Source organism: Pan troglodytes, chromosome X (genome assembly GCF_028858775.2).
Source record: "Pan troglodytes isolate AG18354 chromosome X, NHGRI_mPanTro3-v2.0_pri, whole genome shotgun sequence".
Lineage (NCBI taxonomy): Eukaryota > Metazoa > Chordata > Mammalia > Primates > Hominidae > Pan > Pan troglodytes.
The window spans coordinates 47879885-47951973 of NC_072421.2; the positions used below are offsets into that span (position 1 = coordinate 47879885).

The following is a 72089-nucleotide window of genomic DNA, read 5'->3' on the forward strand; positions in this document are numbered from 1 at the left end:
CATCCTAATATGACAGTCTCTGCCTTTTGATTGGGGAATTTAGTCCATTTATTTCGAATATAATTATTGATATGGATAGATTTACATCTGCCATTTTGAGATTTGTTTTCCTTAGCTCTCATATCTTTTTTGTTCTTTCTCTTTCTCTGTCTTTTTTTTTTTTGGTGAACTAGATATTTTATTTTTTTTATTTTTTATTTTTGAGACAGTGTCTTGCTCTGTAGCACAGGCTAGAGTGCAGTGACACTATCATGGCTTACTGCAGTCTCCAATTCCTGGGCTCAAGCGATCCTTTTGCTTCAGCCTCCTGATTAGCTGGGACCACAGGCATGTACCACCACATGTGGCTATTTAATATATAAAGACACCAAGTCTTTAACTATTAAATGCAACATGTGGACATCCTCAGAGACAGTTTCTAGTGGACTGGTATTTTTTTTCCCCTGTGTATGGACCAGAATTCTCTGTGTGTGCAGTTTGTTTGTTTTGCATGTCTCATAATTGTTAAAAAGTTGACACTGTAGATATTTTAGTAATTCTGGATTATGACCCCACCCTCCACAGTTATTATTGTTGCTGTTGTTTTTTGTTTGTTTAGGGACTCGTGGGGACTAATTCTGTAGAGTTTTTCATCCCTCAGTGTGCAGTTACTGATGTCTCTGCTTAGTTTTTTTTTTTTTTTTGAGACGGAGTTTCACTCTTGTTGCCCAGGCTGGAGTGCAGTGGTGCGATTTCAGCTCACTGCAACCTCCACCTCCCAGGTTCAAGCGATTCTCCTGCCTCAGCCTCCCAAGTAGCTAGAATTACAGGCATGCGCTACCACACCTGGCTAATTTTATATTTTTAGTACAGACGGGATTTCACCATGTTGGCCAGGCTGGTCTTGAACTCCTGACCTCAGATGATCCTCCTGCCTCAGCCTCCCAAAGTGCTGGGATTACAGGTGTGAGCCGCCACACCCTGGCTGTTTAGTTTTTAAATAATTCTTTCCGTTTTTATGCCTGGCTTCCTTGGGGTCACCTGTGGGTCTGCATTGCTTATTTTTATCCAATGATTGCTTAGAAGTTGTGATTATACACCTCAAACCAGTATGGCTTCCACTAAGGGGATAACTGTGTGAGTTTGAGTACGCATATTAAGTTCGGTCTGCTTGTAAGTCTGTGCTGGCATTCATTTCGGCTTGTATAGGGTCTCACATTCATCTAGGTACCTGATATTTTGTGGTCATGTACACAGCCTTCCACATCCTCATGCATATGCATGGACTTATCAATTCCCACTACTGCTGTCTTATTTTCCATATCCCTTTAATTTTTTGTCTGGTCTGCTGCTCACTCAAACAATGTTGCAGCCTCAGGCAGCTGTGAGGTTGGCCTTCCCCAATTACTTGCTACCAACATTGCTGTTGTTTTTGACAATACCCCTAGGCATGGAGCTTTTCTCTGGAGCTCAGAGTCAGGTCAGCTCCCTCCATTTACAGTGAGGCTTCCATTCCTCATGGCTACCATGCCCACAGAGCTGTGGATGGGAGCAGCTCCAAGTCTAAATGCCATAGACCCCACTATTCTTATCAAGGTTTGGTAGTTTTTGACCATTTAAAAAAAGCTTTTGGGGGAGGGGTTTTGATGAGCTCCTTACCCTACCATTCCAGAAGCTCCACCTCTGGACAAGTGATGGTTTTTCTTTTTTAAGAGACTGGGTCTCACTCTGTTACCCAGGCTGGAGTGCAGTGGTGTGGATCATAGCTCCCTGCAGCCTCTAGCTCCTGGGCTCAAGCAATCCTCCCACCCCAGCCTTCTGAGTAACTGGGACTATAGGCATGCACCACTACACCTGGCTAATGTAAAAAAAAATTTTTTTAGAGACAGGATCTTGCCATGTTGCCCAAGCTGGTCTTGAACTCCTGGCCTCAAGTGATCCCCCCATGTCAGCCTTGCAAAACACTGGGATTACAGGGCATGAGCCACCATGTCTGGCCTGGACAAGTGACTTTTGATAAAAGTCAAAATATTGAGAAAGGGTAGTATTTTTAAACAAATGGTGTGGAAACATTTGAATATCCATAAGCAAAAACAAAACAAAACAAAACAAAAACATAAAAGAACTTGGATCCATATTTCACACCATATAACTCAAAATACATGCTAGATCTAGATGTAAAACTTAAACCTTTAGAAGAAAACACAGGAAAAAATCATTGTAATCTTTGGTTAGGCAAGGATTTCTTAGATACAGCACTCAAAGCACAACCCAGAAATGAACAAATGGAAAGAACGGACTTCATCAAAATAAGCAGTTCTGTTCTTCAAAAGACACTCTTAAGAGAATGAAAAGACAATCCAGAGACTGGGAGAAAACCTTTGCAAGGATAATGGACTGATAGTGAAGTTACACCCAGAATATATTTTTAAAAACTATCAGTGCTCAACAATAAAAAAACCCAAATAATCCAACTGATAATGGGCAAAAGATTTAAACAGACACTTCATCAAAGATTCTCAATAAAAGATGATCAATATTATTAATCATTAGGGCAGTGTAAATTAATATCACAATATCACTTCACATGTACTAGGATAGCTATAATAAAAAAGACTAATAATAATAAGAGTTGGTAAGGATGTGGAGAAACCGGAACCCTCATACATTGATAGAATGTAAAATGGTGCAGTCATGTGAGGAACAGGCCTAGGTCTCAGGTCTCAGCCATCACTCATCTATCCTGGGGAGATACTACAATGGTTTGGAGGACAAGAAAATAAAACCAAAAACTAAAACTGACATATCACTATGTGCCCACCACTAATGGCTATAGTAAAAAAGATGGAAAATGCCAAATGTTGGCAAGTATGTGGAGCACTAGAACTCGCATACTGGGTTGGTGGGAGTGTACATTGGTACAACCACTTGAAAACTGGTTTTATAACATATAGCTGAACATATGGATACACTTAGGTACAGACCTAACAGGAATACATACATATGTTCACCAATACACAGCAACACAATTCCTAATAGCCCAAGCTGCAAACAACCCAAATGTCTACAAACAGTAGAATGGATAAATTATATTGCAGCATATTCACAGAACGGGATACAACATGACAATGAAAATGAATTATCTACAACTATATGCAACATATGGATGACTCTCACATACATAATGTGAATGACAGAAGACAGATGCTAAAGAGTATATGGCTCAATTATATGATATATAATTGACTCAATTTATATAAAATACAAAACAGGCAAAATGAATCTATGCTGTGAGAAGCCAGGATAGTGTATACCCTTGGGGGCTTGCCTGGAAGGGAAAGTGGGGAAGGCTTCTGGGGTGCTGGTCATGTTCTGTTTCTTGATCTGAGTATGTTCAGTTTTTGAGAATGCACTGAGCTGTATGTTTATGATATATGCATTTTCTGTATACATTATAGTTTAATAAAAAGATTTTAAAATAAAATAAAAATACAATTGCATGCTAGAAAGAAAGTTCCTTTTTATGAGTATTGTAAAAAATGTTTAAGGGAAAATGAGAACGTGTCTATATATCAGTGTTAAAAAAGAGCAGTGCTCTTTCTTGAGAAGTCTTCCAGTTATTCAACTATGATAAACTGTAATTATGTCTTAGAATAACTAATTGCAATGCAACATGACTTTATCACATAGCAGTCTACACAAAACTACCCTTAATGTGCATGTAGGAAATGAATATACCTTAACCAAATAGGAAGAAAAACAAAATATTAGGAAGTGAAACTCAATTTTTCAACCATTCTTTTTCAGGAAATCCCAAGGAAAGCAGGGGTGTTGGTGGGTTAGCCTGAAAATCTAGAGTGCCGTGGATCAGTTCCATTGTCGTAGGGTCAGTTACTGAGGGAATCAGGAATCTATGGCCTGCAGCTTATGCAAATGACAGCTTTGGGGACATAGGTTAGAAGGCATGCATACTTCTTATAGGGTATGACTCACCTGCTCTCCCAGCAGGGAATTAATAATGAGACAACTACTACCTTTATATGTCTGTATCATTCAATGACTATATTTCTGTAACATAGGCTACAGCTAGGCCTAATTTCTCAATTCATAAAGTTATATCTTTAAATTTAAAAATTCCATTGCACTTAAAATATATATACCATGAGGACTTCCCAAGGGAAGAGAAAAGAAAAAAGTTTTTCATGGGAATCTTTTCTATGTCTTAAGTGCCAATGATCACAAAAACAGATATCTGCATTCCCAAGTAGGTTTTCTGCCTTGATGTCAGTGCCCTGCCAGTGTTTGGACAATGAAAACTCTTCTCCTCAACCTAGAAATTTGAAAAAGTTTTTCCCAGTAGTGAGTACTTTTATGTCCCAGGATATGCTGAACCAATCAGTACTGAATTTAAAAAGTTCTTTATCCAAAAAGTGAAGCATAAGAGATGACGAGTCATCTCCTCAGGTCTTAATTCTACTATTTCCAGGAGCTCAAGAGGTCTGTATGAATCATGTCACCAAACATGACTTTCGCTCAAATGCTTTCTCTAAAGGCTCTTCCTATGCATAGAATTGCATATACACTGTGGTGATGCAGGAACTTGTCTTTCCAGTGGACTGAAGGATACTTGGCTCTGTTTGCCTTCAGTTCACTCAAGCCTCAGTCTCTCATACCCATTTGCCCCTGTACAATGATTGCAGCAACAGGCCTTCCTCCTCCCTACTATTAGATACCTGATGCATACCCAGTTGTGATTTCCAGGTGAAGACTTTCTCAGTCACTGGCTTTATAGCGTTTTTCTCCACTATGCGTTTTCTGGTGTTTAATGAGATTCGATCTGTCAGTAAAGGCCTTCTGACATTCTGTACAAGCATAAGGTTTCTTTCCTGTATGAATTATCTGATGCATACTTAGTGTGGCTTTCTGGATGAAAGCTTTCCCACATTTACTACATTCATAGTGTCTTTCTCCAGTATGAGACTTCTGATGTATATTGAGGCGTGACTTCCAGGTGAAGGTTTTCCCGCAGTCACCACATTCATAGGGTTTCTCCCTAGTGTGGATTTTCTGATGTGTTATGAGATTTGATCGGTCAGTGAAGGCCTTTCCACATTCAGCACATATATTGGGCTTCTCACCTGTGTGGATTTTCTGATGCACACGGAGTTGTGACTTCTTAGTGAAGCATTTCCCACAGTCGCTGCATTCATAAGGCTTCTCTCCAGTATGGATTCTATGATGCGCAATGAAGTGCGATTTCTGGATAAAGGCCTTCCCGCATTCAGGACAAACGTACGGTTTCTCTCCTGTATGGATTCTCTGATGCACGCTTAGTGTTGATTTCTGGATGAAGGCTTTCCCGCAGTCCTTGCATTCATAGTGTCTCTCTCCAATATGAGATTTCTGATGTATTTTGAGGCGCGACTTCCATATGAAGGCTTTTCCACAGCCGTTGCACTTATAGGGTTTCTCTCCAGTGTGAGTTTTCTGGTGTTTAATGAGATTTGACTGGTCAGTAAAAGCCTTTCCACATTCAGCACACATATAGGGTTTTTCCCCAGTATGAGTTTTCTGATGTGTGGTGAGGTTTGTCCTGTGAGTGAAGACCTTTCCACATTCTGTACATATATAGGGTTTCTCTCCGGTGTGAATTCTTTGATGCACATGGAGTTGTGACTTCTTAGTGAAGGATTTCCCACAGTCACTGCATTCATACGGCTTTTCTCCAGTATGAATTCTCTGATGTGTGTTGAAATGTGATTTCTGGATGAAGGCCTTCCCACAGTCAGCGCATACATAAGGTTTCTCTCCCGTGTGGATTCTCTGATGCATCCTGAGTGCTGATTTTCTTGTGAAAGCCTTCCCACATTCATTGCATTCATAGTGTTTCTCTCCGGTATGAGTTTTCTGATGTATACTGAGGTCTGAGTTCTGGGAGAAGCCTTTTCCACATTCACTGCATTCATAAGGTTTTTCTCCTGTATGAATTCTCAGATGTCTAAAGAGGTCTGATCTCTGGAAAAAGGCTTTTCCACATTCACTGCATTTGTAGGGTTTCTGCCCGGTATGAATTTTTTGATGTGTAATGAGGTTTGATTTGAGGGTAAAGACTTTCCCACATTGAGTACACAGATAGGGTTTTTCTCCTGTATAAACACTTGGATGTACATCAACCTGGGGTTTCTGGGGGAAGACTTTGTTGCTTTCGTCACATTCACGGGACTTTTCTCCAGCATGAATTCTCTGATGCTCAAACAGATGTGACTTCTGAGTGAAGCCCATTACACATTCAGTACACACATAAAGCTTCTCCTCAGGATGAATTTTCTGATGGTGGGTGGGAGCTTGTTTGTGGCTGAGATGTTTTTCATAGTGATCATGTTCACAGGAATTTGCTCCTGTTTTAGCATTCTCATTCTTAGTAGAGGAAGGGCTATGGGGGAAATTGTTACCATTTCCAAAAATCTTGCCAAGGTTCTTTGTTGCACTGTTTCTATTATGATTATGTGAGTTTAAAGTATGCTTCAAAATTGTGTCACAGTTATGGAGTCTTTTAATTGAAGGAACAAGCTTGGTAGTCACATGAATTATTTTTTCAATGTTTTTATGTTCATAGCCCCTCTCCTTAATCAATACTTTCACATGACTTAAAAGGTTATTCTGGTTTTCCTGACGTTGCTCTAGCTGGTCATTATCTTGCCACAGTTCTTCTAAAATAGAACACAATGAATCTTCTCCTATGGGTTGATCAAATCTCTCACAGTGGAAGAAAATTCCTCCAGGAATTCCCTGTTGCTGCATTTTCCCAATAGCCTCACCTAAAAAGAAAATGAAAGAAATGAAAACGACACAAAGAACAATCAGCAGAGGCTAGAGGGGACATGTAGTTCAGACAGGATGAACACAGATAAATGGAAGAGCCCATAGGACAATATAGTAGTAATAATGTAGCAACACAACATTCTTATAGAACACTTAATAAATGCAAAACAACTGTATACCATTTATGATGCACAGAGACTGTTACAAGTGCTTTACATGAAACAGCTCATTTAATCCTCACTAAACCCTATGAGGTAGCTACGATTATCATTTGTTTTACAATTGAGAAAACAGAGGCACAGAGAAGTCATGCAACTTGCTGAATATCGAATAGCTAAATAAGTGGGAGAGATGGGATTTGAACTCTGGGAGTCCAGCTCCACTATGTAAGAGGCCTGGATTGTGAGTAGAGTAACCAGAAGAAACTGCAGCCTGTGAGGGGAAGCTTGGCATGGAAGAAATATTTCAGAATTTATGTTCTTAATACATATCAGCTCCACCACTTTACTAAGCTCTCTGCTTCTTCTTGCTTTTCCCTCTATACCATTATGAGTGGAGCCCTTCAAATTTAATGTTAATTTGAACATTAAATCTATATGCCTCAAACACCAATTCCTTTATATCTATAGGAAAACTAGTTGCAACATGCCATCCTGACATAGACAAACAGTAAATAGACATTTGCACTCCAACTTTATAACCAGCTGCAAGTTTCTTTCTTTCTTTCTTTCTTTTTTTTGAAATGGAGTCTTGCTCTGTCACCTAGGCTGGAGTGCGGTGGTGCGATCTCGGCTCACTGCAACCTCCGCCTCCCGGGTTCAAGTGGTTCGCCTGCTTCAGCCTCCCGAGTAGCTGGGATTACAGGCATGCACCACCACGCCCAGCTAATTTTTGTATTTTTAGTAGAGACGGGGTTTCACCATGTTGGCCAGGCTGGTCTTGAACTCCTGACCTCAAGTGATCTGCCCACCTCGGGCTCCCAAAGTGCTGGAATTACAGGTGTGAGCCACCGTGCCGGCCCCAGCTGCAGTTTCTATTGGTTCCAGGAATACATGCTTATAACAAGGCGTGTAAAAGAGGAAAGGGAAAGCTATCTGTGGCAGAATCTGCAGGCCCTCCCCTGAGATCTATTCTCCCCTTCTTTTACAGGAATAGAATGTAGCTGGGCCTTACATCCACTGGCCTTGCTATGTTCTCACCAGTGGAATATGAGCAGAAGTGATATATGCTACTTGCAGGCCAGCCTTAAGACAGTGGGCAAATGTCCTCTATTTCCTCTTCCCTCTTCCCACTGGACTCCACAGTGACCCATCATTAACCAGGCAGGTGACAACAATGCCCCAGGAGATGCCAGAGGAGTGACTTAGAACATGGTCCCTGAATGACCCATCAGGATTAGAGTTGACTTGTTGAACTGGACCCATTCACCTCAGAATTATCATGTAGGGGAAGACATACATCTATATTTAGCCTCTTGTTTTGTTCCTCTGTGCATATCCAAAATGTATTGTCCTTCTAAATATTAGCTCTAATTTTGGTATACCTCTAGGGAGCTTATGTTTGCTATGAATTTGTAAAGCAGACACTGTACCATTCATATTGATACTCAGTTTGGCACAGTTTTATAACAGAAAGGACAAATACACAAAGGGTGAGAGTGTTAACATTTCATGCAGTCATCTTCCCTTTCCAAATATAATGTATGTTCCTTTGAATTCCTCTGAGCAGACACTTGAAAATTTCATCTGAAAGAGGAAAAATCTCCTCCTCTGCCTATATCCCCAAATTCAATAAATTCATTTACTAAATATTTTCTACATGCTCCACTTCAGGAAACTGAAGAATAAGTATGCTGGTTATCAATGTTTTGCCTCTCAGTTCCAAATTCACCCTTCCTTGCCTGCTCAACAAAAACGGATCTGGCCCCAGTTACCCTGATGTGATTATTACACATCGTATGCTGTATCAAAATATCCCATGCAGGCTGGGTGCGGTGGCTCATGTCTGTAATCCTAGCACTTTGGGAGGCTGAGGTGGGTGGATCACTTGAGGCCAGGAGTTTGAGACATGGCAAAATCCCGTCTCTACTAAAGATACAAAAATTAGCTGGGCATGTTGGCATGTGCCTGTAATCCCAGCACTTTGGGAGGCCAAGGCAGGTGGATCACCTGAGGTCAGGAGTTAGAGACCAGCCTGGCCAACATGGCAAAACTCTGTCTCTACTAAAAATACAAAAATTAGCCAGGCATGGTGGCATGCACCTGTAATCCCAGCCACTCGGGAGGCTGAGGCAGGAGAATTGCTTGAATCCGGGAGGTGGAGGTTGCAGTGAGCCAAGATTGTACCACTGTACTCCAGCCTAGGTGACAGCGAGACTCTGTCTCAAAAATAAAAAACTCCAAAACTCCCAAATATCCCATGTACCCCATAAATATATATACCTATGTACCCATAAAAATTAAAAATTTAAAAAGTGGATCTCGATCTCTTTAAATATTTTTTTCTTCTGCCAGCTGGCACGATATTAAACTTTGTCAGTGTAAGATGCTAGAGAGACACTGCAGGATGAGGAGGGTTTGCTTCCTGGTTCTAGGGGGCTCACTCAGCAGGCTCATCCAGCAGGGGCAGGCTGTCTAGCACCAGGCTCATGTAGTGTGGGCATCTTTGCCAACATCTGGCTCCTGACACACATGTAGTGTCCCCAGTACCCAGGTCTCACGGTCTTCTCTAGAGCTCGGCTCCTGCAGTGTGGGTGACTTCTCCAGCACCCAGCTCCTGCAGCTCATATGGCTTCCCAAGCACCTAGTTCCTGCAGGCCCCCGCAGTGCTGTACAGTCAGCAGCACCCAACACCCCCCAGTTTACTCTCAGACGATTTGTAGTGGAATAGCTCCAGTGAGTCACCTCCGCATCAATAGCTTTCCCTGGAATCCTAGAGGGCAGGTTTCCAGCAAGTTCCACCAGCACAGCACCACAGCAAGTATTCTACCTGCCTCGAGCCATGGTTGTGCCCTCCCTACAAGGTCTGAATTTCATCCCTGGGAAGTAGGGAGCCTCTTCCTTGGATGCTTGCTCACAACCCTAGAAGAACCTGCTGTGCTTTCTATCTGCTATTCCTTTATTCTTCAGAGTTTCTTTTTTTGCTAGCAAATCCCTCATTATTCCAGTCCCATGGCTCACTGCAACCTCTGCCTCCTGGGTTCAAGCGATTCTCCTGCTTCAGCCACCTGAGTAACTGGGATTACAGGCGTGGGCCACCACACCTAGCTAATTTTTGTATTTTTAGTAGAGACGGGGTTTCACCATGTTGGCCAGGATGGTCTTGAACTCTTGATCTCAGGTGATCCACCTGCCTTGTCCTCCCAAAGTGCTGGGATTATAGGTGTGAGCCACCATGCCTGGCTGCAAAGAATCTTTATGTTAACCATTCTCTGTTCACATTAGTCTGTGGTTTCTCCCTCGGTAAGACCCTGAGTTATACTACAAGAAATAGGCTCTTCATGTATACATATTTCAAAACATCATGTTGTACATGATAAATACATACAATTCTTATTTGTCAAATTAATAGATTTTTCTATAAAAAGAAATAGGCTCTTTTTTCTTAAATTCTTTTTTTGAAATAGAGATGGAATCTTGTTGTGTTGCCCAGGCTGGTCTTGAACTCCAGGCCTCAAGTGATCCTCCCGCCTCGGCCTCCCAAAGTTCTGGGTTTACAGACATGAGCTACCACACTCAGCCTGAAACAGGCTCTTAATTCCGGAGACTTTCTAAAAACATAGAGGTAAAAGCCTCAGTTACCCTATACACTAAAATCCTGTGATTTTCTCAGAATTCTTGTGGGATGGAGGATGAGAAAAAGGAAAGAGCCATACAGGCTAGAATAATTAAAAGCCATTTTGTGAGACAGGTGAGAACTGATCACAAGGTGGAAAATGTCTCATCTGAATAGACAGAGCACAGAATAAACACTCAGATTCAGGGAGGACTATCAGATATGGTCAACATTAAGAAAATATTAAAAATGGAGTTGAGCAGAGGTTACAGAAAATATACAGATACGAGTTGAACTGGAAATATGTGGCCATGTTGTTTATTTCTTTGAAAGAAGAGTTTAATTGTCATATACTAGGTAATGGAGAATAATTGTAGGTTTGTTTCATAATGCTCATGACAAGAGAAATAGAATGTTTTAGGTAAAGATATCTTTCATTAGCATTTAATATGAACTAGTAAAAACAATGGAATCAGCAAATCAAATCAGGAATAGAATAATTACAATTCAGGCAGCAGAAAATATGGAGCTGGCCGGGCGCGGTGGGTCACACCTATAATCCCAGCACTTTGGGAGGCTGAGGCAGGCAGATCACTTGAGGTCAGGAGATTGAGACCAGCCTGGCCAACATGGCAAAACCCCATCTCTACTAAATATACAAGAATTAGCAGAGTATGGTGGTGCACATCTGTAATCCCAGCTACTCAGGAGGCTGAGGCAGGAGAATCGCTTGAACCCAGGAGGCACAGGCTGCAGTAAGCCGAAATGGCACCACTGCATTCCAGCCTGGGTGGCAGAGTGAGACTCTGTCTCAAAAAACAAAAAAAGAAAAGAAAAAGACTGAACAGGAGAAAAGGTCCCTAGGGAAACCTTGCTTATGGGGAAAATGAGGAAGAGAAGGCTGAAAAGGGGGCAAATAATAAATGGGATGCAGATCAGTAAGAAACAGACAATTGAGGAGGCACAATTGAAACCAGGGCAATGTTATGAACAAGGTAATTCATAGGAGGGAAGCTCAAAGAGGTATCAGGTAAATCATGAAATGTCCAAATTAAAAATGAGATACCCTACTGTTGCATCACGAGGTTAAAAAAAAAACAGAGAGCTACCCCTTTATACCCACTATTGACCAAAAAATGAGAAACTCTGGTACTACTAATTGTTAGCAGAAACACTGGGGAAGCCAGAACACTTGTACAGTGCAGCTAATCTGAGAATAATATGGTGGTACTCAGTCCTATTCTGGATGAGATACTCCATGATTAGGCGCAAATCCTCTCTTCTCTACACATCCCTGAGAAATTCTCATACCCTGTAAGGAAACATTTATGTAGAAGTTGATTGCAGAATTGTTTGTATTAGATGGGACTTGGACACAATGCTCAGCCTCCATGACTAGGTGAGTGGTTAAGTATGATGTGGTGCTGGGGACATCGTGAAATACTATGTAGCAATTTGAAGAACAAAGCCAGACAAACACACTAAAATATGGAGAGACCATAGGAATGAGTGAAAAGAAAAGGAACAGAATTGAGAAACATAGTACAATATGTTTAATATATAATAAAAATACATACTCATAAACCAATACTTCAGGCTTTAAGAGAATATCACACAATTTCAAGGTTCAAACACATTAGATCAGCTGCCCATGGGAGGAGGCATAAAGAATGGATATGGAGAATTGGAATAAAAGAAAAGACCTGGCCAGGCACGGTGGCTCATGCTTGTAATCCCAGCACTTTGGGAGGCTGAGGCGGGCAGATCACCTGAGGTTGGGAGTTCGAGACCAGCCTGACCAACATGGAGAAACCCCATCTCTACTAAAAATACAAAATTAGCTGGGTGTGGTGGCGCATGCCTGTAATCTCAGCTACTAGGGAGGCTGAGGCAGGAGAATCGCTTGAACCTGGGAGGCGGAAGTTGCAGTGAAACGAGATCGCGCCATTGCACTCCAGCCTGGGCAACAAGAGCGAAACTCCGTCTCAAAAAATAAATAAATAAAAAAAAATAAAAATTAAAATTAAAATTAAAAAAAAAGACCCATAATCCCAGCAAAGACCTGTAATCCCAGCACTCTGGGAGGCCGAGTCAGGCAGATCAGTTGAGCCCAGGAGTTCGAGTCCAGCCTGGCCAACATGGTGAAATCACGTCTCTACAAAAAATACAAAAATTAGCTGGGCAAGGTGGCATGTGCATGTAGTCCCCACTACTTGGGAGGTTGAGGTGGGAGGATCGCTTGAACCTGGGAGGTGGAGGTTGCATTGAGCCAAGATCATGTCACTGCACTCCAGCCTGGGCCACAGAAATTTTAAAACACTTGGATGTATAAGAAAAGACTAAGATGGGGGGCAGGGGTAGAGTAGGAAGAATAAAAAGGTCCTAGATAAGACAGGGTGGTATGTGATACAGAGTACAGAGACTAGAGACAGCTCTCTTGCCAAAAGGCCAATCAAAGAAGACAATAATGTGGCAAGGGTCATACATGGAAATGGCATTTAGGTATTTGAGCGCTATTGTCAACTATCTCCAATTGACTCCAAAAGTTTAGAACTTTCAAGATGGGTTATCTTCAGAGTGTTTCAAAGGCATCGGGCTTTCCTAGGGAAAGTGATACTGACTTCCATGTCCCCATCTGTCTGGGTCATGCTCACTCACCTGAACAGCTCTGATGTGGGGCTTCCCCCTCCAGCATCCATGGCCCCTCTCCTTGCTCCAACTTGAAGGCAGCCTCTGACTTGGGAACTTGGTACCCTGTTAACAGGACATGATACACGATTGGGTCCAGCTGATTGGGTTTCAGGGGCCTTTCAGTGACACTTTCCCTTTGCTTTTCAGAAAAGTAAACACATTTCACTGGGAACAGAGTAATAATCACAGAGGTGAAAAGGAACTGAATCCCAGACAAATCCAGGATGACACCATCACATAGGTTAGGTGTCGGGCAGCATTCAGCAGCCAAGAATGGAAATACCCTCATTAGCAGATGCATAGGGCGGCCGTGCTTACCCACTGAGAGCAGGTGGCTGTAGTTCTCTAGTGTCACATCCCAGTACAGGCGTCTCTGGGCAGGGTCCAAGTGCTGCCACTCCTCCCTGCTGAAGTCCACAGTCACGTCCTCAAATGACACTGAAGCCTGTAACGACACAATGCTGTTCAAGGCAGCATGGTCAGCACTGGGGGATGGAAGAAGGTAGATAGCAAGTTGTTTTTAATGCTTTTTACCATAATGTATCATATTGGGTTTTCACTAAGTACTTAGTTTTGTATTTTATTTTGTGAGAGCTAAAAAACTTATTAAAGTATCTTGACATTTGTTGTGTACTACATTAATTCATGTATTCATTCATTCTCTTTTCAAAATGAGGATTTTAAATGGGCTCTCTTTAAGCCCTCCAGCTAACTTAAAAACAAGATACTGGCCGATTATGTGTCAGATGATGTGCTAGGCAATGGTGATAAAGAGTTGAGTAAAATATAAAGCAACTTAAAGACTTGGATAACCAACAGAAGACACAAAGGGAGCTTTAGGCATTTGGAAGAAAAGTATAGGAGGTATAAGGTTAGATTTCATAGAGACAGTGGGGCGAGAGTTATCTAGAAGGGAGAAGCATGAGCAACAGTGTGGAGAAAGGAAAATAGAAAAATACATGGTGGATTCTGGGAACTGCAAGTAGTACCATATAAAGGAAAGGAGTCTGTATAGTATATTGAGAAGGTGACTATGAGGAAAATCCAGTAGAGATATACTAGCATCAGAAAAAGGAACAAGTCTTTTTTTCTAATAGAGAATGGACTGCAATTTATATGCAGGAAAAGACATGATGGTAATTGTGTGATTTCAAACAGTATTCAACATACATCAGGCTGGGCACGGTGGCTCACTCCTGTAATCTCAGCCCTTTGGGAGGCCGAGGCAGGTGGATCACCTGAGGTCAGGAGTTCGAGACCAGCCTGACCAATATGGTAAAGCCCCGTCTCTACTAAAAATACAAAAGTTAGCTGGGCGTGGTGGCGCACGCCCGTAATCCCAGCTACTTGAGAGGCTGAGACAGGAGAATTGCTTGAACCCAGGAGGTGGAGGTTGCAGTGAGCCGAGATTGTATCATTGCACTTCAGCCTGGGTGATACAGAGTGAGACTCTGTCTAAAAAAAAAAAGGATTGATCACGAGGAATGTTTGAAATGGGTGAGTCCAGATCAGTCTGGAGATGCACTACAGAGTTTATGTGAGAGAATAAGACAATCTGGACTTAAGGCAGTGGTTGTCATGGGCAAGTAAAAGAAGGTGTTGGCTGGGCGCAGTGGCTCATGCCTGTAATCCCACCACTTTGGGAGGCTGAGGCAGGCGGATCGCCTGAGGTCAGGAGTTCGAGACCAGCCCGGCCAACATGGCAAAAACCCCGTCTCTACCAAAAATACAAAAATTAGCCGGGCACGGCGGGTGTCTGTAATCCCAGCTACTCGGGAAGCTGAGGCAGGAGAATTGCTTGAACTCAGGAGGCGGAGGTTGCAGTGAGCTGAGATCACGCCACTGCACTCCAGCCTGGGCGACAGAACGAGACTCCATCTCAAAAACAAACAAACAAACAAACAAACAAAAAGAAGGTGTTCATGCTGTTTTAAAGAGTCTGAATTATGGGAGTGAGAAAAAGAAAGAATTCTAGGGCAATTCTCAGTTATCGGTTTTGTACAACCATGCAGACAGTGGTGTTATATACTGAGAGGGGCTAGTAGATTAGGAAGGGAGTGGGGAAGAGAATGAAACATAATGTTACATTTTGTCCATGTTGAAATAAAGGTGGTAAAACATGCAGGGAGTTATACAATAAGCTTTTGGGCTATTATAGAGGTAAGATTTGGGAGTTCTCATATAGAGCTGGGAAACAGATGAGACGAACCAGGAAGGGCACACAGATAGAGACGATACAGAAACCATCTCTTACAGACCATCTCTAAACCAAGTGTATTTAAGTCAGAAATCAGTAATAAGACGAAACTTTTCTGAAATCATCATTTTAAAGTTTAAAAATACAGTTCAAAATAACTGATCGTCTAAGAAGATACACTAAATATCAATGTAATCAGTACATGTAAGAATTTATTGGATTAAGAAATGGTAACTAAAGTGGAAATTAGGGTCTCCAGTGCTCATATTACAAAAGAATAAAGTCCAAAATTCCATGCATTAAGCATCGAAATAAAGACATTATAAAAATAACAATAGAGTAAAGCCCAAGAGAAAAAATCTTTAAAAAGCAGAAATCAATACATTCAATGCCATCCCACCAATTGAAATCACAACAGGATTTTTGTAAAATCTGACAAACCAATTCTAAAATTTCCGTGGAAGTGCAAATGGCCAGGAATAGCTAAGGCATTTAAAAAAAATTATTTTGTATCTTGTTTTCAGAGACATGGTCTCGCTTTGTCACCCAGGCTAGGGTGCAGTGGCGCAACCACAGCCCACTGCAGCCTCAACCACAGGCATACGTCACCATACGCTGCTTCGTTTTTTTTGTTGTTGTTTTTTTTTTGTATTTTGTAGAGACAGGGGTCTCCCTATGTTGCCTAGGCTGGTCTAGAACTCCTGGCCTCAAGTGATCCACCTGCCTCAGCCTCCTAAAGCACTGGGATTGTAGGCGTGAGCCACTGTGCCCGGCCTGCCAAGACACTCTTGAATAGTTAAAGCAATGTGGGAGGACATGCTTTACAAGACCTCAAGACTTACAAAGCAATGGAAATTTAAGACATTGTTGTCCTGGTGCTAGGATAGACAAATAATCCATTGCAACAGAATATAGAGTACAGTCCGGGTGCAGTGGATCAGGCCTGTAATCCCAGCACTTTGGGAGGCTGAGGCAGGTGGATCACTTGAGGTCAGGAGTTCGTGACCAGCCTGGCCAACATGGAGAAATCTCGTCTCTTCTAGAAATACAGAAATTACATGGGCATGGTGGCACGTGACTGTAGTCTCAGTTACTTGGGAGGCTGAAGCAGGAGGATCACTAGAACCTGGAAGGCGGAGGTTGCAGTGAGCCAAGACTGGGCCACTGCACTCCAGCTTGGACAACAGAGTGAGACTCAGTCTCAAAAAAAAAAAAAAAAAAGAGTACAGAAACAGACCCACATATACAGTCACCTGATTTATGCCAAAGGTGTCCAGGCAGATAGTGAGGAAAAATATTTTCAACAAATGTTGCCAGGGCCTGGGCGTGGAGGCTCACACCTGTAACCCCAGCACTTTGGGAGGCTGAGGCAGGTGGATCACTTGAGCTCAGGAGTTTGAGACCAGCCTGGACAACATGGCAAAACCCCATCTCTACAAAAAACACAAAAAATTAGCCAGGCATGGTTGCGTGTGCCTGTAGTCCCAGCTACTCAGGAGGCTGAGGTGGGAGAATCACCTGAACCTGGGAAGCTGAGGCTGCAGTGAGCCATGACTGTGCCACTGCACTCCAGCCTGGGTGACGGAGCAAGACCCTATCTAAAAAAAAAAAAAAAAAAAAGAAAGAAAGAAAGAAAAGAAGACAAGGTTGTGTATAGAAAAAATAAAGTAAAATCTGAGCTCTATTTCACATTACATGCCAAAACAATAACATCGTTTGAACCTGGGAGGCGGAGGTTGCAGTAAGCTGAGATCACGCCATTGTACTCCAGCCTGGGTGACAAAAGCGAGACTCCATCTCAAAAAAAAAAAAAAAAATCAATTCCAAGGCCAGGTGCAGTGGCTCATGCCTGTAATCCCAGCACTTTGGGAGGCCAAGGCAGGAGGATTGCTTGAGTCCAGGTTTAAAACCAGCCTGGGCAATATGGCGAGATTCGGTCTCTACAAAAAAATAAAATATATAGCACACATATAAAAATTAGCTGAGTGGGGTGGCAAGCACCTGCAGTCTCAGATACTCAGGAGGCTAGGCTGGAAGATCTCTTGAGCCTGGAAGGTGGAGGCTGCAGTGAACCATGTTTGTGTCACTGTACTCCAGTCTGGGTGACAGAGTGAGATCCCATTTCAAAAGTATATATAAATTCCAGATGTATTATAGACTTAAATGTGAAAGGCAAAAACTATAAAGCCTTTAGAAGATAATACAGATGGCTATCTTCATGACCTTGAATTAGGAAAATAGTTCTCAAACATGAACCATGAAAATTGATAAGTCTTTCTACAACAAAGCTTAGAACTACTATTCATTTAAAACACAGCATTAAAAGAGAACAAAGGGAAAGTCACAGAGTAGAAGATATCTCCAACATACATTATCAACAAAGGGCTCAGCTAGAAGATGTAGAGAACTTGTACAAACCAATAAGAAAAAAAGAGACCACCTAGTAGAAAAATGGGTGAAGCATTCATTTTACAAAAGAGGAAATCCAAGGCTTTAATAAACATAAAAAAAGGTTTAACCTTCTTAGTAGCCAGGGAATACAAATTAAAACCACAAAGGATAGCATTACACAACCCCTAGAAAGTCTTAAATGAAAAAGACTGATAATACCAAGTGTTGAAGAGAATATGGTGCAAGAACTCTCATACTGCTGATGGAGGAGGTGGGAATTGCTACAACTGTGCTGGAAAGTATTTTGGCCCTAACTGGTAATGTTGAAGACATGCAGGCAATATGACACAGTGAGTCCACTCATGGAAATATATATGCCCACGTGGAATATGTGCACATGTACAACAGGAGATGCATTCAAGAATATTTATAGTGGCATTATTCAAAATACGTATAATATTTCATGATAAAAAGGTTTAAAAACAGTGATTTTAAAAAATCAGTATTCAAAAAAATCAGTATTCAATATATGTACAGTATCAACTGTCTTCGTAAAAAAAAATTAAGGATATTTTCTTTTCTTTTCTTTTCTTTTTTGAGACAGGATCTTAACTCTGTCGCCCAGGCTGGAGTGCAGTAGCTTGATCTTGGCTCACTGCAACCTCTACCTCCCGGGTTCAAGTGATCCTCCTGCCTCAGCCTCCCTAGTAGCTGGGATTACAGGCACCCACCATCACGCCTAACCAATTTTTGTATTTTTAGTAGAGACAGGGTTTCACCATGTTGGCCAGGCTGGTCTTGAACTCCTGATCTCAGGTGATCCACCCGGCTCGGCCTCCCAAAGTGCTGGGATTACAGGCTTGAGCCACCGCGCCTGGCCAGGATATTTTCTTTTTTTCCTTTGTTTTTTTGAGACAGAATCTCACTCTGTCGCCCAGGCTGGAGTGCAGTGGTGCAATCTTGGCTCACTGCAACCTCTGCCTCCCGGGTTCAAGCAATTCTAGTGCCTCAGCCTCCTGAGTAGCTGGGATTATAGATGCCTGCCACAGTGCCTGGCTAATTTTGTATTTTTAGTAGAGATGGGGTTTCACCATGTTGGTCAGGCTCATCTAGAATTCCTGGCCTCAAGTGATCTGCCCAGTCGGCCTCCCAAAGTTCTGGGATTACAGGTGTGAGCCACTGTGCCTGGCCTCTTTTTTTACTTTTTTGAGATAGGATCTTGCTCTGTTGCCCAGGCTGGAATGCAGTGGTGCAATCATGGCTCACTGCAGCCTCAAACTCCTGGGCTCAAGGGATCCTTCCCACCTCAGCCTCCTTAGTAGCTGAGACTACAGGTGCACACCACCATGCCCAGCTAATTTTTAAATTTTATTTTTACTTTTTTGTAGAGATGGTGGTGCAGGAGGGTGTCTCACAGTGTTGCTCAGGCTGGCCTCAAACTCCTGGGCTCAAGCAACCCTTTCACCTCTTAAGTAGTTGGGATTACAGGCATGAGCCACAGCACCCAGCTGTAAAAACTTTTGCCCAGGCTGGAGGGCAGTGGTGCAATCATGGCTCACTGCAGCCTCAAACTCCCGGGCTCAAGGGATCCTTCCAGCCTCAGCCTCCTGAATAGCTGAGACTACAGGTGCACCCCACCATGCCCAGCTAATTTTTAAATTTTTAAATTGTATTTTTACTTTTACTCCTCCCTGTCCATCTGAGTGTTTCCTGTTCCCCGGGACTGTTCTCTGTGGCCCTGCAACTGCTCTTCCCTCCCTCTGGCTTTCCCCGCTTCCCTTGCTGCTTCCTGTACAGCTGTTTGCTGCCTGCCCAGATCTGTCCCTGCTCCCTTTGCTGGTTCTTGTTCCCTCTGACTTTTCCTTGGTCCCTCTGTTTCCTATTCCCTCTAAATGTCTCTTGTTCCTTCCGAGTACCCCCGTTCTTTTATCGCTTTCTTTGACTCTACCTGGATCGCTCTAACTATTCATGCCTCCTGTTTCCTGTTCTGACTGTCCTGTGTTCCCTTTGTTGTCCCTCCAGCTGATCCTTGTTCTGTGGCACCATTCTGATTGTGTGCTAGTCTACCTGACTGTTCCCTGGTCCCTAAGGGCCTTTCTTGTTCCTTCCAGCTGTTCCTGGCTCACACAGACTGACTGCTGTTGGATTCTGCTGACTAATCTCTAGTCTCCTGATTCTTCCCTGTCCTTGGACAGTTCCTTGAGCACATTTCTTTCTTTCCATTCTTTCCTTCCTTTTCTTCCTCCCTTCCTGTTTCTGAGACAGGGCGTCACTCTGCCACCCAGGCTGGAGTGCAGTGGCACAATCACGGCTCACTGTAGCCTCCACCTCCCAGGCTCAGATGATCCTCCCACCTCAGTACCACCCTACCCGGCTTTTTTTTTTGTATGTATATATATATATATATCACACACATATATATATACACACACACACACACACATATATATGTGTACACACACACACACACATACACACACATATATTTATTTATTTTGTAGACATGGGGTTTCACCATGTTGCCCAGGCTGGTCTTGAACTCCTGGCCTCAAACAATCCTCCCGCTTTGGCCTCCCAAAGTGTTGGGATTACAGGTGCGAACCACCGTGCCTGGCCATTGAATACATTTCTACTATGCTCTCCCGTGATGTTCATGCATCTGGTCTGTGGACCACACTTTGAGTAGTACCTAACTAGCTAGCTTATGCCCTTACCCACTAAAGTGCACTATTGCGTGTTCTATGCCACAGCTGGATTCTGTACTTCCACTGCCTCCATTACTCAACATTACATCTAACTATTGGCTGGTTCCTCTGATTGCTTCCTGGGTAGGGTGACCAAGTGTCTCAGTTTGCCCAGGAATGTTCCTGTTTTAGCACTGGAAGTCCCATGTCCCCTCAGTCACAGGCAAACCAGGACGGTCCTGGGAACTCTGGCTGTTTCCCAGACTCTCCAACTGTGCCTTCACCCCAGTAACTACTGCATGGGCCCTCGGGCTGTTAACTCGCTTCAGTTATACCATTCTTTCTGGCTCTCCTCTAGTCTCTCTAGCTGGCCACTGGTCAATCAGGCTGCTACCCACACTGGATACATGTTTAATGCTCACTTGACTTGTTCCCTAGTTCCTCTGGTTACTTCCCGGGGCCTCTGGTGGACCCTCAGCCCCAAGCACATTTTGGCTGCTCCCTCTGGCTGCCCCCCAGCCTCAGTGACTGTTCCTTGCTCCAGGTGTTCCACAGTACTCTAGGCCATTCTGCAGCTTCAGAGGCTCTTCTCTCATCTTTCCACCTGTTCCATGGGCTCTGTCCCTTCCCTGATCCCTCTGCCCATTCTACAGCCTCAGCAATTGTCTCCCGGTTCCTCTGGCTGCAATCCATTCTCTGGGTCGTATTTCACATTTCTTGTTCCCTGGTATCGCTGTCTTTTGCCTATGCCCTCAAGCTCTCTTCTAAACCAAGGAACTGCTTCCTGGTTCCTCGGGAAGTTGCTTGTCCCTCAGGCTCATACCCAGTTCCTTGGATATGTTTGCCTTTTCCATTTTATCTGATTCTTCTGCTTCCTCACCCCTCTGGATACTGACTGCTCTGTCTGGCTGCTATTTGGTTCCTCTATTTCCTGGTAACTCCTCCTATTTCATGATCCTTCTCACTGTTCTTTAACCCTCGGCTCTTCCCTGCTCCTCAGTGATCACCACTTCTCCAGCCTCAGAAACTGTTTCTTGGTCTCTGGCTCCAGCGTCTGACTCATGTCCTGTTTGCTTCATTATTCTTCCACCTATACCCTGGACCCCTTGGCTATTCATCTCTAGTAAGTGCACCATGGTACCTGTTCCTTATTCCGTTGTGACTCCTCCCAGCCCTCTTTACCTTACTGATCCCTCTGCTTCTTCTCCATCTTCAGCCACTGTTTCTTGGTACAACTGGCTGCTCCTCAAACCCTGGGGATATTTTTATTGGTTCCTAGGTATCTCTGCCTATACCCCGCTCCCTGATGTTTAATGAAAAAACCAAGAACCTAACCAATAAATAAGTCAATAAATAATATTCCCCCCAGGGTCTCGGTCATTTCCATCTCTTGAGGTGGGTCAGAGATCTGTGGTTGGGAAAGAAGAGATGAATGGAGAAATGTGCCTTGCAGAGCCCAGAATCATTCGTCTAGAAATCCCCACTATTGGCTGGGCAAGAGGCCATGTGCAGGAGTGGGGAGGACCACATTGTCATGGCCCTAACCTGTGGGTCCATGACTGACATGATTGAGCAGAGCTTAGACAAGGTGGAAGTGTACTACTGTCAAGCATTGATTCCCTTGCTATTTAATGCCCCTATACCTTTGACTCAAAAACATAATTTCAATGACTTGGCAGAAAGATGTATTTATTTATTTACTTATTTATTTATTTTGAGATGGAGTCTCGCTCTGTCACCCAGGCTGGAGTGCAGTGGTGTGATCTCGGCTCACTGTAGCCTCAACCTCCTGGGCTCAAATGATTCTCCGACCTCAGCCTCCCAGGTAGCTGCGACTACAGGTGCACACCACCATACCTGGCTAATTTTTGTATTTTTGTTGAGATAGGGTCTTACTATGTTGCCCAGGCTGGTCTCAAACTCCTGAGCTCAAGTGATCTGCCCGCCTTGGCCTCCCAAAGTGCTGGGATTATAGGCATGAGCCACCATGCCCAGCTGGCAGAAAGATTTAAATGTAGGAATTTTATCATAGCAGTTTTAATCACAATAGAAAACTTGAAATACCCTAAATGCACATTATTAGTGGACTGCTTGTGGGGGGATGGGGAGACATTGGTCAAAGTATACAAAGTTTTGTTAGAGGGAATAAGTTTTTGAGATCTATTGCAGTTTGGTGGCTATAGTTAATAATGATGTAATGTTATTTCAAAATTGCAAAGGGAGCAGATTTTAAATGTTCACATCACCAAAGAAATAAGTCTTTGAGGTAATGGATATGTTAATTAGGTTGATTTAAATATTCTACAATGTATACAAATATCAAAACATCACATTGTACACCATAAATATACATAATTATTATTCGTCAATTAAAAATAAAATATGCAGGGCATGGTGGTGACTCAAGCCTGTAATTCCAGCACTCGGGGAGGCCAAGGCAGGAAGATCACTTGACCCCAGGAGTTTGAGCCCAGCTGGGTGTGGTCCCATGTGCCTGTAGTCCCAGCTACTTGGGAGGCTAAGGTGGGAGGATCGCCTGAGCCCAGGAGGTTGAGGCTGCAGTAAGCTGAGATTGCACCACTGCACTCTAGCCTGGGCAACAGAGGGAGACTGCCTCAGAGAAAAAACATTAAAATAAATAAATAAAATTAAAAAAATAGTGAACTGGCTAAATTATGGACATCATAAGTGTATGAAGAAAAATACTTGCTGCTTAGCAAATTATGTTAAACTGCCCAGTTAAAAATGAGGTAACCAAAGAGTATGATTCTGTTTTAAAACTTTAGCTATATATGTGTATGTGTATAGTATGTATGCACACTCTGGCCCCACACGTATACTCACACACATGCACACATGCACATACAAAGGAAAAAACAACTGAAAGGAAATACAGCTAAATGTTAACACTGGTTAACTTTGGGTAATGTTGGAACGACAAGTAATTTTTTAGTTTCTTCTATTTGCTAACGTATACTTTCTAATATTTTATTATGAAGTTATAAAATGACCAAAAAAATAATATTTAAAAGTTTAATATTATCCTAATGACTGCATGACCCTGAGTCCCTGAGATAATGAACCCTTCCAGAGCCAACAGCATCCACAGGTAGGTCTGAAAGGAGGGAGCTGTCGGGCAGGGTCTGGCTCGCTCGTGGTCCTCCTCGGCTTATAGAATCTCAATGGGAACTCTGATCTGAAAGGGAGCTCTGAGCGGGAAACCTGATCTCAGCTGTGGTGCGGTGAGGGTGGAAGACACAGTCAGGAGACCTGGCTCCAGTCTAGTGTTGTCACCGCCAACTTGAGAGGCCTGGGCGAGTCATGTGTCTTCTGGGGCATTTTATTCATCTTTTTTTTTTTTTTGAGTCTCACTCAGGCTGGAATGCAGTGGCATGATCTCAGCTCACTGCAACCTCCACCTCCCAGGTTCAAGCCATTCTCCTCCTGCCTCAGCCTCCCAAGTAGCTGGGATTACAGGCATGTGCCACCACATTCAGCTAACTTTTTGTATTTTTAGTAGAGATGGGGGTTCGCCATGTTGGTCAGGCTGGTCTTGAACTCCTGACCTCAAGCAATCCACCCACCTCGGCCTCCCAAAGGTGCTGGGATTACAGGCATGAGCCACCGTGCCCGGCCATTTTATTCATCTTTGAAAGAAGGGACAGCCAGAACGGCCCCAGAGACTGTGGTGGCCCTACTACCCTGCCAGTCTCTAAGTTCCAAAGAAAAAGGATTTTTCTCTACCTAAATCAGGATAGAGGAGAAATCGCCAGATCCCCAGAGACCTGGGGGAAAGGGGCACTGGTGGGGATCAGCCGACATCTGTAAAGAGCCGATGGAGAGGGAAGGGTTGGTGCTGGGGTGGGGGATGGAGGCTCCCTGGCTATGGATAGTGGCTGCTTCTACCTGGACCTCACCCTCATTTGCCCTGCAGGGAGCTGCCCCCACTCCCTAGGCTGTAGGGCTCACCTTCCACATTCTCCCTCTCCTCTAGTGTAATCAGCCACATTACACTGTCCACTGAAACACACGGGGCTTTGGATGTGGCCTCATCAGCCAAGTGGTGCTCACTCTCAGCAAGAGGACCCTGATCTGTCTCCAGGGTGGCAGGTCCGGAATCTGCCACTTCCTCTGACTCACCTGCTTCTGCCCTTAGGCCCTGGGGACAGGTCAGGGTATCTCTTCACTGAATGAATTCTTGCCTCTGGGGTCCTCTCCCTCCTCACCTCACATGAGCTGCCACGTCCCTCTGCAGCCAGGGCCGGGGACCATGGGGGAGAGTCCCCATTAGCTGCCATGTTCACGCTGGGCCTCAGCCCTCAGGCTCTCCTGCTGACAACCCCACTCTTCCCCAAGCTGGAAGCTGAGCTGGCATCTGTGGACTCAACCGGAGCTGCTGGGGCGAGGCAAGCAGGGGTCAGAAGGAAGATCCTGCAGTTTCCACTAAGAAGCCTGGCCCCCAGACTCTGCAGAGGCTCCAAGAAACCCTGGAAAGACAGTGTCCACATGGTCATCACTCCACGTTCACCCACAAATGTTTTCTGGTGGTGCCCAGGGGCCGCTCACTGTGCTGGATGCTGCGGAAGAGAAAAGTTCGGTAAAACCCACACCAAGTATTAAAGCAAAACATGGGGAAAATTCACAAGATCTGGTGTAAAATGAATGAGGTTTGTATTTAAGCTCTTCTATGTTCTAGCTAGAATTTGGGGAAGTCACTTTGTGTGAAGTTTCTTCATCTTATAACAGGATGAAAATACCTATCTCATAGGGTTGTTAGAATTAAATGAAATGATGCTTCTACGCACACCTACTTGGTACCTGGAACATGCTCAACTCGTATTAAATAGTGCTATTATTACAAGGTGCGAGGCATGTTTTATTAGGTACCTCATTTAATTTTCACACTCATCCTGTGGACTAGGCATTACTATTATTACTAATCCCATTTACCATCAGATAGAGCTGTTCAGAAATATTAAGAAATTTGCCCCAGGATCACTCAGATAAGGGGGAAGGACAAGGATTCAAACCCAGGTATGCCTGGCTCCAAAGCATACTTTCTTAACTACTGAGCCATTTGGTACTCTATACATGGCAGAATCACAATAAACACTGTGGTTCCTGCTACCTTCAAAGTGCTCTGGCTGAGGGGTGACCATGCCACTTGAGCATAAACTGAGCTTCTGTGTAATTCAGTGTACATTCTATGCAAAGGATAGAGCCCATCTTCTTCTGTCAAAGATGAAAACTCATACTTATCCCTTCCCATCAGGCCCTGAAAACCTGCAGGTCTGCACAGGCTCCCAAATCCCTATAGCCCACACCGTTGACAAAAAACTGTGTCCCAAATGGTGTCATCAACTGGTTTCCACAGGCTCCTCAAATTATCACCAACCCAGGCAGCACACCATCAATAGGATCAATGACTCCCATAAAACCCTCAGTAATAGAAGTTCTAGTCCATTACAAAGCAACTCACACAGTACTATAATAACCAATGTCCATAGGTCCCAATCCAGGACTGCTACAGGCCCCCCAAAACTGACTTGTAATCCCTGTGAATCCCAGACTTGCAATCATTCACCACCTTAGCACCCCAATCAATAAACTCTCATGGACTGAATCGATGACCTCAGATACTGACATTTCCAACACTTCCAGGCAGAACCAACACGTCATTTACAAGGAAAAGGGATCACAATGGCACTAGATTTATTTGCAACAACAGAAGCCATGTTAGAAGAAAACTCTACAAATCATTGAGACAGAAGGACTGAGATCCAAGAATTCTAAACCTGCCCTAGCTAGATACCATTCTTTTGTCAGAGCAAAAGAAAGACAATTTTAGATATAAAAGCATTTCTAGCATTTTATGCCAATATTCCAATCTCAGGAGAACACTCAAGGGAATAGTCTAAACAATGGTAAATGGAATAGAAACAGAAATGTCAAAACAGGAAAGCAGTTTTGAGAAAGGATTCTTGCAATTGATATATAATTATATCTGGATAAAGAAAAACAATGTAATTGGGCATTTGTAGTAAATAAGGCTATTACTATTAACTATGTGGAAATTTAAAAATTCCCTGGCCGGGTGCCATGACTCACGCCTGTAATTCCAGCACTTTGGGAGGCCAAGGCGAGCGGATCACGAAGTCAGGAGATCAAGACCATCCTGGCTAACACTGTGAAACACTAAAAATATAAAAAATTAGCCAGGCGTGGTGGCACGCACCTGTAGTCCCAGCTACTCGGGAGGCTGAGGCAGGAGAATCACTTGAACCTGGGAGGCGGAGGTTGCAGTGAGCTGAGATCGTGCCACTGCACTCCAGCCTGAGTGAGAGAGAGAGAGAGACTGTCTCAAAAAAATACAAACAAACGAACAAACAAATTCCCTGGAAAATTTACTGAGTGAAATGAGGAGAAGGCAAATTACAAATTTCCATGGGCAGATATTGGTACCATATTATTTGGATTTAGTAATATAGAAAATATATACAATCATATTTGTAAGGAAGGTAAAGGCAACTACTAGCAGAAATTGATTAAAAAATAATCAAAATTCCAAACAATCAAAATTCAAAAGTAATAAAAACCTAAAAGGAAAGAGAAACATGACCGAGGCCAGGCGCAGTGGCTCACACCTGCAATCCTAGCACTTTGGGAGGCCGAGGCAGGCGAATCACGAGGTCAGGAGTTCAAGCCCATCCTGGCCAAAATGGTGAAACCCCGTCTCTACTAAAATTACAAAAATTAGCTGCGTGTGGTGGTGTGTGCCTGTAATCCCAGCTACTCAGGAGGTTGAGGCAGGGGAATTGCTTGAACCCAGGAGGCGGAGGTTGCAGTGAGCTGAGATTGTGCCACTGCACTCCAGCCTGGGTGACAGAGCGAGACTCCGTCTCAAAAAAAAAAAAGAAAAAAGAGAAACACGACCAGCCAGGCACAGTGACTCACACTTGTAATCCCAGCACTTTGGGAGGCTGAGGCAGGCAGATTACCTGAGGTCAGGAGTTTGACACCAGCCTGGTCAACATGGTGAAACCCTATCTCTACTAAAAATACAAAAATTAGCCGGGCGTGGTGGCAGGCGCCTGTAATCCCAGCTACTCGGGAGGCTAAGGCGTGAGAATCGCTTGAACCCAGGAGGCGGAGGTTGCAGTGAGCCGAGATCGTGCCACTGCACTCCAGCCTGGGGGGACAGAGTGAGACTCTATTTCAAAAAAAAAAAAAATAGTAAACAAAAAATAATAGGAGAAAAAAAGGAAAAAAAATAATAGGAGGCATAAAATCAAGTATGTTATAATGCAAAGAAATTGAAATGAGTTGAATTCTGCTACAAAAGACAAAGATTATGGGACTGGGCTAAAAAACAAAATATAGTTGCAACATGTCTAAAACAAAATGATGAAGATGTGAAATGAAGCATTTGATAGAAACACACCATATCGTTGATCATTCTTTCCTTAATGGTTGGCTTGTTAGGAAACCTTCACCTACCTCAGGGTCATGTAAAAGTTTTATCATTTTAGCTTTCACATTTAGGTCCACAGTCCATCTGGGAAGGATTTTAGCATGTGGTATGTGTTAGAGTCAAGATTCATTTCTTTCATATGGAAGCAAGATGATCCAGCACCATTTATTGAAAAGCCTACCCATGGCCGGGCACAGTGGCTCATGTCTGTAATCCCAACACTTTGGGAGACTGAGGTGGGTGGATCACCTGAGCTCAGGAGTTCGAGGTCAGCCCGGCCAATATGGTAAAACCCTATCTCTACTGAAAATACAAAAATTAGCCAGGCATGGTGGCAGACGCCTGTAATTGTAGCTACTCGGGAGGCTGAGGCAGGAGAATTGCTTGAACCCAGGAGGCGGGGGTTACAGTGAGCTGAGATCTCACCACTGCACTCCAGCCTGGGGGGATAGAGTGAGACTCTGTCTCCAAAAAAGAAAAAAAAAAAAAAAGAAAAGACTATCCTTTCTCCACTGCTCTGTAGTGTCTCCTTGTGATCATATATGTGGGGGCCATTCCTGAACTCTGTATTTCCATTGGTTTATTTGTCTATTCTGGGACCAGTGTTATAGTCTTAATTAATGTGCTTTATATTAAGTCCTGATAAAGGATACCTAAATTGGACTACATTAAAATTAAGGACTTCTGTTCATCAGAAGATAAAATTAAAAATGTAAAGGCAAATCCTACAGTGGCAGAAGGTAATTGTAATACCTATATTTGACAAATGATTAATATCTCAAATATATCAAGAATGTCTAGAAATCACTAAGAGCCACAGAAAAAGGGCAAAAGGAACAGGCATTTCACAAAGAAAATATCCAAACAGCAAATAAGTTTATAAAAAGATGCTCGACTTCACCAGTTGGCAAGGAAATAGAAGTTAAACTACAATAAGATAATCCTCCACATAATCCTCCATATCTACAATAAGATAATCCCACCAGAAATTGCCAAAATGAAAAAGATGGGAAATAAACAAGAGTGGGCAAGGATGTGGAGCAGCCAAAACTCATAGATTGCTTGTTAGGATCATAAACTAGTACATACACTTTGAAAAACTGTTTGGTAGTATCTATTAATGATGAATACATGCAACATCCTATGACCCTGCTATTTGACTTCAGTTCTCTCTCACTCAAGAGAAATGCAAATATATGTTTACTAAAAGAGATGATAATGCTCATGGTAGCTTTATTCAAAACTAAAAATTATGTAAATGCCCATCAACATCAGAATGGATAGACAAGTTGTGTTATATTTATACAAGGAAATACTACACAGCAGTGAGAAAGAATAAATTGCCATACTCAACACGCATGAGTCTCATCCCATGAACACTCTGTTAAACTAAAGAAGCCAGACTCAAAAAAGCAATGAAGCAATGCCATATGATTATGTTTAAAAACGTGGCTTCTTTTTTTTTTTTTTTTTTTTTTTTTGAGACAGAGTCTCACTCTGTCTCCAGCCTGGTGTGCAGTGGTGAGACCTTGGCTCACTGCAACCTCCACCTCCAGGGTTCAAGCGATTCTCCTGCCTCAACCTCCCAAGTAGGTGGGACTACAGGCGTGTGCCACCATGCCCAGCTAATGTTTGCATTTTTAGCAGAGATGGGGTTTCGCCATGTTGGGCAGGATGGTCTCAGTCTCCTGACCCCATGATCTGACTGCCTCAGCCTCCCAAAGAAAGAAACATGGCTTCTTTAAAACTTTTTTTGTTTTTTTTGAGATGGCATCTTGCCCTGTCACCCAGGCTGGAGTGCAGTGGCATGATCTTGGCTTACTGCAACATCTGCCTCCCGAGTTCAGGCAATTCTCCTGCCTCAGCCTCCCGAGTAGCTGGGATTACAGGCGTCTGCCACCACGCCTGGCTAATTTTTACATTTTTAGTAGAGACGGGGTTTCACCATATTGGTCAGGCTGGTCTCGAACTCCTGACCTCGTGATCCATCCGCCTCGGCCCCCCAAAGTGCTGGGATTACAAGCATAAGCCACTGCGCCTGGCCTACAAAAAAAATTTTTTTTTAGAGACAGGGTCCTGCTCTGTCACCCAGCCAGGAGTGCAGTCGCATGATCACAGCTCACTGCAGCCTCAAACTCCTAAGCTCAAGTAATCGTCCTGCCTCAGCCTCCTAAGTCGCTGGGACTACAGGTGCATGCCACCACACCCAGCTAAAAAACATGACTTCTTGAGAGCTAGTAACATTTCTTCATCTAGGTGGTGGCTATGCAGGTTTGTCTGGTCTGTTAAAAAATCATCAAGCTAAATATGCACAATGTGTGTACTTTTCTGTATTATGTTATATTTCAATGAGGATTTAAAACTATACAATTTACTAGGCAAATACCAAGAAAATGAAAGGAGGTCTGAAAATACAATTATCGTGGGGGAAATTAAGGTCCAAAGCACTCAACAGATTAACAAAAAAGGGGAATATCTTTTAATAATAAAAGAAACAATAAAGAAGTACTAACTGGCGTAAACCTTCAGGATCATTCAACGCATACAAATAAAGCCAGCACAAATGCATTAAACCACATGAAGTCTTAAAAATCATAATTGTTTTTGTATTATATTTAACAAGTGTTGCTATTAAGGTTATGCCAGTTTTCAAAAGGAACTCAGGAAATTTATTTTTATGTGTTAAAATGGCATAGATATTATCTTCTTTAAAGTTCAGCTATAAACACATTTAGAACTGGTACCTTTTAAAAATGGTACATTTTAACTATTTTCCTTTCTTTGAATTTTGGTCTTTACCAAATGTTGGAGAGGATGCAGATAAACTAGATCTGTAACATATTGCCAGCAGGAATGTAAAGTGGTACAGCCACTCTGGAAAATAGTTTGGCAGCTTCTTTAAAAACTAAAATACTTATCACTTGATCCAGCAATTGCAATTCTGGGCATTCATCCCAGAGAAAGGAAATCTTATGTGTATACAAAAACCTGTACAAGACTGTTCATTACAGCTTGATATGTAATAGCCTCAGACTGGAAACAAGCAAAATGGCCCTCAATAGGTGAATGGCTAAACAAACTGTAGTAAATCTATAATATGGAATACTACTCAGCAACAAAAAGAAATGAATTATCGTTCTAGCAAAAGTTTGGATGGTTTTCAAGGACATTATGCTGAGTGAAAAAACCAACCTGAAAAGATCACACACATTGGGCCAGGCGCGGTGGCTCACGCCTGTAATCCCAGCACTTTGGGAGGCCAAGGTGTGTGGATCACCTGAGATCAGGAGTTTGAGACCAGCCTGGCCAACATGGTGAAACCCCATCTCTACTAAAAATACAAAAATTAGCTGGGCATGGTGGCAGGCACCTGTAATCCCAGCTACTCAGGACGCTGAGGCGGGAGAACCACTTGAACCCAGGAGGAGGTTGCAGTGAGCCAAGATTGTGCCACCGCACTCTAGCCTGGGTGACAGAGTGAAACTCCATCTCAAAAAAAAAAAAAATCACAGACTGTATGGTTCCATTTATATAACATTCTCAAAATGGCAAAACTGGAGAAATGAGAAACAGATGGTTGGTTGCCAGGGGTTAGGGATGGCAGTGGGAGTAAAGACTATAAAAGGTCTGGGTACAGTGGTTTGTGCCTGTAATCCCAGCACTTTGGGAGGCCAAGGTGGGTGGATCGCTTGAGGCCAGGAGTTTGAGACCAGCCTGGGCAACATGGTGAGACCCCCATCTCTACAAAAAATTTAGAAAGTAGCCAGGCATGGTGGCATGCGCCTGTAGTCTCAGCTACTCAGGAGGCCAAGGCGGGAGGATCACTTGAACCCAAGAGTTGGAGGCTGCAGTGAGTGATGATGGCCCTACTGTACTTCAGCCTGAGCAACACAGTGAGAACCTGTCTAAAAAAAAAAAAAAAGAGTAGGCCGGGCACGGTTGCTCATGCCTGTAATCCCAGCACTTTGGGAGGCCAAGGCGGGTGGATCACGAGGTCAGGAGATTGAGACCATCCTGGCTAACACAGTGAAACCCCGTCTCTACTAAAAATACAAAAATTTAGCCGGGTGTGGTGGTGGCAGGTACCTGTAGTCCCAGCTACTCGGGAGGCTGTGGCAGGAGAATGGTGTGAACCCGGGAGGTGGAGCTTGCAGTGAGCCGAGATCGTGCCACTGCACTCCAGCCTGGGCGACAGAGCGAGACTCCGTCTCACAGAAAAAAAAAAAAGACTATAAAGGAGTAGTAGTTCTGTATCTTGATTGTGGTGGCTGTTACATGAATCTATGCACATGACAAAACGACATAGAACTAACTATGCACACCCTAGGCCGGGTGCGGTGACTCACACCTGTAATCCCAGCACTTTGGGAGGCCGAAGCAGGTGGATCATGAGGTCAGGAGTTCGAGACCAGCCTGGCCAACATGGTGAAACCCCGTCTCTACTAAAAATACAAAAATTAGCTGGGCATGGTGGCCCATGCTTGTAATTCCAGCTATTTGGGAGGCCGAGACAGGAGAATTGCTTGAACCCAGGAGGCAGAGGTTGCAGTGAGCGGAGGTTGCAGTGAGCGGAGATTGCGCCATTGCACTCCAGCCTGGGTAACAGAGCAAGACTGTCTCAAAAAACAAACAAACAAAAAACCACAAAAAACAAAAAAGAACTATGCACACACCTTGTACCAATGTCAAATTCTACATTTTTATATTGTATTGTTATTTTATAAGATGTAATCATTGGAGAAAACTGGGTGAGCGTATACAGGGCTCTGTGCTATGTTTGCAACTTCCTATGAATTTATAATTATTTTAAAATAAAAAGTTTAAGAAAAATCATAATTATGCCAGGAGATTTTATTGTATCTCTTCTATGATATAATGGATCAAGTAAACAAACAAACAAAAAACAAGTAAAGCAGATTTGAGAAATATAATCAACAAGCTAGGCTTAAGACACATAACTTAACTATACCCAATGAATATACTCTCTTCTCTTAGACCCATGGCATAGTTTACAAAAATTTTTAAAAATTATGTAACTTGGACTCAAAGAAAAAATCTTGATACATTTAAAAATTACAGTTTTGGCAGGCTATATTGACTATAATCCTGTAAAATCATAAATAGATAATAAAAAGATAAACTAGCAAATCCAGATTTCAATTAAGAAACATTCTCTAAACATATACGGATTGAAGATGGCATTTGATAACACAATTTTAGACTTCATAACAAATTTGGAGACATAGCTAAAGCTATATTTAAAGAATATTTTATCTTTGACTAGAGTTGCAGAGGAAAAAAAGAATATTTTGGCCTAATTATTTTTAATGTTTAAAAATAAAAGCTAAAGGTAAATGAACTAGCTGTTCAATCCAAGAAATTAAAAAAAAAAAAAAAAAAGGCCAGGTGCAGTAGCTCACGCTTGTAATCCCAGCACTTTGGGAGGCTGAGGTGGATGGATAATCTGAGGTCAAGAGTTCCAGACCAGCCTGGCCAACATGGTGAAACCCCATCTCTACTAAAAATACAAAAATTAGCCAGGCATGGTGGCACACACCTGTAATCTCAGCTACTCGGGAGGCTAAGGTGGAAGAATTGCTTGAAACTGGGAGGCAGAGGTTGAGGTGAGCCGAGATCGCACCACTGCATTCCAGCCTGGGCAACAGAGCGAGACTCCATCTCAAAAAACAAACAAACAAACAAACAGACAACAATAACAAAAATTAGCTGGATTGCTTGAGCCCAGGAGGTGCCGGCTGCAGTGAGCCGAGATCGCACCACTGCATTCCAGCCTGGATGACAGAGGGAGACCTTGTCTCAAAAAAAGGGAAAAAAAAGTCAGGGTGCAGTAGCTCATGCCTGTAATCCCAGCACTTTGGGAGGCCAAGGCGGGCAGATCACGAGGTCAGAAGTTCGAGACCAGTCTGGCCAACATAGTGAAACCCCGTCTCTACTAAAAATACAAAAAATTAGCCGAGTGTGGTGGTGTGCGCCTGTAATCCCAGCTACTCGGGAGGTTGAAAAAAAAAAAGAAATTAAAAGAAGACAACAAAATATTCATGAGAACCCTGATCAAGGTAAAAGAGAAAGGAAAAAAAAAAATATATATATATATATGTATATATACACCCACACACCTCACAAGCATGCACACAGTTTTAGGAGTGAAAAAAGAAGCTATTGCCACAGGTATGGAAATGATCAAGGTAAATTAATGAAGCATTATGCACAGATGCACAAAAACATAACATCTCTAGCAAACATACACTACCAAAATTAATCCCCCCCACCAGAAATCTGTAGAGCAATAATCAGAGAAAATAAAATAGTTAAAATTTGCCATTTTAAAAAAGGCATCAGTTCTAAATGTGTATATAGTCGAACTTAAGAGAATGTCTATGCTATTTTGACACATAAAAAATGGAAATCTCCTGATTTCCTTTTAATAACTGGCATAACCTTAATACCAACACTTGTTAAATATAGTAAAAACAAGAAAACTATAAGCAAATTTTTTATAGTGGCAAAAATTCTAAATAAAATATTACTAACTCAGGCCTCCTGGTGCTTACCACAGGCTGTGTTCTTACACTGACTATATAGAAAAAGAAGTGGGCCTGCCTTCTCTGTTCTTGTACTGACTGTATAGAAAGAGAAGAGCTCCTACCCTATATACACCTCTGCCCAGGCTCTAGTCCTGGTCTGAATTGTGAATGGGGGGACATGGAGTTGAGGAAAAAGAAAAAAATACATTACTAACTCAAATCTGACCATGACTCATAAGGAAAATTGCCTTTGACCAACAGAATTATCCCAGGAAGGCAAGGATGGATCCACATTATATATCAATATCATTCATTACAACAACCAATTTAGGAAAATAACACCATTAGGCTATTACATCAAAAAGGCATCTGACATAATTCAAGAGCCATTCCTAAGAAAAATACAAATCAAGATAGGAACATATGAAAACTATAAGGACACCATCAGGAAAGTGAAAGGACACAGAGGCTGGGCTGGGCACAGTGGCTCACATCTGTAATCCCAGTACTTTGGGAGGTCGAGGCAGGCGGATCACTTGAGGCCAGGAGCTCGAGACCAGCCTGGCTGAAGTGGCGAAACCCTGTCTCTACTAAAAATACAAAAATTAGCTGGGTGTGGTGATGCGCACCTGTAATCCCAGCTACTTGGGAGGCTGAGGCACGAGAATTGCTTGAACCCGGGAGGCAGAGATTGCAGTGAGCCGAGATGGCACCACTACGCTCCAGCCTAGGCAACAGAGCGAGACTCTGTCTCAGAAAAACAAACAAACAACAACAACAACAACAACAACAAACACCCACAGAAAGAGAGGAAATACATGCAAATCGCATATGTGACAAGGGACTTCTATCGAGATTATCTAGAGAACTCTTACAACTTGATAATACAAAGACAATTCAATTTAAAAATAGGCCAAGGATTTGAATAGATATTTCTTCAAAGAAGATATACAGATGGGCAATAAGTACAGGAAAAGATGCTCAACATCAGTGGCCACTAGAGAAATGGAAATCAAAACCACAAGATACCACTTCACACCTACTAGGAAGGCTAGAATTAAAAAGACAATAAGCATTAGCAAGGATGTGATAAACTGGAACCCTCATACATTGCTGCTGGGACATAAAGTGGTGCAGCCGTTTTGGAAAATGGTTTGGCAATTCTTCAAAATGTTAAACATAGAAGGCTGGGCGCAGTGGCTTACGCCTGTAATCCTAGCACTTTGGGAGGCTGAGGCGGGTGGATCGCTTGAGGTCAGGAGATCGAGACCAGCCTGGCCAACATGGTGAAACCCCGTCTCTACTAAAAGTACAAAAATTAGCTGGGCATGGTGGTGGGTGCCTGTAATCCTAGCTACTTGGGAGACTGAGGCAGAAGAATCCTCAGCCTCCTGAGTAGCTGGGACTACAGGCACGCGCCACCACGCCCAGCTAATTTTTGTATTTTTAGTAGAGATGGGGTTTCACCATGTTGGCTAGGCTGGTCTCGATCTCCTGACCTCATGATCCGCACGCCTCGGCCTCCCAAAGTGTTGGGATTACAGGCGTGAGCCACAGCACCCGGCCTTTTTTTGGAGACTGAGTCTCGCTCTGTCACCCAGGCTGGAGTGCAGTGGCACGATCTCTGCTCACTGCAACCTCTGCCTTCCAGGCTCAAGCGATTCTCCTGCCTCAGCCTCCCAAGTAGCTGGGATTACTGGCACCCGCCGCCTCGCCCAGCTAGTTTTTGTATTTTTAATAGAGATGGTGTTTCACCATGTTGGCCAGGCTGGTCTCAAACTCCTGACCTCAGGTGATCCACCCACCTCAGCCTCCCAAAGTGCTGGGATTACAGGCGTGAGCCACCGTGCCCAGCTGGAATGCCACATTCTTACTATCAAGGCCAGGAAATTGAGAGCAAGAGAATTGTGTACAGATCTTATGAAAAATAACTTTTTTTCTTGGAGAAATAAGCCAAAAAATTTTTTTAAAACTCTTATGTTTTAAGCCTCCCCCCATAACTGAGTTGCTTTTTCACAACTTAAGTATTCTTTGTCCAATCCAGTATATAAGTGATTGACTCTAACTACTACTTTGGGTCTTCATTTCTTTATGAAGGCTCCTGTGCCACATAAAACTTGTATTAAATAAATCTGTACACTTTTCTCTGTTGATCTGTCGTATGTCAATTTAACTTTCAGGCCCAGACAAAAAGAAATCCTAAAAGGGAAGAGGTAAATTTCTACCTCACTCCTTATACCAGTCATTCCACTCCTGGGTATCCACCCAAGAGAAATGAAAACATATGTCCATACAAAAACTTGTACGCAAATGCTCATAGCAGCATTATTCATAATAGCTAAAAAGTGGAAACAACCCAAATGTCCATCGACTGATGAATGGATAAACAAAATGTGGTGTATCCATACAATGAAATATCATTCAGGAATAAAAAGACATGAAGTACTTCTAAAATAAACTGATAGAAACAGATAGTAGAATGGTGGTTGCCAGGGGCTGAGAGGAGGGGGTAATAAGAAGTTGCTATTCAATGGGTATAAAATTTCAGGTATACAAGAGGGAAGTTCTAGAGATTGGCTGTATATTGCACCTATAGTTAACGGTACTGTATTGTGCACTTAAAAATTTAAGAGAATACGCCACATGCGGTGGCTCACACCAGTAATCCCAGCACTTTGGGAGGCCGAGGCAGGTAGATTACCTGAGGTCAGGAGTTCGAGACCAGCCTGACCAATATGTTGAAATCCTGTCTCTACTAAAAATACAAAAAATTAGCCAGGTGTGGTGGCACGCACCTATAGTCCCAGCTACGTGGGAGGCTGAGGCAGGAGAATTGCTTGAACCTGGGAGGTGGAGGTTGCAGTGGGCCGAGATCATGCCACTGCACTCCGGCCTGGGTGACAGAGCGAGACTCTGTCACAACAAAACAAAACAAAACAAAACAAACTAACAAACCAAATTTAAGAGGGTAGCTTTCATGTTAAGTGTTCGTACCACAACAAACAAAATAATAAAAGGAATAAGGTCCTAATACATACTATAACACGGATGAGCTTTGAAAACATTAGGCTAAGTTAAAGAAAACAATCATGGCCGCACACAGTGGATCATGCCTGTAGTCCCAGTACTTTGGGAGGCTGAGGTGGGCGGATCACCTGAGGTCAGGAGTTCAAGACCAGCCTGGCCAATGTCTCTACTAAAAATACAAAAGCTAGCCGGGTGTGGTGGCAGGCGCCTGTAATCGCAGCTACTTGGGAGGCTGAGGCAGGGAGAATTGCTTGAACCCGGGAGGCGGCAGCTGCAGTGAACTGAGATCCGGCCACTGCACTCCAGCCTGGGCGACAGAGTGAGACTCTGTCTAAAATAAATAAATAAGACAATCATAAAAGACCACGTTTTATGATTCCATTTATATAAAATGTCTAGAATAGACCAATCTATAGAGACAGGAAGTAAATTAGTGGTTGCCTGTGGCTAGGGGTGAGGGTTGGGAATGAGGAATGATTGCTAATGGGTACGATGTTTCCTTTTGGGATGATAAAATACTCTAAAATTAGATTGTGATGATGGTTGCACAATTCAGTGAATATGCTAAGAACTGCTGAACTGTAAGCTTTAAATGGGTGAATTTTATGGTAGATGAATGATACAATAAAGCTGTTAGAAAAAAAAATCATAGCTAGTAAGTGCCAAGCAGGGTTGCAAAGCCAATGTCTGGCAAGGGGTAGGTATTCAATAAATGTTTATTGAATAGATTAATGAATAAACACCTTTCACATTCAAATAAAAAATGCCCAAGTTATTTTCATTAACATTAGCAACAAGATAGCAAATACCCTCTATTAAATGTCACTCAACATTGTTCTGAAAGCTCTAACTAGTGCAACAGAAGATGAGGTGATCAGAATAAATATTTGAAAGGAAGAGACAGTATCATTTTTAATTGGATGGAATACGATAGCTAGGAAAAGTAAGAGACTGTAAAAAGCAACTACATTCATATGATAATTTGGTAATTGGATTGAATATGAAATAAAATTATAAAAATAGATTTTCCCTATGGAAATAGAAAAAAAATATGCTATTCACAATGATGATAAAAACAAAGGTAAAATATCTAAGAATGAACTGTTAAAAAAAAAAAGGTGTTGGACCCATAAGAAAACTATAAAAATTATAGTTTTAGTGGTTATTTTTGAAACTAGATAAAATAGTTTTAACATTTACATGGAAGAATAAGGCTGGGTGCGGTGGCTCATGCCTGTAATCCCAGCACTTTGGGAGGCCGAGGCAGGCAGATCACGAGGTCAGGAGTTTGAGACCAGTCTGGTCAATATGGTGAAACCTCGTCTCTACTAAAAATACAAAAATTAGCTGGGCAGGGTGGCACGCGCCTATAGTCCCAGCTACTTGGGAGGCTGAGGCAGGAGAATTGCTTGAACACGGGAGGTGGAGGTCGCAGTGAGCCAAGATTGCGCCACTGCACTCCAGGCTAGGTGACAGCAGAGCAAGACTCCATCTCAAAAAAAAAAGAAGAATAATAAACGCACAAGAAAATTAATTAAAGCAACCAAAAAGAAAGCAAGGGGGACTAGTTCTACATGATGTTAAAACTATTTCTAAAGTCAATATGATTTTTTAAAAAGGAGTAGATACATATATCAGAAGAACTAAACAGAGTTCAGAAATAAAACAATACACATTTGGGAACTTATGTGACAAAAGTGACATTTAATTGAATTAGAAAAGGGTATTCATTTAACGACTGGTTCTGGAAAATTAGCTATCCAAATGGAATATACGAACTGATTCCATCTCATACCATACACCAAAATAAATTCCAGTTAGATTAAAATTTAACTTTAAAAAATTGAAATAAATATATTAAAAATAAATTTAAGGCGTATTTGTTTGAACATGAAATGAGGAAGTCACTAGGCAAGACAAGACACTCAGAACCTGTAAAGGAAAAAGGCAGATATATCTTAATAGATGATTTTTTAAAAATCAAATGTGAAGACACCTTTCAAAGTCAAAATATAGACATAGAGGAAATATAGTTACAATATAGGTTAATATTCACAAATTAGTAAGAAAGACAAACCACCTAAAGGAAAAAAAGGGCAAAGGATATGAAAAAGTTTACATACACATTTCAATGGCCAATAAGAATGAAATAATGTTCAGTCACTAGTTGTCAGGAAAATGCACATCAAGGCAAACTAGATACCCTTGTGTTTGGCCCTCAGAATGGGGTAAATTAAAAAAAAATCCAATGTGGAACAGGATTTTGGAAGAAGCCTTTTCATATGTTGCTGGTGGGAGTTCCAATTTTACAAAAGTTTTGGAAAGTAGTTTGGTGGTATGTATTGAACTTAAAAGCATCATTCCTGCACGTAATGATCACTCAGGTGACAGCCTCTAACCACAATTTAGAAATCAATAACAAAAATGTCAACGTTTTGGGAAATCAAAATCTCATATCTAAATAACCCAGTGGTAAGAGTGAACATTGCAACTGCAATTAGAAAACATTAGAAGGAAACTATAGTGGAGATGCTACATATCAAAACTTGTGGGTCGGATGCTCACGCCTGTAGTTCCAGCACTTTGGGAGGATGAGGTGGGAGGACTACTTGAGGATTGCTTGAGGCCAAGGAGTTCAAGACCAGCCTGGGCAACATAGCAAGACCCCAATCTCTACAAAAAATTTAAAAATTAGCTGGGCAAGCCTGCCTGTAGTCCTAGCAACTTGGGAGGCTGAGGTGGGAGGGTCACTTGAGCCTAGGAGGTTGAGGCTGCAATGAGCCATGATGGTTTCACTGCACTCCAGCCTAGGCAACAGAGAGAGATTCTTGTATCTTTAAAACAAAAATCAGCCTGGGCAACATAGTGAGACCCCGTGTCTACACAAAATAAAAAATTAGTGGGTGTGGCAGCACATGCCTATAGTTCCAGCTACTTGGGAGGCTAAGTTGGGAGGATCGACTGAGCACAGGAGGTTGAGGCTGCAGTGAGCCATGATCGTGCCACTGCACTCCATCTCTGGGCGACAGAGTGAGACCCTGTCTCAAAACAAAATAAAACCGAACAGCAGCAACCACAACAAAACATGTGACACGGAGCTAAAGTGTTCTTAGAGAAAAATTTATAAACTGAATGTTTATATTATAAAATAAAATGACTGGATAGTAAGAGATAAGCATTAAATTCAGGACTTTAAAAATGAGAACAAAATTAAAAAACAGAAAAGAAATAACGAAGTTAAGGGCAGATATTAATGACAGAGAAACAAAGATACAGGAGGACCAACAAAGTCAAAAGCAGGTTTTTGAAATAACCTCATCTCAGACCTAAAGACCACCGATCACTGACCCCAGGAAGCTGCATATCTGATTCCACAGCCCCCCATCACTAGTCCCAAAGAAACGCATCACTCACCCAGCAGGAACCTTGGTCAATCACCCAATAAACCCCATCCCACACCTCACAGACCTCCAGTAGTCACCCCGCACAGCCCTTTCTTACCCCCACAGACTTCTCATCACTCATCTCACATATACCTTATCACTCACCCTAGAGACCCTGTATCACTCACCCCACAGACCCCCTTATTATTCACTCCGGTGTCCCCAACACTCATCCCACAGGCTACCCATCAACTTTCTCTAGTGACCCATCACTCACCCACAAACCCCAATCACTCATTCTGCACCTCCCTATAAATGACCCCAGAGAAGCCTCCTTACTCATCCTACTGAGCATCATCGAGTACAAAATCCATGTCATAACATCCCCATAATTATCTCAATGCTTGATCCATGTCATAACATCTCCATATTTATCTCAATGCTTAAGTGGCCCTAAGTCCGTCTGTTAAACTCACTCCCAGAGCCTTAAGTCCTGAAAACTGCTTCGAGGAACCCCGGCGCTTCTGGACTTGATCTGCACATGCTTAGTGTCAGCTCCGAAGCGGCCGCTCGCTCACAATTACACCTGGTGGGTGCCCTTACACCGCGCCGGTGCGTGCGTGCGCGTGCGCGTGCGCGTGTGCGTCGAAGGAGAGGCGGGCTTTCCAATTTCCTTCAGTGACTCTCAGGCAAGGAACATGGCTGTCTCCTTGGGAGTGTCTCTACGGGAGCCGCCATCTTGGAAGGGCGGTCATTTCTGCCGCGGAGCCCGCGGTCCCCTACTCGATATACCCCTGTGGGATTTTCCAGTGGCCGAGGCACTGGGCCATGGAATGTACCACCAGGCTTCTCCCCTCCGCCGCAGCCTCTAGTAGTTAGTCACCTCCGAGGCCCCGGCGGGCGAGGCGCTTTGCCTCTTCCGCCCTCAGGGTGCCCTCGGCCTCAGGCCGTCCCTACCGGGGAGCCTCCGCCTCTTTAAATATCGCCCAGCCCCCACCCCCAGGAGCAGGTCGCGAGACGCACCCGCCCCCGCCCCTGCCGCCGCACTGCTCTGTGGGACGCGGCGACCCCTCTCCCGCGGCGGCCGGGACCCCGCGCCCACCGCGTCTGGAGCCCACCTGGCGGCCCCACTGGCTACATCTCCGACCTGGGCCCCGGCCGGCTGCGGGAAACACTCGGCGTCTCGGCTGTCACCGAACCTGTGCAGTTGCCGCGGGGGGAGTCGTGCGTGTCAGATTTAGGCCAGGAAGCGGAAGTCGCCGGCAGCGAGAGTTTAACCTCTGTGGGCGCAGAGGGTTGCGGGGATTCAGCGCCCGGGACCGTGGATCTGTGCAGGGAGTCATAGGTGTGTGTGACATCAGTGGTGGAGCATTTTGGCTCGTTTTCACAATTCAGTCATTATCCTTTCTGCTTTCCTCCTGGAAGCATTAAGGTTGAAGTTTTCTTCTAAAGATCAAAGTTTTGATTTGTTATATTAGTTCGGATTTGTTTGATTTTTGTTTGTGTTCGGTTTCAAGTGCTGATTTGTAACTCTTCTCCCCCCGCCCCCCCCCCCACACGCCTTTTGACCCCTGAATTATTTAAAAGTCCATTGTCGGAGTGGCAAACATCCTCCGAGACTCAAAGGGCAAGGCCATGGGCGCTTTATTCCGGCTGCTGCTCCAGGAACGTGGGAAAGCAGCGGAGTTTTATTCTAGGGGAAGGAAACAAAGGCGGCCGAGTGCCAGCTGCACGTTTGGTGGGATTTGGTCATCAGGGGTGGACATGCTGCCCAATGGAGCTGTCGGCAGTTTGACCCAGCTTGGTCCGTCGCGTCCTGTTCTAGGAATCGATTATTCAAAGAAGGAATTTAGAGGGACTGCAGAAAATGTTACAGGTCTTAACACCATTTTGCATTTCCGCAAACGAACAAGAAGTTAATCCCTGTGTTAGTGATTTCTCAGCCCATTTGCCTTGTGGCCCAAGAATGTTGAGTTTGAAATTTGATGAAACTTGCCTTAAGGCTCAAGTACGAGGCCAGCTTTCAAAAATGGTTTTGTGCCTTGATTGAAAACACTGTATCTTCTAGTTGTTGGATTTATCGTACTCTGCGGCTCTATTGGTTCAAGCTTGTGCGTTGGGCCTTTTAAAATGTGTGTTTCCTGATAATTCCCTTCAGCTTGTCAACTGGGGGTGATGTGGCAGGGAGAAAGAGAGAGAGGAGAGAGAGAGACTGTACTGGCAGGTTTTCCTTGTGCTATTCAATTTTTGCTTCCTATGTTTTGAAGTTTTATTATTAACTGCAGGTTTCATTACTGAATAGATATAGCCAAATTCCTTCCCCCAAAAGATTATAAAGTTTCCTAGTCCTACCAGCAAAATCATTAAGTTCATTAAGGCAAATCCCCTCCAGCGCTGGATGTTGATGCTGTCTTTAATTTTGTATTTTTCTGACTACTTGTGCAATTGAGGATTGTTTTGGTCTATTGGCCATTTGGCTTTTCTCTTTTGCAAATGTTCATATCCTTTGTCCAGTTTTCTTTAGGGTGATTTTTCCTTTTCGTATCAATTTGTAAACAGTGTACAAATTACATTGTACATTAGGGATATTAACAGTCTGTCAGTTACACTGTACATTAGGGATATTACATTAGAGATATTAACATCTTTGTCCATTAAGGATATTAACCATCTGTCAGTTACATTGCAGTATTTTTCCCTAAACTCTTTTTGTCTTTTGCATTTTATGTTTTTTTAAATGTGCAATTAGAAAAATTTTATATGGGCTGGGCACAGTAATCCCAGCACCCATCTCAACTAAAAAAAAAAAAAAAAAAAATAGCCGGGCGTCGTATCTCTACTAAAAAAAAAAAAAAAAAATTGCCGGGCATGGTGTTGGGCGCTTGTAATCCCAGCTACTCGGGAGGTTGAGGCAGGAGAATCGCTTGAACTTGGGAAGTGGAGATTGCAGTGAGCTGAGCTCGGGCCACTGCACTCCAGCCTGGGTGATAGAGCAAGACTTCATCTCAAAAAAAAAAGAAAGAAAAATTTTATGTGTAATATGTAACTAGTGAAATGTAGCCTCTGATCAGATATGTCTAAACTTTCTTTTATGGCTTTTGTATATCCCATCTTGCCTAGTTTCACTTCCCTATTCCAGATAGAAAGATAATCTTAACATGTATTTCAGTGTTTTTATTGCTTTAATTTTTTCTACTTTAATCTAGTTGGAATTTACTCTGGTATATGGTATGAAATCAAGATCAAGCTTGAACAAGAAGCCTGTGTCACACTTTTTTCTGTGTCAAATAAAAAGAGACTTTAATTAGAAAGACAGACTATTGCAAAAGGGAGAATGCTCCCATCTCAGAAACCTGAGAGCATCTTGAAACCAAACAGAAAAAGGCTTTTCTTGCAGAGGGTAAGGAGGCAGGCAGAGATAAGCAGAACCTGTGGAAAGGAAGCTGCACAAACAAGGGGGAATGGCCAGTGGGGTCTGCCAGGAAATTGTCCCACAGTGGTGCGCCCATTCCCAGGAGAAGCTGAGAAGCAGGGTCCATTGGGAGGGGAGGAATTTCGACTTTTTTTGATGCTTGCCCAGGCTCGGGGGCAAGCAGAGTTAGGAGCTTGTAGGAAAGAAGCCTGGTTCAAGTTTGGCTAAAGAGCATTTTGTTCCAATTGATCAGTGGAGACAAGCAGTTAGGCTTAGAATGGGAATTTGGAGAGTGGGTGTCTGGCCTTCTCATAGGTAAACGGGGACATCCGTGACTTCTAAGTCATATGGGGAAGGATGGTTCTTTGCAGTAAGCCATTTTCCAGAAAAGCCATTTTCCCTTTGGAGTAAGGGGATTTCTTGACCTGCACTGCTCACCAGGATGAGGTAAAATTCAGTATTGCCAGTTGGCACCATTTATGAAACACACCACCTTGTAACCACTGAATTAAATATTGCTTCTGTCATATAAGTTCACAAATATGCTTAGCTTGACCTGAACTCTATTTTGTGTCTGTAGTCTATTTGATTTCAAGGGATTTTTGTTCTTGCAAATTTATTTTCTAGGAATTCTCTGAAGTTTAAAATCATTTAATCAAGTTTCAAAATGAATGCTACCAACCCGTCCCCCACCCCCCGTAAAAAAAAAAAACAAAAACACAGCAAAACTAAATTGTTGTGACTGGGCGAGGTGGCTCATGCCTATAATCCCAGCATTTTGGGAGCCCAAGGTGGGCAAATAACTTGAGGCCAGGAGTTGGAGACCAGCCTGGCCAACATGGCGAAACCCTGTCTTTACTAAAAAATAAAAAAATTAGCCACCCGTGGTGGCAGGCACCTGTAATCCCAGCTACTTGGGAGGCTGAGGCAGGAGAATTGCTTGAACCCAGGAGGTGGAGGTTGCAATGAGTAGAGATCACGCCACTGCACTCCAGCCTGGGCAACAGAGTGAGACTCTCTCAAAAAAAAAAAAAAAAAAAAAGCAAACCCTCAACTATTGCTGGGTGAGGTGGCTCACACCTGTAATCCCAGCACTTTGGGAGGCCCAGGCAGGCAGATCACTTGAGGTCAGGAGTTTAAGACCAGCCTGGCCAACATGGTGAAACCCCATCTCTACTAATAATACAAAAATTGGCACAGTGACGCACGCCTGTAATCCCAGCTACTCGGGAGGCTAAGGCAGGAGAATTGCTTGAACCCGGGAGGCAGAGGTTGCAATGAGCTAAGATTGTGCCACTGCACTCCAGCCTGGGTGACAGAGCAAGACTCTGTCTCAAAAAAAAAAATAAACTATTATTATTTTGATTGGAATTATATTTATATTAATATAATAGTTGGGGAGATTTAATGTTTTTATTACATTAAGCCTTTCTTTGTATCTAGGGATTTTATGTGTATGTTTGATTACGTCTTATATGCTGCAATGATATTTATAATTTTTCTTATAAATCCATCATCTTTTTATCTTTTTTGGTTAAATTTATTTTTTGCATATTTATATTTTTGTTGTCATTAAGACTTATTTTTGCTAGTCCCATCTGCTTACTGCTAGTATAGGAATAACCTATTTTTATACTTTTCTCTTTTATTTTTATTTTTTGAGATAGGATTTTGCCTTGAAGTTCACTGGCATGATCACAGCTCACTGTAGCCTTAACCTTCCAGGCTCAAATGATCCTCCTTCCTCAGCCTCCCAAGTAGCTGGGACTACAGGTGTGCACTACCAGACCCAGCTAATTTTTAAATTTTTCCGTAGAGATAGGTTCTCCCTATGTTGCCCAGGCTGGTGTCAAACTCCTGGACTCAAGTGATCCTCCCACCTCAGCCTCCCTAATGGCTGGGACTACAGGTGATAATTTTATCTTGTATCCAACTCCTTATCAAAACTATCTACCTATTCTGGTAGGTTCTTATTACAGTTTTTTCCTAGGTTTTCTAATTGTACAGTCGTATCAGATATAGATAATATTTCCTATCTGACATTTGATATGATTATTTCTTCTTTTTTCACTGTATTAGCTGTCTAATAAGGTAGCGTCTAAGCTCATTGGCTATTTATTTTATTTTTTTATTATTATTTTTTGAGACAGGGTCTCACTCTGTCACCTAGGCTGGAGTGTAGTGGCACGATCTCTACTCACTGCAGCCTCTACCTCCCAGGCTCAGGTGATCCCCTCACCTCAGCCCTCCAAGTAGCTGGGACTACAGGCATGTACCACCACGCCCAGCTAATTTTTGTATTTGTAGAGACTTGATTTCACCATGTTGCCCAGACTGATCTCAGACTCTTGACCTTAAGGGATCCACCTGCCTTGGCCTCCCAAAGTGCTGGGATTACAGGCATGAGCCACCACACCTGGCCTGCTGTTTAAATTTAAGTTAAATAAAACTTAAAATTCGGTTTGTCAGTTGCCTAGCCACATTTCAAGTGCTCAGTACCCACATATGGCTAGTGGCTACTGTACTGGATGATGCTAAATATAGAAACATTTCCATCATTGCAGAATGATGGACAATGCTGTATTGGACAATGCTGAAATAGAGCCTCAGTTGTATTGGACAATGCTGAGATAAATCCTTCAAAATAATGTTGAGTAATAGATGTGATAGAAAACATCCCTATCTTGTTGCCAGTGTTCATGGAAATGGTTTAAACATTTTACCGTTTAGTATAAAGTTTTCTGGCAAATTTTGGAAAATAGTGTTGTCCATTTTAAGTAGTTTTCTTTTTTTTTTTTTGTTTTGAGACAGAGTCTCGCTCTGTCACCCAGGCTGGAGTGCAGTGGTGACATCTCAGCTCACTGCAGCCTCCACCTCCCGGGTTCAAGTGATTCTCGTGCCTCAGCCTCCTGAGAAGCTGGGACTACAGATATACATCACCATGCCAGGCTAATTTTTATTTTTATAGAGATGAGGTCCCAGTCTGGTCTCAAACTCCCGGCTTCAAGTGATCCTCCCATCTTGGCCTCTCAAAGTCCTGGGATTACAGGCGTGAGCCACCCTGCCCCTCCAGTCTCTTTATTTTATTATTATTGTTATTTTTAGACTGAGTCTCACTCTATTGCCCAGGCTAGAGTGCAGTGGCGTGATCTCAGCTCACTACAACCTCCGCCTCCTGGGTTCAAGTGATTCTCCTGCCTCAGCCTCCCAAGTAGCTGGGATTACAGGTGCCTGCTACCATGCCCAGCTCATTTTTGTATTTCTAGTAGAGACAGGGTTTCACCATGTTGGCCAGGCTAGTCTCGAACTCCTGACCTCAGGTGATTCACCTGCCTCGGCCTCCCAGAGTGCTGGGATTACAGGCATGAGCCACCACACCCAGCCCCAGTCTCTTTATTTTAAATGTGCTTCTAGGCTGGGCGTGGTGGCCCATGCCTGTAATCCCAGCACTTTGGGAGGCCGAGGTGGGTGGATCACCTGAGGTCAGGAGTTCGAGACCAGCCTGACCAACATAGAGAAACCCTGTCTCTACTAAAAATACAAAATTAGCCGGGCGTGGTGGCGGATGCCTGTAATCCCAGCTATTTGGGAGGCTGAGGCAGGAGAATTGCTTGAACCCAGGAGGCGGAGGTTGCAGTGAGCCGAGATCACGCCATTGCACTCCAGCCCAGGCAACAAGAACAAAACTCCATCTCAAAAAAAAAAAAAAAAGTGCTTCTAGTAAATAACACATAACTTTTGTTTTATAACCCAATGTTACAGTCCCTCTCTTATAGGAGAACCCAATCCATTCAGTTTATCAGTGATATGCCTGTTTTTGTGTGTTCCATCGGACTTTGTTTCCTTTTTTCGATTTTGTTATTGTTTCCACCTTTTCAATTTTCTTACATTTGTTGGCTCTCTCAAGCTTCTGTTTATTCCCCTTCTCCCTCCCTTAGTAATTTGGAAGTTCTACTCTGCTTATCAATTCTTCTGATGATTATCTTTCCATTCCTTATAAGCATAATTCACATTTTCTCTATTGGTAGATTAAGCACACACATGGGCGCACATACACACACACACACACACACACACACACACACAGGTGTGTTACTGGCCTTTACTCCTAATTTCTCAGGAGAATGAACCATTTAGAATGTTTTTACCTCTTCATTCTGCCCTCACCCAAAATTTCTGTTCTTAGAAAAGAACAGATCTTTTTTTTTCTGAGATTTTTTTTTTTTAAATTAGAAGAGACGCTGGAAGCATGATGGCAGCAGCGTAGTTTTCACTCTCTTGTTATGCCAGCATACAGACAGAGCAACCAGATGACAAAATCAAAACCCATGGGTAATATTTACGGTGAGGCCAGTAGACACAGTGTCCCCAGTGTGGCAGATTTTCTGCAGATAGGGCTGCCAGCTGTATTTCCAACCCTGTATGTGTTTGCCACCCTCCCATCAAGACATGGTGCCTATTTTTTCATCCTTTGTGTCTGGGCTGACCTTGTGTTCCATTTGACCAATAAGGTATGGTAGAAATGGCATTCTGGGACTTCTGAGCCCAACCTTAAAAGACATTGAACTTTTGCTTTAGTGAGAGGGGAATCAAGATACCCTGTAAAGAGGTCCGTGCTGTCCTTCTGAAGACAGAGGTCCTGGAAGATGAGACACTTTTTAAAAATAGGTCATGCAGCACTGTGGCAGCCACCCAGCTAGCTCAGTTGGTAGAGCATGAGATTCTTAAATATAGGCCATGTACATAACTGAGGCCCCCCAGCTGGCAGCTAGCACTGAGGTCTCAGTCGTATGATGAAATTATCTTGCATCCTCCAGTACCATTCCAGCTTCTCCAGGCATCATATAGAGAAGAAACAAGTCTGGGCGTGGTGGTTCACACCTGTAATCCCAGCACTTTGGTAGGCCGAAGCAGGCAGATCATCTGAAGCAGTGAAGCAAGGAGTTTGAGACCAGCCTGGGTAGCAAAGCAAGACCTCATCTCTACTAAAATATATTAGTCAGGCACAGTGGCACATGCTGGTAGTCCCAGCTACTCAGGAGGCTGAGGTGGGAGGATTGCTGTGCCCAGGATTTTGAGGCTGCAGTGAGCTATGATCGCACTACTGTACTCCAATGGTCAACAGAACAAGATCCCACCTCTTAAAAAAAAGAAGAAGAAGAAATGAGCCATCCCCACTGAGCCATGCCCAGATTCGTGAGCAATAAAATAGTTATTAATCCACTAAGTTTTGGTGTGGTTTATTTACACAGCAATAGATAGCTGAAATATCCATGAATATCAAAATACACATGAGTAAGCACAAGTCACCAACAGCCACAACAACTTCATGGTACAATTATCTGTATAGGAAAAAGCAGGGGGAAGTAAGCAGTATTTGCCAGACCTGAGAACACAATACCAAAACAGCCAATGGGCATGGCAGACCAACTTGAATTCAGCAGCTGAAACTGGGAGGAATTTTGCAAAATTCAGCAACGAGTTAGAGGGGTCTGCAGGAAGGTTGGAAGGGGTTGGAGCAGACTATAATAATTCCTAGGAACTCTTTTTTCTTTCTTTCTTTTCTTTTCTTTTCTTTTCTTGGATCATGGCCGGAGTGCAGTGCCATGATCTTGGCTCACCTAAGCCTCAACCTCCCAGGCTCAAGCAATCCTCTCCCTGCAGCCTCCCGAATAGCTGAGACTACAGGCACATGTCGTCACACTGAGCTCATTTCTTAAATTTTTAGTGGAGACAAGGTCTAGCTATGTTGCCCAGGCTGGTCTTGAACTCCTGAGCTCAAGTGATCCTCCTGCCTCAACTTCCCAAAATGCCAGGATTACAGGCATGAGCCACCATGCCCAGCCTTCTATGAACTCTTAAGACGGACTGTGCTTGGGGGTTCCCAGGACCAACCTCAGGTTCACTGATTGACTATGAAGGACTCAGAATTCAGCAATGGGAAAGGGCACATAGGGCAGAGTCCAGGGGAAACAAGGATCAAGCTTTGGGTTTGCCCTTCTTGGTGGAGTCATACGGCCAGTGCTTAATTCTCCTAGCAAGATGTGGGGTAACATACATGAAATATTACCAACCATGGGCTCTCACTTTAGCCTCGGTGTCTGTGGTTTTTATTTGGAGTCAGTTTCAGGCATGGCCAACTACCTGTGTGGTTGACCTTACTCAGTCCTTCCAAGGTTCACGCTGATACTGCACAGCCCAAGACTCACCAAAAATCACAGCTATCTGGCATGGCTCATGCACTCAAGTAAACAAAGATTTCTTAACAGGCAGTATATTCCAAGGGTTTAGAGCAGTGGTCCCCAACCTTTTTGGCACCAGGGACCAGTTTTGTGGAAGACAATCTTTCCATGGACATGGAGCGGGGTGGAGGGGGATGGTTTTGGGATGAAACTGTTCCATCTCAGATCACCAGGCATTAGATTCTCATAAGGAGTGTGCAACCTAGATCCCTTGCATGCGCAGTTCACAATAGAGTTTGTGCTCCTATGAGAATCTAATGCTGCCACTGATCTGACAGGAGGTGGAGCTCAAGCAGTATCGCTCCCTTGCCTGCTTCTCACCTCCTGCTGTGCGGCCCAGTTCCTAACAGGCCTTGGACTCATACTGGTCTGTGGACTGGCAGTTGGGGACCCCTGACTTACAGGTTATATCCCAGGAGCTGGGGCAAGGGCCAAACCTTTCCTTGGAATGCACAAGGTTTAAACAACCCAGACCTCCTAAGTTAATTCTTTACTGTATGATGACATACCAGGGCTGTCTTCTAGGACAGCAGACCACACTAAGAAACTGCTGGGAGTGAAACAAAAATTAAGCAAGATAGGGCAATAGTAAATGTAATTTTTTTTGTTTTGTTTTTTTTCTGAGATGGTCTTGCTCTGTTGCCCAGGCTGGAGTGCAGTGGTGCGATCATAGCTCACTGCAGCCTCATCCTCCCCAGGCTCAAGTGATACTCCCACCTCAGCTTCCTGAGTAGCTGAGACAACGGGTACATGCCATCACAGCTGGCTAATTTTTTGTATTTTTTTTGTAGAGATGGGGTTTCACTGTGTTGCCCAGGCTGGTCTCAAACTCCTGGGCTCAAGCAGTCCACCCACCTCGGCCTTTGAAATTACTGGGATTATAGGCATTCGCCACTGCACCCAGCCTCTCATGTTTGTTTTGTTTTGTTTTTATTATTATTTAATTGACAAAGAAAAATTGTATATATTTATGGTATTAATAGAGGTAGAGGGAAAAAACAGTCTTTCTTTCTTTTCTTTTTTTTTGTTTTTTGAGATGGGGTCTTGCTCTGTCTCCCAGGCTGGAGTGCAGTGGCGTGATCTTGGCTCACTACAACCTCCACCTCCTGGGTTCAAGCGATTCTCCTGCCTCAGCCTCCTGAGTAGCTGGGATTACAGGCACCCGCCATCATGCCCGGCTAATTTTTGTATTTTTGTAGAGACGGGTTTTTACCATGTTGGCCAGGCTAGTCTTGAACTCTTGACCTCGGATGATCTGCCCACCTCGGCCTCCCAAAGTGCTGGGATTACAGGCATGAGCCACCACGCCTGGCCAAAACAGTGTCTCTCTTACCCTAACACAGCCAACACAACACTTCTGACATTAGATTCTCCAGTGGATACCACCTGGGTGTCCTCCAATTCAATTCTGACGCTACCTGAAAATACTGCCATTAGAGGGCTCAATACCACAAGACTGCCCCCACTTCAGATGCCAATTGTAAGTCCCAGGTTGTGACCTACACGTCTGACCAACCAGCTATAAATCAGTGACCCCCTCTTTGGGTTCAATTAATTTGCTAGAGCAGCTCCTAGAATTTAGGGAAACATTACTTACATTTACCTATTTATTATCAAGGGTATTACAAAGGATGCAGATGAATAGCAGATGGAAGAGATGCATAGAGTGAGGAATGGGGGGAAGGAGTGCAGAGCTTCCATGCCCTCTCTAGTCATGCCACCCTCTAGGAATCTCACTGTGTTCAACTATCTGGAAGCTCATCCAAAGCCAGTTCTTTTGGGCTTTTATGGAAACTTCATTATGTAGGCATGATTGGTTATATAATTGGCCATTGGTGATCAAGTCAACATTTTGCCCTTCTCCCCTCCCCAGAGTTTATGGTGAGTCTGCAAGTCTCAATCCTGTAATCATGCCTTGGTCTTTCTGGTGACCATCCACCATCCTGAGGCTATCTGGGGGCCACCAGTCATCATCATCTCATTAGTGTAAAAAGTCACTCATCACTCTGGAGATTCCAAGGCTTTTAGGAACTCTGTGCCAGGAAATGGGGAATGTATTAGACTGTTCTTGTACTGCTATAAAGAAATACCTGAGACTGGGTGATTTATAAAGAAAAGAGGTTTAATTGGCTCACAGTTCCACAGGCTGTACAGGAAGCATAGCGGCTTCTGCTTCTGGGGAGGCCTCAGGAAACTTACAACCACGGCAGAAGTCAAAGGGGAAGCAGGCATGTCTTACATGGCCAGCGCATGAGGGAGAGAGGGTGGAGGTTCCACACACTTTTAAACAACCAGATCTTTTGAGAACTTAGCACCAAGGGGATGGTGCTAAGCCATTCATAAGAAACTGTCTCCATGATCCAGTCACCTTCCACCAGGGCCCTCTTCCAATACTGAGGATTACAATTCAACATGATATTTGGGCAGGGACACAGATCCAAACCATATCAGGTGATGAAGACCAAATATATATATATCTTATTATAAATCATAATATCACAGGAGCACAACATGATGTTATGAAATATGTATACATTGTAGAATGGCCAAATCAAGCTGATTAACATATACATAACCTCAAATATTTATCTGTGGTGAGAGCCCTTAAAATCTATTGTCAGCAGTTTTCATGTATACAATACATTGTATATTAGCCTGTTTTCATACTGCTATAAAGAACTGCCTGAGACTGGGTAATTTATAAAGGAAAGAGGTTTAATTGACTCACAGTTCCGCATGGCTGGGGAGGCCTCAGAAAACTTACAATCATGGCAGAAGGTGAAGGGGAAGCAAGGCACCTTCCTCACAAGGCGGTAGGGAGAAGAAGTGCTGAGCGAAGGGGGAAGAACCCATAATAAAACCATCAGCTCTTGTGAGAACTCACTCACTATCATGAGAACAGCATGGAGGAAACTGCCCCCATGATTCAATTACTTCCACTTGGTGTCTCCCTTGACACATAGGGATTATGGGGATTACAATTCAAGATGAGATTTAGGTGGGGGCACAAAGCTTAACCATATCAATTGTTATTAACTATAGTCACCATGTTGTACAATAGATCTCTTGAACTTGCATATACATTTCCTTTGGCTACTGTAACAAAATACCTTAAACTTGGTGGCTTGAAACAACAGAAGTTTATTTTCTCACGGTTATAAAGGCCAGAAGTCTGAAATCAATATCACTGGGCCAAAATCAAGTATCAGCAGGGCTCTGCTCCCACCAGAGGCTGCCAGGATTCCTTGGCTTATGGCCACATCACTCCAGCCTCCGCTTCTGTAGTCACATTGTCTTCTCTTTTGTGCCATCTCCTTCTACCTCTCTCTAATAGGAACATTTATGATTGCATTTAGGGCTCATCTAGATAATTCAGGTGATCTCATGGCAAGTTCCTTAACTTAATCACATCTGCAAAGTCCTTTTTTTGGCCAAATAATATAGCCAAATATGCCAAATTATGGCCAAATACTATATCTTTTAGGGAGTCATTATTCAACCTACACAATCCACTCTGGGGTTCCCAAACACTGATGTTCATCCCACCTACAAAGTACATTCACCCTATCCCAACACCCTCAAAAGTGTCAACTCATTACAGCATCGACTCAAGTTCAAAATCTTAGCTAAGTATCATCAGCTCAGAAGTCTCAAATCTTATCATGTAAATCAGGTTTCAGTGAGACTCTATGGCAACCCAGGGGACAATTCCCCTTCATTTGTGGACCTTGTGAAACAAGAAAATGAGTTATCTATTCCCAAAATGTAAGCATGGGACAGGCATCAGATAACAGTTATAGACATTCTCATTCTAAAAGGGAGAAAAATTGAAGGAATTAAGAAGTCATAGTTACCAAGCCACTTTGAAACCCAGCAGGGGAGATTCCATTAGGGTTCAAGGCCTTGAAATAATCCTCAGTAGTTCATGAATTGACACTATGGGCCCAAAACTCCATCCCTTTTATTGAAGGGTAGCTCAGGTTTGAAGCTTAGTAGTTTTATTGCCTGCAGAATTTTTGGAATCTGGAAGCCTTCCTTCATTTCATTCCATCTCTGTCTCTCAGTATAAGCTGGCAATGTTTCTGCTGGCATAACATTCTTTGAAAACCTTGTGGATCTCCTGTATATGTCACAGGGATTCACACCATCAGGCAAGAGGGCCACAGGCTTTTCCTCGTTAATCTCATCTCTACTCCTGGCTTCTGCTGTGAAGATTGAGAGGATCCATGAATTACATGCCTAATCTCTTCGGTAGTAGCAAAAAGTTACCCAGCCATACCTTTGTTCTCTCCAGAGCATGCTTTCCTAAAAGCAAATGTCCTAATTTTAGTAGCTTTGGCAACCTGAATAGGCTAAGAATTTCCCATATTATCAACTCCTGATTCTTTCTTTTTCTTTCTTCTTTTCTTTTCTTTTCCTTTTTTTTTTTTTTTTTTTTTTTGAGACGGAGTCTCACTCTGTCACCCAGGCTGGAGTGCAGTGGTGCAATCTTGGCTCACTGCAATCTCTGCCTCCGGGGTTCACGCAATTCTCAGCCTCCAGAGCAACTGGAATTACAGGTGCGTGCCACCACACCCGGCTGATTTTTATATCTTTATTAGAGATGGGGTTTTGCCATGATGGCCAGGCTGGTCTTGAACTCCTGACCTCAAGTGATTCTCCCTCCTTGGCCACCCAAAGTGTCAGGATTACAGGCGGGAGCCACCGCGCCTGGCCCTGATTCATTTTTGCTTAGCAGTTCTTCTCTCAGTTTATCACTTTCCTCTCATCACATTTTACCATAAGCAGCAAGAAAAAACCAGGCTGCACTTCAACACTTTGCTTGGAAATCCCCTTAGCTAAATAAGCAAGTTCACTGCTTATAAGTCTGCTTTCAGCATAACTGTAGGACACAATTAACTTAATTGCTAAGTTTTCTGTCACTTTATAATGAAGATCACCTTTCCTATAGTTTCCAATAAGATTTTCCTTCTTAGCCCTCACCAGCAGCACTTTTAATGGTCATATTTATACTAACATGCTTATGATGATACATGTCTTCTCTAAGATGATATAGACTTTCTCTACCATCTTCTTTACTTCTTCTGAGTCCTCACCAGCAGTGCTTTCAACATCCATATTTCTACCAACAGGGTGTTTTGGGTAATCTAGGAGTTTTCTATAATGTTTCTCAACATTCTTCCAGCCTCTACCTATTATCTAATTACTCTATTCCAAAGCCACTTCCACATTTTTGGGTATTTTTTACAGCAACACCCCACTTTCGCTACCAAACGTTTCCTATTGCTAGTGTAACAAATTACCACAAACTTGGTGACTTAAAACAACAGAAATTTATTTGTTCACAATTCTAGAGGCCAGAAATCTAAAATCAGTATGGCTGGGCCAAGATCAAGGTGTTGGCAAGGCCGTACTCTCTTCATTCCTTGGCTCTTCCAGCTGCTGGTGGCCGCTGGCATTCCTTGGCTTGTGACCACAACACTCGAATCTATGCCTCTGTATTCATATTTTCTTCTCCTATTTGTGTCATCTTCCTCTGCCTCCCTCTTATAACGACACCTGTGATTGCATTTAGGGCCTATGTTAATAATCTAGAATAATCTCTCCATCTCAAAATCTTCAACTTAATCACACCCCAAAAGTCCTTTTATCATATGGTAACATACACAGGTTCCAGAGATTTCTCTTGGGGAGTCATTATTCGGCCTACCTCGATAAGGGAAGAGACTGTCTAAATAAAAGTGGGGAAACAGAGCCAAGAATCTCAGAAACAAGCTTCCATAATTTTTAGCACTATGCAAAAACAACAGAAGAGGGAGCTCTGACATTTGAAAAGCTACCCTGAACCCCCACCTCCTTCTGAAAGTTCAGGAAAACTAATTTGATATAAAGAAGAATATACAGAGGACAAATCCCATACAATATTGCTGTAAGAATAAAAGAATAAGGGGTAGAATACCATTCTTGGACACAATGAAAGAATGCCGAAAACACATGCTCACAGAATGGATCAAAATTATAGCCAACTATTTTGAACAAGCTAAACAACATTAAGAAAATGATGCAAGACAATGAAAGAATAACATAAATAAGAACTAGAAAAACTCAATTTATGATAGATCTCAGAAAATATTTGGAAATAAAAGAAAAAATCTTTCAGAATAGAAAATTAAACTGCAAGGAACACAGAGCAAATAAACATAACACATGATGGCTTAAAAGAAATAGAAGGTGGAAAGGATGAACATATTTTTTAAAAAGCAAAAGAATAGTATTTGAGGACAAATGGCAAATATCAAAGTTATAAAAAGAAGATCCAATTCATATACCCTAGGAGTCCTTGAAGAAAACAAGGGCAAAAGGATGAAAACAAATACTAAAAACTATAATTCAAGAAAACTTCCTGGAATTAAAAAAGAATTGAAACTACATATTGAAAGAGCACATCAGACTTCCTTTTCCTTCTGGCCAAGATAGAGTTACAGGAACCAGATTTACTCTTCCACTTGAAACAACTACAAAAATGATAAAATATATGAAACAATGGGGCCGGCCGTGGTGGCGCATGCCTGTAATCCCAGCACTTTGGGAGGCCAAGGCGGGCAGATCACTTGAGGCCAGAAGTTTGACACCATCCTGGCACATGGCAAAACACCATCTCTGCTAAAAATACAAAAAATAGCCGGGCAAGGTGGTACACACCTGTAGTCCCAGCTACTCGGGAGGCTGAGGCATAAGAACTCCTTGAACCCAGGAAGCGGAGGTTGCAGTGAGCCGAGGTTGCAGTGAGCCGAGATTGCACCACTGCATTCCAGCCTGGGTGACAGAGTGAGAGCCTGTCTCGAAAAAAAGAATTAAAAAAAAAAAAAAGAAAAGAATGCAGGTCTGAAAAATATCTCAAGCACCAATCTTAGGTTTTACAATAGTGATGTTATCAAAAGGAGCAATTGTGGAGGTTAGGAATTTTATGACCTCCGGCCACATGACTTCTAAACCAGAATTTCTACTCTTGTGGCTAATTTGTTGGTTTTACAAAGGCTGTTTGGTCCCCAGGCAAAAAGGGGGTTTGTTTTGGGAAAGGGCTGTTACCATCTTTGTTTCAAAGTTGAACTATAAACTAAGGCTGGGCACAGTGGCTCATGTCTGTAATCCCAGCACTTTAGGGGTCGAGGTGGGTGGATCACTTGAGGTCAGGGGTTTGAGACCAGCCTGGCCAACATGGTGAAACCCCGTCTCTACCAAAAAATTAAAAAATTAGACAGGCATGTTGGCACACGCCTGTAATCCCAACCACTCAGGAGGCTGAGGCAGGAGAATTGCTTGAACCCGGGAGGCAGAGGTTGCAGTGAGCCAAGATCGCACCATTGCACTCCAGCCTGGGCGACAGAGTGAGACCCTGTCTCAAAAAAAAAAAAATTAATATATATATATACACTAAATTTTTCCTATAGTTAGCTTGGCCTATGCCCGGGAATGAACAAGGGCAGTTTGGAGGTTAAGGGCAAGATGGGGTCGGTTAGCTCAGATCTCTTTCACTGTCATATTTTTTTCAGTTATAATTTTTGCAAGGGCATTTCAGTATTGTTATTCAGAGACTGGATAACGTGGGTGCCTAGAAAGGGATTAACAGAGCAGGCCTGAGACTGTTATGCTGAGAAAAGCTTGTTCTCAAAGTTTGCCCTTGGCTGGTGTCTGGGAACTTGGATTTCTGGAGGGTTCCCACTTTTCCCTAACTGATAAGGGTGTCTCACTGTGTCTACGTTGTGCTGACAATCTGGTTTATGCTGGCCATCTGCCTCTCTTCTAGGAGTCTGGAATATTCGTGCGTGCTAGGCAGAGGGCACCTAGTGCCTAACTCCCAATAAAAACCTTTGACACTGAGTCTCTAATGGGCTTTTCTGGGCAGAAACATGACACGCTTGTTGCTGCATTTTTGATGCTGGGGGAGGGTGCACTATGTGGGAGCCTTCCTGGGAGGGAAGAAGAGGGAAGATGGATGAGTAAATCATGCCTGGGTCACTATGGAGTTACCTATGGTGTAAAACAGCAGCTGACCTGCTTGCTATCTCTTATGAGAGGTAGAAGTTACCCGTGGCATTTGAAAATGATAAATCCAGTCATAGACAGTTGGCTTGCTGGATCTCCTGGCTGCTTTTGGCCATGCTGGCTAAAGATAGGAAGAAGTGCAGCTCAAAGGATGACTTTGGTTTTTGTTCTCTCCTCCAATTGGGAGGAAAAAGGGCCCAGACATTCCCCCCAGTGAGCTTCCTATGCACTAAAGACAGGCCAGGTGCAGTGGCTCACGCCTGTAATCCCAGCACTTTGGGAGGCCAAGGTAGGCAGATTGCTTGAGGTCACAAGTTTGAGAACAGCCTGGCCACCGTGGTGAAATCCTGTCTCTACTAAAAATACAAAAATTAGCCGGGTGTGGTGGCATGCACCTGCAGTCTCAGCTACTCAGGAGGCTGAGGCAGGATAATGGCTTGAACCGAGGAGGTGGAGGTTGCAGTGAGCTGAGATCATGCCACTGCACTCCAGCCTGGGCGACAGAGCGAGATTCTGTCTCAACAAAACAAAACAAAACAAAACAAAACAAAACCAACGAAAAGACAATAACAGTTCATTGGAGTTGCTCTCTCTTCTAGGTGGGAGGGGGAAGGGTCAGAAAATTTCTGAAGGCAGGTTTTGGGTGAATCAAGAACGTTCAAAGTTTGCATTGCTCGCTCCTCCAAGTGGAAGAAAAATAGTTAAATCAGTTCCCAGGGCTGGAGCAAGGCTTTAGATAAACCAGAGGTGGAGAAAGAGTAAAAAACATTCCCCCCAAACAAGAAAACCACTCTAGCCTTTTCTACAGCTTAGTAGCTGCCTCTGCAACTCAAAGCCCTCCTTACACTGCAACCTTCATCTCCAGCAGCTGTAATGTTAACCTTGTAAATGCGGTGTGGAAACTAAAGCAACTCCATCTTGGATGCTAATCCACAATGTTGACTTCAGATTAACTCCAGTGCCAGGAAGGCCTCTCAGATTTCCAGTCTAGCTATCTTTCCTTGTGTAAGAGCACATACTTACCATAAATCCTGCCCTTAGGTCTAAATAACCTCAATGTGATCGTTCTTCAATTCTACACATCACTTCTGAATCACCCCTTCCCTATGGTATATAAGCCCTGAGTCTGGGGGTGATGGCACAGGGATCCACTTTCTCCTCTTACCGCTGCCTGAGACGCAGACATGGCTTCTGTTTGCAAGTCCCTATTAAATGTTTCCTTCTAAGAAATTGGATATGTCAGCCTCTTTCTTTGGCCTCTCAGCTTCCTGGGACTTTGGGGGTAGTTTTGTATAGACCTGCTCACTGTGGAACATGCTGATTTTACAGCTAGGGGTTTGGGGAAAACAGAGGGGAATGTTTATTCAAAGGCTTTGTATTTTGTGGCTGTCGCATCTGGGTGTATGATAAAATTTGATGTAAAATGTTATCTGCTTTATTTCATCAACGTTAGACAAATCATCCTAATAGGGAAAGCTGCAAAGAAAAAAAAACAGTGTTTGTGGAATCAGAGCTCCCTTGCTTTTTGCTGCCTGTGGGTGGATTGCAATTTAAACTCTTTGAGGATTGGAAACAGAACAAGTCTCCATAACCACTGATTTTTGCCCATTGGAGCCTCTGGAAAAAGGGAGAGAACATAAAAAGAGAGGCAATCTCCGGGTAGAAACATGCTTTGGGAGTTTTCAAAAACAGCTTTTAGTTTGCTAATGTGCTCTTGCTGCCATGAACTGCCTGACCCATAGAGGCTAATGGTTTTCAGCCTGCTGTGCATATATTTGAGTAGGTCTATTTGGCCTCTAAAATGAACAAGATAAAAAGGACTTTTAGAAAAGTCTTGTTTGTCACTTGGGCTTGGTATACAGCTGTCTGGCTCTTCCTTGTATCAGCTTTGCTGCTACTGAAGGAAAGCCAGGGGCTTTTTAAAAATCCCAGATTCACAGATCCTAATTGCCTGTGCCTGCCTCTGAGCTGAAACTTGATGCTGTCTTCTGCAGCTGTTTCAGCCTTGCGGTGAGCTGTGCGGAACTGAAGGCTCATCTCAAAGAACAGGACTCAGATTCTGAATTGTTGCCCATTTAAGACAGCCTCTGTGGGGCTATAAATGACGAAAATACAGATGCTGACCGGACTGTCTGGGTCACATAAAAATGCCAACAGGAAAGGGTGTGTTCTCATGAGACCATCTAAAATTGGGTGGCTGAATGGCTCTAGATTTCTGATACAGAGACTAATGCATTCTTAACTTGTGATTTCTCTTGAAAGCTTCAGGTTGGGGACGGACACATAACAGAGAATGTGACCCCTTCACCTACTTCACACAGATTGGACTGGTGCCCCTCTTTGAGATGTCTCATTGCTGTTGACTTGTTGCATCATTCAGCTTTCAGGACTAGATGCAGTTTGTGCCAATGGACTGATAGCCTGACTCTATTTCCCTCACCTTTCTTTTCTTTCTTTCTTTCTTTTTTTCTTTTTTCTTTTTTTTTTTAGACAGGGTCTCACTCTGTCACCCAGGATGGAGTGCAGTGGCACGATCATGGCTCACTGCAGCCTTGACCTCCCGGGCTCAGGTGATCCTCCTACCTCAGCCTCCCAAGTAGCTGGGACTACAGGCTCCTGCCACCCAGATAATTTTTTTTTTTTAAGAGATGGGGTTTCGCCATGTTTCCCAGGCTGGTCTCGAACTCCTGAGCTCAAGCAGTCCGCCCACCTTGGCCTCCCAAAGTGCTGGAATTACAGGCGTGAGCCACTGAGCCCAGCCTACTACCCTCACCTTTCTCCTAGTGCACACATCTTAGTGAAACAGTTTGATTATTCAGTGCCGCTGTCCCCAGCAAGAGATTGATTTTTTTTTTCCCTAGGCTGCTCACTGGGTAAATGATGAGGAGGAAAGGAATGGGAAGTTAATGGAAACCCATTTTGAAAAAATTGGAAAGTTCCGGATTCTTCCTGACCAATTTCTAGGCATGATATGTCTTTCTGGTTAAATTGCATAAAAATATTTTCCTGGAAAAATGTTTCTTTCCTTCTAGCATATAACCCTTCCAGACAAATGGTCTGGATGAGAGTAAAATGATTGGGAAATATGAAGTCATATTTCTTCAGTAAGTCATGAAGTCTTACTGAATGAGACTCACTGATTTTGTAACAATGGAGAAAAAAGAAAAGCCTATGGAGGTGCCGGGGTGTAGAGAGTGTATTAATGATCTTTGTTTTTTCAGAACTGCTCCTGGCAGCTTTCCCCTCTTTCTGTAGAAGAATGCCCCATGTTTCATTTCCAAGCTGCTGTGAGTGCTTTGAATGTAAATTGGCTGCTGAGCCTCTGATCACCCCTGACAGCACTGACTATGACACAGCAGGGGTGGCACCTGCTCCTGTGATTTGCCGGCAGAACACCTGCAGATGCCATCCACACACATGAGAGGGATGAACTGATGTCACGGATAAGCAAAACTGAGGGAACCTGACTACCTCTGGGCAGTCCTGCTGAAACCAAGGACCAAACTGAGTTATTTGGATTAGACTCGGTGGGAGTTTTCCCCATGGGAGGCCACACTGGGAACCCTGTTAACCTGCCCTGTCTGACTAATGTATGCCCTGCTCGGGGTACCTGAACAATTGTAAACTCTTGGTTTCCAGGGCTATCACGTGTTCCCTCTGGGATTGTACTTGCATGTGCACCCTAACTGTCCTGACACTGCCTCAGCCTGGAAGACATTGACATCAGCTTCAGTTTACTGGCCAGAGTGGTGCTGAGCCTGAATTGATGTGGCAGGCTGGGCAAAAAGGGGTTAATACAGAAATTTAAGGAAGAAGCCCCCTGACTTTCAAAGATGAACTTTTGTGGTTAATGGATTTTTTTTTCTGTGTGTGTGTGTGTGTGTGTGTGTGTGTGTGTGTATTTTGAGACAGTGTCTCACTCTGTTGCCCAGGCTTTAGTGTAGTGGTGTGATCAGCTCACTGCAGCCTCAAACTCCTGGGCTCAAGTGATCCTCCCACCTCAGCCTCCCAAGTAGCTGGGACTACAGGCGCATGCCACCATGCCCAGCTAAATTAAAAAAAAATTTTTTTTTTGTAGAGATGGGGGGTGTATTAGGGTTCCCTTAGAGGGACGGAACTAATAGGATATATGTATATATATATAGGCTGTCTGCAAGCTGAGGAACAAGGAAAGCCAGTCTCAATCCCAAAACTGAAGAACTTAGAGTCCGATGTTCAAGGGAAGGAAGCATCCAGCACAGGAGAAAGATGGAGGCTAGGAGGCTAGGCCCATGTTGTTCTTTTCTCATTTTTCTGCCCGCTTCATATTTGATGGAAGCTGATTAGATTGTGCCCACCAGATTAAGGGTGGATCTGCCTTTTCCAGCCCACTGACTCAAATGTTAATCTGTTTTGGGCAACACCCACACAGACACACCCAGGATTAATATTTTGTATCCCTCAATCCAATCAAGTTGACAACTCAGTATTAACCATCACAGGGGGTCTCACTATGTTGGCCAGGCTGCCCTCCAACCCCTGGGTTCAAGCAATCCTGCTGCCTTGGCCTCCCAGAGTGCTGGGATTACAGGTGTGAGCCACTGTGCCCCACCTGGAATTTGTTTTAACTGGCTAAATCCAGGACCCCTGGAGGGTATAAGTGAGGTTAAATCTGCAGGGTGGTCTCACTGGCTGCATGGGGTCCTACTGATAATTTTGCTGTGAAGATGCCAGGACCAAGGGGTGGACTAAGCAGAAGGGGGTTAACATAGCAGTCCTGTAACTATTGTCCTTTGAAAGTCCTGCTTACAAGCTTGGCCCTTGGCTGGCAACTAGGAACTTGGATTTTGGGAGTATTCCCAGAATTCCTTAACTGATAAGGATGGCTTACTCTTCCCAACCTGTTTGTGCAAACAGTGGTTTCTGCTGATCACCGGCTTTCATTCTGGGAGCCTGGAATTTTGGTAAGCACTAGGTAGAGGGTGCCTAGTGACCAGCCCCCAGTGAAACCTTTGGGCACCAAACCTCTAATGGGCTTCCCTGGGGAGAAGCATTATACATGTGTTCCTGGATTTTTGTTGCTAGAAGGATAGCTCTGTGCAAGCCTCCTGCGAGGGGGAGACAGCATGAGGAGGCCTGTGTACAGCATCCTTCACATTCTGCCTGTGTCTTTTTACCTTGACGATTCTGTCACATATCCTTTTGCTGTCATAAACCTTAGCTGTGAGGACAATTATATGCTATGCTCAGTGCTATGAGTTCTTCCAGCAAGTCACTGAACATGGGGGGTGGCCCTGGGACCCCCCAACAGAATGGGATAAATTAATAATTATGAGATATTCCAATTCTATCATCCCTGCGTCTTTGAGAACCTGTAATTTTGTTGTGAGGGAAATGGAATGCAGGCCGGGTATGGTGGCTCATGCCTATAATCCCTGTACTTTGGGAGGCTGAGGCGGGTGGATCACCTGAGGTCAGGAGTTTGAGACCAGCCTGGCCAACATGATGAAACCCCGTCTCAACTAAAAATACAAAAAATTAGTCAGGCATGGTGGCAGCTGCCTGTAATCCCAGCTACTCGGGAGGCTGAGGCAGGAGAATCGCTTGAGCCCGGGAGGCGGAGGTTACAGTTAGCTGAGATCACGCCACTGCACTCCAGCCTGAGTGACAGAGCGAGACTCCGTCTCAAAAAAAAAAAAAAAAAAAAGAAATGGAATACAGATACAATATAAAAGAGAGCTTAAGGAAAAAAAAACCTATATTCCTGAATTTGAGTTGGACATATCAATATGATCTCACAACAGTTTATTTTTAAAAAGAATGTGCGCACACACACACACACACACTTCATAGCTCTGTCTGCTGAAGAGGCCTACAAACAACGACCAACACAGCAGTAATGAGCAACCCTGGCACCCAAATTGTGGCCTTGACATTCCATTTCCCATGAAAAGGAATCAGTACCAGATCTGGTACTGGAAATGTACAAGATAATCCTGGAATCTTGTCATAAGAGCAGATAGTGAGAAAGCTGTTAATATCTATTAGGGTCAAGTCAAAAGGGTGTGGGAGCCAACTCCAGGAGTCTCTCACGGGCCGCAGATGAGATAATTTGAGCTTCAAGAAGTTAATAAATGCAATTTGACTGAAACCTGCCTAATATGCTTAAATTCATGAGTTCACAATGATCTTTTTAAAAATAGTTACCTTTGGGGAATGATAGGGAACCAAATCATTTTCTTGAAAACTGATAAAGGGACAAAGAATAAAGCATTTATGTTGCCTTTCCTAAATAAACTGTAGTATCAGTAACCAAATGATAAATGAACAAAAGCATCTCTATAAAAGTGTTGCAATTAATAAATGAAAAAGAATTGTTGGTTGGAATTTGTATATCACCATTTTGCAACCACCAATCAATTTCATGGATCTTCTAGGCATTGAAGCATCTCAGCTGCTAACATCACAAGAGTGACAACCAGACATTCTGTGCCCCCTGATGAGAGCACATGTAGTCTTGCTAAAGGAATTAAGCTTGAACCAGATCTGGCCCCTGCATTGACCTGCCAATTTGCAGGAAACATGGAGTACAGAGAAATATATTGCCATGCACATGCAATCACCCAAATCCAGGCTGTGAAAAATCCAGATTTGAGTGAGGACCTTGAAAGTAAAAGAGACTTAAAAAACGAATCATTTTTTTTTCATGAGCAAGACTAACATATAATGTTTGAGGATGTACACTTGGGTGATATAAAGAAATGCAAGGAAGTAATTACTATAAAGTCAAGGTCAAGGTTGGTGAGTTGAAATTGGATGGGGCTTCTGGGTTGGCTGGCAGAGTTCTTTCTTGAATTTGGTGGTTGTTACAAAGGTGTTTGCCTTGTAAGAACCAGTTAAGCTACACTTTGGTGTTACACGGCTTTATGTAGCTATATTTTATTTTACTTTAATAAAAATAAAGTCCTGAGCTATTACTGTTTTTTTCCTTATGGTAGAAAATATTTATTTCAAATGCCCAGTCATGGCTAGGCGCAGTGGCTCACGCCTGTAATCCCAGCACTTTGGGAGGCCGAGGCGGGAGGATCATTTGAGGTCAGGAGTCTGAGACCAGCCTGGCCAACATGGTGAAACCCTGTCTCTACTAAAAATACAAAAATTAGCTGGGTGTGGTGGTGGGTGCCTGTAATCCCAGCTACTCAGGAGACTGAGGCAGGAGAATTGCTTGAGCCCGGGAGGCAGAGGTTGCAGTGAGCAGAGATCACACCATTGTGCTCCAGCCTGGGCAACAAAGCAAGACTCCGTCTCAAAAAACAACAACAACAAACCCAAATGCCCAGTCATCATCCGTTTAGATTCAATTTTATGCATATGTTGCAGGAGTCACTGCTTGATATTATTTTATTACTAGTTTGAGATTTCTCTTCTAAAGTGAGAGAACTTTGTTGATTATTTGCCTTAAGTCTAGAACATTACTGGTAACTTCTCTATACAGTATTCTTTGTCGAAAAATATCTTTGCATTGACTGATAAGAATTTTCATACTTATTTTTAAGATGAAGTGAAAATGAAGCAACTTTTTAATATTCTCATGCCTAGAAAGAGGAAGAGCTGGAATTGAAACTGTCATTAATTCTACCCAGATTGTCATTGGTATTTCCAGTATTCCATCATGACTAAAATCTAGAGTTAATTCTCACTGAACTTTGTATACTGTATTGTATGTAGCATAGTGGCCTATATCAAATTTACCAGGCAAATATATCTTTTAAACATTTTAATTGTGGTAAAATATACACAACATAAAATTTACCATCTTAACCATTTTTAAGTATACAGTTAAGTAGTATGAAGTATGTTCACATTGTTGTGCAACCAATCTCCAGAACTTTTTCATCTTGCAAAACTGAAACTCTGTACCCCTTAAACAACAACTATTCATTTCCCCTCCCCAGCCCCTGGTAACCACCATTCTACTTTCTGTCTCCATAAATTTGACTACTTTAGGTACTTCGTATAAGCAGAATCATACAGTAGTTGTCTTTCTGTGACTGGCTTATTTCTTTTAGCATAATGTCCTAAAGGTTCATCCCAGTACAACTTTTATTTTATTTATTTATTTATTTTATTTTTTTGAGATGCAGTCTCACTCTGTCACCCAGGCTGGAGTGCAATGGCAGGATCTTGGCTCACTGCAACCTCTGCCTCCCCAGTTCAAGCCATTCTGCCTCAGCCTCCCAAGTAGTTAGGATTACAGGCATCCGCCACCACACCCGGCTAATTTTTGTATTTTTAGTAGAGATGGGGTTTCACCATGTTGGCCAGGCTAGTCTCGAACTCTTGACCTCAAGTGATCCGCCCGCCTTGGCCTCCCAAAGTGCTGGGATTACAGGCGTGAGCCACCTCGCCTGGCCACAGTTTTCTTTTTTAGAGATAGTCTCACTATGTTTCCCAGGCTAGTCTCCAACTCCTGGCCTCAAGTGATCCTCCTGCCTCAGTCTCTCAAGTCATTGGAATTACAGGCATGAGCCACCATGCCTGGCCACAAACAATTTTATGGGGCCACTTTACCAAGTTCTTCCCTTCTGGGAGGGAAAGAGGCCCCACCTTCCTGGAACCACAGCTCCACAGATGGCAGAGGAGGGCTCCCCTCCCTCAGAGTTGTGGCTCCTATGAGGTGCCATTTGGCCACTGCCAAGGCTACCATGAGATTGCTTAGGGGCCTGGACACAGGAGACAAGAGAAAATAAAATAGTGGAGGATTTTCATACTGTCTCTGAGCTCTAGGAGTTCTCTTTCCTATTTCTCAAGCCAGAGCTAGAGGGCTTCCCTAGATCTCTGTCTGCACCATAGTGCTCACTTCTGGGCTTCAATCTGCCTTAAGTTCAGGCTGGAGAATACTGGAGGGGGAAAAAAGGATGAATACTACATTTCAGTGCTACTGCAAATGTTGATCTTCTTCCTCAGTCCTCCTGCTATTTACTTTTCTGAGCCCTGAAATAGCTGGTTCTGGTATTTTGTCCAGATTCTACAGCTGAATGAAATCTGTGAAGTCTGTCTCCCCTGCAAGGTACAGCTGCTGATGTCTCTGCTCAGTTATTTTTTCTTGTTTTGTATCCATAAGGCTGGCTTTCTAGGGGTCATCCCCTGTCTGTACAGCTTGGTGTTCAACCAAAGGTTGATCAGAGGTTGTGTTCAATCATGTCAAGCCATCTTTGACTTGCTTTGCCCCAGGGAGCACATTCAAACCTCAGGCCTTTTACAAGCCAGACCTGGCTTTTACTTTCTGACAGGCTTGCTCATGTCTCCTCTGTGCATCCACAGGCTCAGAAGGTCACGGATATGGGGGTGGTTTGGGTCTGCTGTGATCCCTGCTACCCATGTGCATGGTCTCCAGTCTGCCCAAGATAGAGGGAGACTTCGTCAAGTCCCCCATGGATTGCTTACATTCCAGATCTCCTTGTTCAATTCCCAGCAGATCAGTCCATTGCTTGCCCCAAAAAGGCTGTAAGGTGAATCTAAGGGTGCTGCTGGCCTTCTCCATTTGCTTGCTGTGGAAACAGTTACTTAAAATGACCATGCTCCAAATCCGGTTAGCCATCTCCAGCAGCGGCAGTGAAGCCTGTTGTTTTCATGGCCTCCCTTGTCCTGGTTGAACCATGGCACTGACAAAGCTGGAGGAAGGATAGGAGCCACACTGGGAAAAAGCCCACCATAGACTCACTGTTCTGAGCCAAAGTTGAGTCGTTTTGATGAATAAAACACCTCTCAGCTTGTACTTATGTGTTCAGCTGAATTCCAGAATACTGAAAGGGTTGCTTTTGACACTTTTCCCCAGCTTTTAGAGTTGCTTTCCAGGGAGAGGACTTGCCAACCTCCTTACTCCCTCATGCCAGGAGCACAATCTGCCTTATGTTTTTTCTTTTCTTTTTATTAAAAAAAATTTGGTTCGGGGCGGGGTCTCACTATGTTGCCCAGGCTGGACTGGGCTGAAGCGATCCACCTGCCTCAGCCTCCTAAAGTGCTGGGATTACAGGCATGAGCCACCGCGCCCGGCCATGCCTTCTATTTTATACAAGCAAAAAGAATAGAAGAAAGCAGCTTACCTGCCACCAGCCCCAAACTTCACTTTAAAATCAAGTCAGTCCACATGGCTAAGGATGCTTGTCTTTTCACAGACATCCTCAAAATGAAACATCTGCTGCCTGCTAACAGCATGATGAAGACTCCAAACTTTCCCATCAACCACACGCTCTCCTGGAATACATCACTCCACCGTTATCTTCCTCTATATTCCAGAACTGAATTCTCATGACCTTTAACCTCCAGTCACTTCCCCAAATTGGAATGTGTAGGGCAGCAGTGAACTGCATAACCGGACCTAACATGCTTACGAAAACGTCTCCCACTTTTTCATTTTCAACCTCTCCATTACAAGTATTCCCATCCTTAAGCTTGGATATAGCTCTATTTCATTCATATATCCAATCTGAGATCCTCTTTCATTATTAGGTGAGTTAAATAATTTATATTCAGTGTGAGCTTTTGGCCTTCTCTCTAAAGCAGTGAGTCTTTTTTTTTTTTTTTTTTTTTTAATGGGACAAAGTCTCGCTCTGTTGCTCAGGCTGGAGTACAGTGGGGCGCGGTCTTGGCTCACTGCAACCTCCACCTCCTGGGTTCAAGTGATTCTCCTGCATCAGCCTCCCGAGTAGCTGGGATTACAGGCATGCACCACCACACCTGGCTAATTTTTGTATTTTTAGTAGAGACGGGGTTTCACCATGTTGGCCAGGCTAGTCTCCAACTCCTGACCTCAGGTGATCTGCCCGCCTCAGTCTCCCAAAGTGCTGAGATTACAGGTGTGAGCCACCATGCCAGGCTGAGCCGAGAGTCTAGCAGTGAGTCTTAACAGGGGGTGGTCTTGCCCCCCAAGGGACATTCAGGAATATCTGCAGACGTTTGTTTTGATTTTCACAATGAGGGAGTGGTGGTGCTATCAGCATCTAGTTTGTAGAAGCCAGAGATGCTGCTAAACATCCTACAATGCGCAGTCTGCTCCACCCACCACGAAGGAGTTGTTATAGATGTTCAAGAGTCATATATTCTATTTCTTAATAATTATCTCCTAGAGATGCAATTGTTGACATTTCTGGGCTGTGAATCACTGGCCCAGTACACACGCTATAAATCACCTCCATAGAACACCCTGTTTTCTGACTTCCAAAGGCTCCTAATCACTGCTTCACACGCTCAGCAACACTGACCCCAGGATCTGGTGTTGATTAACAAACACTGATCCATAATCACTTCCATCTACTGTCCCCCAAAAACTCACTTGCTTCATCCCCAAACCCCTTAATTACAAACACTTAATCACTAAGAAGCATAGATTTCATAAGACTAAGGCCCCACCCAGACCACATGGAACAAAAGCTACCCCACAGGCACTAGTCATATGGCCTCTAACCACTGACCCCTAGAACACCCATATCCCAGAAGCCCACCAGTCACTATCTTGTAGCTTGGAAGTTGTCACTCCCATCCTCACAAGAAAAAGAGCTGAACAAACGGAAACAAAACAACTCTTCCCAGATTTGTCAGAGAATTGAGGGCACAGGGCAAACTGATGCCCTGAAAAAGTGGAAAGACAGCAATACAGAGAATCACAGCTTATCAGGAGCAGGCATGAGTAGGAAAAGGTAAACCAACAGATCAACTATTGGAGTCTGAGCTGCTCTCAACTACTGGACATGAAGTTCCTCTGTCCCCTCATCCCTGCCAAAACATGGCATGATCCAGCTCTCCAATTTATGGCAGGTGTAATGGGGCAGGTGTAAATAAGTTGATTACATCATGTTTCCTTTTATTTATTTATTTTTTTTGAGACAGAGTCTTGCTCTGTTGCCCAGGCTGCAGTGCAGTGGCGCGATCTTGGCTCACTGCAACCTCCACCTCCCTGGTTCAAGGGATTCTTCTGCCTCAGCCTCCCAAGTAGCTGGGATTACAGGCACCCACCACCATGCCTGGCTAATTTTTATATTTTTAGTAGAGACAGGGTTTCACCATGTTGGCCAGGCTGGTCTCAAACTCCTGACCTCAGGTGATCCACCCACTACTGCCTCCCAAAGTCCTGGGATTACAGGCATGAGCCACTGCACCCGGCCGCTAAGATGTTTCTTAGCATCTCTCTGTGAACCGCATGTCGCATGCTTTGCCTATTTTTCTATTGAAGTTCCTAGCTTTTTGCTGCGGCAGCTGATTTGCAGGAGTTCCTTGTACATACTAAATATTGTTCTTGGTTGGTGTTAGACACTTAAAAGATCTCCTAATTTTTCGTATATCAATTAACTTTATCATTTCCTTAACTGAGCAGAAATCCTACTGTGATGTAATGATATGTGTCATATTTTTGCCTTATACATTGTGTATTTGTAATTTTCTTTAAGAAGTCCTTCTTCGCCACACCTAAGCAGGGCTTTAAAAAATATAAGTTTGGTTTGATTGTGTGCAGTATACATTAAAGACATGTATAGGGGCTCAACACCCTATAGTGCAACCCTATAGGGTGACCCCAATAAAGTCACTTTTCGCTTGATGACAACAGTAAATTCCTCCCTTGTGGAGAGACTGTTAGGCTTGTAGCATGGCATATGCTCAGAGTAGAGGCACAGTGGAGGTTGGTTCTGCTGTGAGAAAAGAGACACCATCACCCCTCTAGGCCCATCCTCAGGTTGGATGATACACTCAGGAATGGGGGTGCATCTAGGAACTACTCAGTTTCCCCAGATCCTTACCTAAATTGCAATGAGTCTGATTTCCTGTGGCCCTGAAGACGGGACCAGAGCAACTTCTCTGTACTGAGCTCCCCAGACCTAAGACCACACCATTCCCTGCCCCACAAACACCAGCAGTCTCTTTGCCCAACCTGCTGTAGGGCTATCTTCTCCACCTGATATCATGCTCACACTCAATAACGATTCCTTTAAAAATCCTATATAGAAGACAAAAGTGTATTTTTCCCCATTAGGACAGATCAATAATATACAACATTGACAAGGGTGTCAGAAAATACTCCCTCTCACTCTTGCAAGAAATGAGATTGGTAAAAATATTTAGGAGGGAAATGTATCAAGAACCATCCTCCATCTTTTTTTTTTTTCAGGAATGCGGCTGGTCTTGAACTCCCGGGCTCAAGCCTACCAAAGTGCTGGGATTACAGGCCTGAGCCACTGCACCCAGCCAAGACCCACCCATTTAAATAGCTGCATACTATCCCATCATGGCACATGAAGTCTGCACCATGATTCACTGAATCATTCCCCTATTGAATTTTCCCCCTATTTACTATTTCAAAGAGCTGCACTAAATATCCTTGGACATATATCTTCATTTACTTTCTCCGATAATTCTAATGATAAAACGTAATATCCAGTCATTGAAAATAAT

The 72089-nt window shown here is 43.3% G+C and overlaps 1 protein-coding gene and 1 pseudogene across 18 annotated transcripts; one reads left to right on the forward strand and one right to left on the reverse strand.

Annotated features, from left to right (window-relative positions):
- Positions 1–2193: 2193 nt before the first annotated feature.
- On the reverse strand, positions 2194–42225 carry ZNF41 (zinc finger protein 41). Of its 18 annotated transcripts, none has more exons than XM_054676787.2 (5): positions 42083–42225; positions 24765–25025; positions 13585–13711; positions 13234–13329; positions 2194–6797 (listed from the first exon to the last, which is right to left on the reverse strand). In XM_054676787.2, the coding sequence occupies exons 2-5, from the start codon at positions 24834–24836 to the stop codon at positions 4753–4755; spliced, it is 2340 nt and encodes a 779-aa protein (XP_054532762.1). In that variant the 5' UTR covers positions 24837–25025; positions 42083–42225; the 3' UTR covers positions 2194–4752. The 18 variants fall into 18 exon arrangements, with proteins under 18 accessions (XP_054532762.1, XP_054532760.1, XP_054532758.1 ...); XM_054676785.2 differs by having other exon boundaries at positions 24765–25115; positions 42083–42222; XM_054676783.2 differs by having other exon boundaries at positions 13585–13727; positions 42083–42210.
- LOC129138898 (small nucleolar RNA SNORA51) lies at positions 34565–34736 on the forward strand (annotated as a pseudogene).
- Positions 42226–72089: the final 29864 nt, after the last annotated feature.

Bases quoted from the DNA above. Each gene is read 5' to 3' on its own strand.
- ZNF41 (XM_063804509.1), bottom strand. From the start codon at position 24,836: ATGGCAGCTAATGGGGACTCTCCCCCATGGTCCCCGGCCCTGGCTGCA. The intron at 13,752-24,678 runs GTGAGTCAGAGG...TCCATCCCCCAG, and splicing joins GGGCCTAAGGGCAGAAGCAG to TGCTGACCATGCTGCCTTGA. The intron at 6,798-13,233 runs GTGAGTGAGCAT...TTTTCTTTTTAG, and splicing joins CCCACATCAGAGCTGTTCAG to GTGAGGCTATTGGGAAAATG.